This window comes from Musa acuminata, chromosome BXJ1-2, assembly GCF_036884655.1.
Source record: "Musa acuminata AAA Group cultivar baxijiao chromosome BXJ1-2, Cavendish_Baxijiao_AAA, whole genome shotgun sequence".
In the NCBI taxonomy this organism is placed as follows: domain Eukaryota; kingdom Viridiplantae; phylum Streptophyta; class Magnoliopsida; order Zingiberales; family Musaceae; genus Musa; species Musa acuminata.
The window spans coordinates 25,353,106-25,420,000 of NC_088328.1; the positions used below are offsets into that span (position 1 = coordinate 25,353,106).

At 37.4% G+C, this 66,895-nt stretch overlaps 8 protein-coding genes across 14 annotated transcripts in view; 4 read left to right on the forward strand and 4 right to left on the reverse strand.

The window, feature by feature from the left end:
• Positions 1-1,649, reverse strand: part of LOC108952186 (wall-associated receptor kinase 1-like) — a 5,861-nt gene extending 4,212 nt beyond the window's left edge. The window contains exons 1-2 of the mRNA XM_065094441.1: positions 1,566-1,649; positions 266-1,242 (exon numbers count right to left, since the gene is read on the reverse strand). Of these exons, the coding sequence (XP_064950513.1) occupies positions 266-1,169 (904 nt within the window). The 5' untranslated portion in view covers positions 1,170-1,242; positions 1,566-1,649. The remainder of the gene's footprint in view (positions 1-265; positions 1,243-1,565) is intronic.
• A 10,095-nt stretch (positions 1,650-11,744) lies between these two features.
• On the forward strand, positions 11,745-13,433 carry LOC135604796 (GDSL esterase/lipase At5g55050-like). The gene is made up of 5 exons (XM_065094448.1): positions 11,745-12,042; positions 12,126-12,241; positions 12,321-12,557; positions 12,730-12,979; positions 13,067-13,433. Exons 1-5 carry the CDS (start codon positions 11,766-11,768, stop codon positions 13,285-13,287), a joined length of 1,101 nt encoding a protein of 366 aa, XP_064950520.1. The 5' UTR covers positions 11,745-11,765; the 3' UTR covers positions 13,288-13,433.
• Positions 13,434-23,354: 9,921 nt separating this feature from the next.
• On the forward strand, positions 23,355-24,988 carry LOC135604802 (GDSL esterase/lipase At5g55050-like). The gene is made up of 5 exons (XM_065094452.1): positions 23,355-23,629; positions 23,713-23,828; positions 23,908-24,144; positions 24,276-24,525; positions 24,612-24,988. The coding sequence occupies exons 1-5, from the start codon at positions 23,386-23,388 to the stop codon at positions 24,830-24,832; spliced, it is 1,068 nt and encodes a 355-aa protein (XP_064950524.1). The 5' UTR covers positions 23,355-23,385; the 3' UTR covers positions 24,833-24,988.
• Positions 24,989-27,945: 2,957 nt separating this feature from the next.
• Positions 27,946-29,564, forward strand: LOC103975825 (GDSL esterase/lipase At5g55050-like). The gene is made up of 5 exons (XM_065094490.1): positions 27,946-28,225; positions 28,305-28,368; positions 28,448-28,684; positions 28,855-29,104; positions 29,190-29,564. Exons 3-5 carry the CDS (start codon positions 28,466-28,468, stop codon positions 29,408-29,410), a joined length of 690 nt encoding a protein of 229 aa, XP_064950562.1. The 5' UTR covers positions 27,946-28,225; positions 28,305-28,368; positions 28,448-28,465; the 3' UTR covers positions 29,411-29,564.
• A 396-nt stretch (positions 29,565-29,960) lies between these two features.
• On the reverse strand, positions 29,961-49,727 carry LOC103975823 (polycomb group protein EMF2B). Of its 7 annotated transcripts, none has more exons than XM_065094463.1 (22): positions 49,538-49,727; positions 45,865-46,017; positions 45,585-45,750; positions 45,372-45,427; positions 44,720-44,831; positions 44,479-44,638; positions 44,281-44,349; positions 39,988-40,124; positions 39,461-39,520; positions 39,263-39,381; positions 38,048-38,112; positions 37,492-37,544; positions 37,302-37,355; positions 37,166-37,225; positions 35,862-35,908; positions 35,572-35,771; positions 35,204-35,495; positions 35,009-35,057; positions 33,107-33,190; positions 32,718-32,797; positions 30,642-30,731; positions 29,961-30,357 (listed from the first exon to the last, which is right to left on the reverse strand). In XM_065094463.1, exons 2-22 carry the CDS (start codon positions 45,897-45,899, stop codon positions 30,234-30,236), a joined length of 2,112 nt encoding a protein of 703 aa, XP_064950535.1. In that variant the 5' UTR covers positions 45,900-46,017; positions 49,538-49,727; the 3' UTR covers positions 29,961-30,233. The 7 variants fall into 7 exon arrangements, 6 of the variants coding, with proteins under 6 accessions (XP_064950535.1, XP_064950539.1, XP_064950550.1 ...); XM_065094467.1 differs by having other exon boundaries at positions 35,572-35,765; positions 45,865-46,027; XM_065094478.1 differs by having other exon boundaries at positions 35,204-35,342; positions 45,865-46,027.
• Positions 49,728-54,756: 5,029 nt separating this feature from the next.
• On the reverse strand, positions 54,757-55,869 carry LOC135612898 (glutathione S-transferase-like). The gene is made up of 3 exons (XM_065109691.1): positions 55,591-55,869; positions 55,459-55,507; positions 54,757-55,370 (listed from the first exon to the last, which is right to left on the reverse strand). Exons 1-3 carry the CDS (start codon positions 55,846-55,848, stop codon positions 54,901-54,903), a joined length of 777 nt encoding a protein of 258 aa, XP_064965763.1. The 5' UTR covers positions 55,849-55,869; the 3' UTR covers positions 54,757-54,900.
• A 2,639-nt stretch (positions 55,870-58,508) lies between these two features.
• LOC103975821 (aquaporin PIP2-7) lies at positions 58,509-60,056 on the reverse strand. Its single transcript, XM_009390911.2, has 4 exons — positions 59,543-60,056; positions 59,158-59,453; positions 58,924-59,064; positions 58,509-58,841 (listed from the first exon to the last, which is right to left on the reverse strand). The coding sequence occupies exons 1-4, from the start codon at positions 59,829-59,831 to the stop codon at positions 58,722-58,724; spliced, it is 846 nt and encodes a 281-aa protein (XP_009389186.1). The 5' UTR covers positions 59,832-60,056; the 3' UTR covers positions 58,509-58,721.
• A 3,046-nt stretch (positions 60,057-63,102) lies between these two features.
• On the forward strand, positions 63,103-64,696 carry LOC135604843 (protein FD-like). The gene is made up of 3 exons (XM_065094500.1): positions 63,103-64,111; positions 64,190-64,267; positions 64,417-64,696. The coding sequence occupies exons 1-3, from the start codon at positions 63,467-63,469 to the stop codon at positions 64,480-64,482; spliced, it is 789 nt and encodes a 262-aa protein (XP_064950572.1). The 5' UTR covers positions 63,103-63,466; the 3' UTR covers positions 64,483-64,696.
• Positions 64,697-66,895: the final 2,199 nt, after the last annotated feature.

Here is a 66,895-nt window from a genome sequence, read left to right on the forward strand (position 1 = left end):
GAGGTGGAGATGGCAAAGGCAAATGGCCAGGGTGTGAAGGTTATAACAGCTACACTGCCAACAAAACCAGATCCAATATATGTCGTACCATTTAAATATCTAATGAGCATGGGGTTCAAGCAATTATATGAAGTAGACTCTATTGTTTGACTGATAATAAACCATAACGGAGAAAATTAGCATGTCTGTAATAATATCCATAGCTTGCTGCAGGTCATGCTTATCTAAAGGAATTCACACAAGGAGAGATTAGGAGGAATATTACCTTGACAGCCATCGGGTAGGTATGGATTGCCTTGATAATTAAGAGAACATCGACAAAAGTACCCAAAATTATAATTCGTGTAGGCATTATTAAGGACGTCGTAGCAGTCACTATTGGGATTGATGCAAGCGTAGTTTGTCATATTCTTAGCCTCTTCACAGGTAGGATGGTCTTTGATGTACCAAGATAGGGCGACCTCCGCTTTTTTGCTTTTTCCCTTCCTTATTTCTGTGAGATCATCATCAGTAATATTGCTTGCATCATAAAGGAATATTTTGATGCTGGAGCTATTGACAAAATGAAACTCAGTCTGGTTGAGTCGAGTTAATTGAATCCCCAAAGAAGTCCTGTTCCAATTATAGAGATCAATTGTGCAATACCTGTTGCCATTGGGAGTGCATATAGTTGCGCAAGTATCAAAAGTATCATTAGTAACGGGATCCAGTAGAGAGGCTATGGCGTTGCAACCAGACACTAGCAATGTATTATCTGTAAAATCAGAATAGGTGTTACGTATTTTCTGTTCTGATGATGTGAAAGAGTAAGGCCAACCCTGAAGGTCAATTAACGGAACATTAATGAACTTCTCATCCAAATCCATGGTGACAATGGGTGTCTTGACGCGCACAGTCCCAATATCCAAATCGATTCTAGTGACCTCGAGTTTTCCATCACCCAAGAAGAGCCTTGGAGGTTGGTCGGTATTTTTCTTGCAAGTAAGATTAAAGCCCCGACGATAACAACCTTTGTCTATCCCGAAAGGGTACTCAAAATTGATATTGCCACATCTTTTTGTGCAATTGGAAGGTAAAGTGAAATTTTCCTTTGTCGATGCGCTTTCTACATTTGTTGAACCCATTGAACTCAATGTCAGAAGCAGCAGCAACAGCTCCACCCACCCCATCCTCTCTCTCTCTCTCTGAGACTAAACTTTCCCTCTTCCAGCTGCCTCAGTCCTGTTCGATAAAGCGGGATTTCTGCAGGTCAGAGAGTAACTTGAATCGGCGACATGGGCAATACATAAAACACTCTACGGTAATACCATAAACACAGCCACAGGAGAAGCTACGTATGATAATTAACAGTAGCAAAATTCCCAAGCATGATACTACTGAGGTTGTCTGCATATTTCTAGATATAGCCCAAGATATGGAGGATCTCTAGCATAAGAAGAGAATTCGTTTGATCATATGCATCCGTTTTGCATCGATGTAATTAAGGAAAACCAAGAAGCGCAGCAAAGAAATTAAATGTCAAGCTTGCGAAGAAGACCGGAGTTGGGAGAGCAAATTCCACTCACCTTCGCGTCTCTGGTTGTTGCTCTATCTTGAAGGGCACCTGCAATAGGGAGTTAGGTCGTCGATATAGATGATGTGCTCGAAACAATTGCTGGAGTTATAATTAACCACACTTGCAGATGGAGATGGCAAGCCAATCAACAAAGTTGACTAGACTTGTAGTGTGTACTGCTTACCTCTTTGAACTCGTCAGAGCTGTTCCATCGGCCACCAATTATCATGCAATACATCTTTTTTTCTCCAAACGACTAAGTATTGGAATCATTGCCACTTCCAAAGGCTTGGGAAATCTAATTCCATTGTCCATCGTACAAAAACAATATCCGGGTCAATCTCGATGCTACGGTGAAAAGGAAAATAAAATGAACAGCCCAATACTGCATGCAAATATGTCTACTTCGAATTATATATATGGTTGCTGAATAGCTATACTGACTAAGTGTTGCGTAATTTACTAGTGTCTATTATGACCATTATGGAATTGTTAATCACGCATAAACAACTGACTTTAGAAGGCTTCTGGGTATCGACCTGAGCTTGTGCTTGACTCATAAAGTCAACAACACCTTTATAAGCCATAAATTTGGTTCAATGTGAAGCCAGTCTTCCTTCGTTGGTGGCTCGGCAGAAGTATCGTTGTAAAACCGGCATTGTCGTGGTCATATGGCCTCACCTTTTACATTACGTGACTGAGACAAATGAAGTTTGATGAATCGCGCTTGCATATCTTTCAACGATAAAGTCAATACAAGCCATCATCGAGTCCGATAGCTTGATTGGGATAGATTGAGAAAAACCCACCTGGAAATTAAACCATTCACACTGTGTTGCTCACCTGATAAGATGTCTGATGACATCCAATTTCTGCCTCGTATGATCTTGCAAAAGAACAATCGGTTCTTTACTCGGTTTCAAGTTTGCCTTCGGATTCACATCCAACAGGCATTTGTGAATTCCAGGAAAAGAGAACAGAATTAGGTACAACGTGCAACAGCACCTACAATGGAATGCGAATAAATTGGTGGAACGAGAATGGAGCATGATTTCATGATGACAGGGTGAGAATCAATTCAAGTTATCATGACACCTGCTTCACAACCATTCCCTCTTTAGAGTTTGTATATGGTGGTAATATATATAAGGATAAAAAAAAGGAGAAAAGTCTCCATTCTTGGAAATATTATAATTGATTTCTTAATTTTATCTGACATGCCAGTTCAAACAGGAGAAAGATTAATGCCATGAGTATCACATCTCCAAAACGACAATGGACCTTGACTTCCAAGTCTTTACACTAAGTCCTATGGTAGAATATATTGTGATGCTAACTTGTGTTATCTGTCCTCCCTTGAAAAAAAAATCCTTGTGTTCGTGGAAATTTCAAATAGGAGGCAAAACATGCATTTTGACTTAAAAACTTGACTTGAGCCCTAAAATAAATAGAACTAACCAATATTTAGATTAATAATTTGCAAGCACAACGCCTCAGATAATTTAGGAAAACAATTTAAATCAATATTAGAGTAAAATAATAAAACCACATAAATAAAATTAGAATTTAAAAAAAAAATTTTTCTGAAGACCAAACCCTTCTTGTTTGAGTAATATATAACCAACACTTCAAAGGTTAAAATGGGAATGAAGGGGAATAAAAATATAAATGTTGTCTTCCGAGTATTTGATTCAGAGCAATAATTAGAACTACATTACTGAACAGATATGACTAGAATTGTAGAGTGTATTGCAATCTATTTGGACTCGTAGAAGCTGTTCCATCGTTATGATACGTTTCTCCATGCTGAAAAATTGAGTCCCTAACAACATATCACGGTTTAACGTTTCGATAAAAGTATATAATAGAAATAATGGAGTTGACACCTGTACCAATTCACGTAATCAGTTTATAATATTTGTGTATCATGTCATTCTGATTACTCCCACATCATTTGTTGTCTTAGATTTAGCTAGTTTGCGAAATATAACTTCTTTTAGGACATATACGTGGCTTTTGGATTCCATAAATGTGGTATATCCTTCACAACTAGTAACAAAATTGGTTTTTGACTCATATACTAGTAGTCAAACAAGTATCATTTCAAAGTACTAATCGGATAGTGCAGTATGGTATGGTAAAATTTATTATTGGCTTGTTAAGTAAAATTTATTGAAGTTAGTTAATTGTAGATTATAGTCATGCTTTCACATTTTTCTAGCATTAGCCTACGCTTATAGTCGTCTAAAGCATCCATATAAAAGTGAGATATCATATTTGGATCCTTTCATCGGGTTGCTATTATCTTCTCGTTCTTTCTTAAAGGCTTTCATGTTAACTCGTTCTTTCTTCTATTTTCCTGTTGCAGTGAGATTTATTCTTCGGATTTGAATAGAGAACAACTAGTCAAGCCATCAGTAGGACAATATAGCATGACTATAATGTAAAAACTTATATTATTTAGTTTATGGGCCAATATTGATAGCAGGATTAATCCTGAACTAGTCATTTCTTAATTTATTTTAGATATGAAATTACTTTCTAATAAAAGCCCATAATTAGTAAAAAAAATTGGGATTTAACTCATCCACTAATAGCCAACAATGATCATTTCAGTAGTGCTGTTTCGTATCATTGAAGTTATTATGGCTTGCCAAGAAATATCTTTATCTTTGAAGCTAAATGTAGGATTTTCTATCGGAGTATTATTATCTCTTCATTCGAAGAGAAACTGTCCTTAGAGATATTATGTTTGAATTTTTCATTGGGTTGCTTGAGGAATCTGACAAGGTTGATACGAAGACTAGGCATTTTGTGGCACGAGAGTTCAGTATATATATATATATTATTTATTTTTAATTTACCCAAGCTAATATATGCCTCTTATAATTTAATCCTTTAATTTTTTTGTTTTTTTATCCCTTAATCTTTTATCATGTGCGATTGTCATGAATTGACCTAATAAATAACTAATTTATTAACTTATTTATATTTGAACTATTAACTCAAGGTACTTAAGCATAATTTAACAGTAATATATCTATCACATAATTTTTTACACCTTCCTATTAACTGATACTGTCTTTGTATTAAAGTTTACATTCATTTAGATTCATAGGCTTAAGAAATCTAACTTCGCTTACTTTCATACAAAAAACTATGTATGAGATAATCTCAATGCTATGGTTAAAAAGAAAATAATGAATGAATAACTCATTATTGTTATGAATGGATTGCTAGTTATAGTTATATGTATGAGTGTAACGATTAAACTGTGTCAACGCATGATATATGAAGATGAAAATCATCAAATTAGAAACTAAAGTAGTGCTAAAGTACTCAATTAAAAATAATAGTGTCGAGTATTTAAAACAAGGCTAGATAATAGAAATTATGGTTGGCTCCTCTAAACATCATTTTCCACGATAGGATAATCACAGAGTTTTGAAATAATTCGTTTGACATAGAAAATAATATATTAAAATAGATCCTGAAGACTTGGCCCTTTCTTGACAACCTCTTTGAACTTGAAAGAAAAGGAAAGAGCACGATTTTAAATTGATATGTATGGCTTAGAAATTCCAATTGATGTTGACGTAGTATTTCAACTACTCGAATCTTAGAAAGTCAACAAGGCAGTCAGTTTAAGCATGCCTCATTAGATCATTTGTCGTCAATGCAGCAGCACGAGTCTATCTAGCGTGAACATCTCGTTCACGCAACCGAAGGTGTGGCCCTTGCGAATCCACCTATTTGCATTCGTCCCACAGGAGCTCGTGCTTGAATCATGTAGTCCAACACTAAGCTTCAGCTTTTGATAGAAGAGATAGAGACTCACCTTTCGTTCTACAAGTGACCTTGTCCTGCTACTTGCGTTGCATCATGTAGACAAATCGATCACCGTGGTGTCACGGACTTAGCTGGTTTTGCCTAAGTCGTGCGGTACCCTTGCGTGTCCATCCGCAAAGGTCAGCCTCCCCGAAGCCTCCAATTGTCCCTTAGGACCACCAAAAGAGAGAACGGGTTAAAGAGAACGCCTCAATCGGGATCCACAAGCAAACATCTCCGAAAAACACTTCATAGACAATGCAAATTACAAACAGACTTGACAAGCTCTGAACAGTGGCACAACAAAGGGTAAAATGGTCCATTACAGACCGAGAATCTCTCGCACGTGTCCACATGACACAACCTTTATTTACAAGCCTAAAGAGACCACCAACCCAACTAAAATGGGACTATTAAGCCTTCGACCGCCCCTCTATATTCTGTACAAGGCATAACATGCCAAAATACACGAACGTACATGAGCATTACATCAAACATCTTGTTTAGAAGTTTGTCCGTGACAGTGGGTCACCTTATGTGAAATGAGAATAAAAAGATCAATGGACTGACTTCCACCGAGTCTTTGCATCGCTCCCCGATGTGGTACGTATTGATAAAACAAATGTATAATGTGCATGAGATATAGTACATACAAAGGCTATACTGAACGAAAATTGACTTATATACACTCGTAACGTGAACTTCATGTTGGTTGGAGCTTGTTCTGGTTCAATTCGAAATCAAATTAGATTAAAATTAGAATTGAATCGATTCATGATTTGATTTTGATTCCTGAATTTATAAGATCAAAACTGGCGGCTTGGATTCTAAACCGACAGTTCTAAGTATAAGTCGTTTAAATACTTTTATAAATAACTATATATTGTATATAGTACAACGACTAAAATATTAAATTTAAATCAAAGAAGGTGGGCTTGAGTCTTGAGAGATGCTTTATGTTTGATTAAGGAATTTTTAAAGAGGTGTTTTTTTAAATTTAAATTTTTAAAATTTTATTTCTTTATATCAGCCTTACTTATTATAGTTATACATCTATTTTTAAAATTTTAGAAATAAAATTATGTTTTTTTTTCATATTTTAAATTATTTTTAATTAGAAAGTAATGGTTCGAACATTCCCTTTCTTGGTTTTGAGAAACTGAAACCAATAATTCTAAAACCGTGATCTGATTATTGTGTGTGAATATATATTGAAGCTAAGCTTTTTTAAATTGACAAAGTTGGAATCCATATTAAAACTTTCTATTATAGAAGTTGGTCCAATATAGTTTTCTTGGAATAGAATCTCCTTTTTTCTCTTCATGATTTTGAAATCAATATGGTAAATTGATGACATTACAGTCAACAATAACATGATAATTCTAACTAATTAATAATGTGCGATAAATATTTAACTCGTTTCCTCGTAAAGAAAAGAACAGGAAATCGAATTGATAAAAGCAAATTATCTTATTTCCTTCTTTTCCTCGAGTCTAATCAATGATCATATGTCGATGATGCGAAATCCTCGTGTTTCGTTGAGAGCGAATAAAATAGAGCAAAGACACAACGTGCATATGCAACTACACAAGTACATCCAATGAGACTTATTGATGGGTGTGTACAAAAGTTATCTCAGAAAGCACATGTTTTCCATTAGTTCTTCCTATTTTGATGTTAAAGTATATTGGTCATCATAAAAATGCTACTCCTTTGGCGTGGACCAGAAAAGAGCAACCAGCACCAATAAGTGTCGTATCATTGGTTATTGTCATTCTTATATATATGAAACTAGTATTTAACTACTAGAATAAGCTTTGCATAAGTATCATTATCATAACTGTTATTAACACAACAAATGAAAACAAGATAAGATTAATACACATACGAGCGTGATACAAGCATACTAGTGCCATATCAATCTTATTTGGGATTCTTTAGAATGAAAATTTGTAACTGACTATATGATGGACGCATAAGATGCATTAGGTTATGTTGCCAATACACATAAATGTAAATACTACTACAATACACACTTATCATGAGTTATAATATGACTACATGAACCTTTTTTTTTAAGCTATAATTCTTGAATGTCCCTTCGATTGCTTGATCAATCGAATCAGAGAAAGTATAAGATGAATCGCTTAACAGTTGAATAACTTTCATAAGCTTTTGTTTAGTCCCCTCTTTCATAACACAATCTTCCATGAGATCAAAATAATGCTTCTCTTTCGGTGCTTCGAGAAAATACATTGATAGGTTTGGTTTATTCTTATGTTCAATATAGAAAATATGTTTCTTTCCTATTAAAAGCTATAGAAGAATGACTCGAAAGCTACAAACATTGCTCTTCTCTATCAATTGACTTGTTCAATAATGCTCTGGATTCAAGTATCCAAATGTACCTTGAACACCGATAACTATATGAGTTTGATCAAGTAGAATAAATCTTGAAGCTCCAAAATATGATACTTTTGCTATGAAGTGATCATCCAAAAGAATATTCGATAGCTTAATATCTCTGTGTAAAATAGATATCGAAGCAACTGAATGCAAATAAGCAAGTACTCCTATGGTTTCTGCAGCGATCCTCAAACGAGCTTCCCATGACAATGCAGAACTATCATCTAAAGTATGGAGATTGTCCAAAAAAAGCTTCATTTTAGATAAATTCATAGATCAATAAGGGCATTTCGATCTTCAAACAGCATCCAAAAAGCTTTACCATGTTTCTATGATTAATTTGAGAAAGAATTACAACCTCATTGACAAATTGATCTATCTCGCTCTTTTTCATAATTTTTGACTTTTTTTATGGTAACTCCGACAGAATCCCTATATAAGCTATTCTGTATCCTCTACGACCGAGTACTCAAGTTTCATTAAAATTATTGATTGCCTCTTCTATCTCTTCCAGAGGAAATATCTTTGTTCTCTCAGCAACACTTTCACGGGAAGAGATTAGTTGTTGTAGCAGGAAATCATGATTCTGACGGAAGTGGAAAGATAGGTTCTATTTATTTTTGAGGCTACAAAATCTGATACTTCTGTGATGAAATGATCACCCAAAAGCATGCTCGACGACTTAATATCTCTTTGTAAAATAGATATGAAAATAACTAAGGTGCAAATAGGCAAGTGCTGTATAAGTGATGTTGTCAAGTAAAAGTAAGAAGCGCATCAAAGAAATTGAATGTCAAACTTGTGAAGAAGACAGGAGCAATGGGAGAGCAAATTCCACTCACCTTCGCGTCTGTGTTTGTTGCTCTGGCTTGAAGAACGCATAACTCGGATGGTACAGCGGTCAACAAAGTTGATTTGATTTGTCCTATGTACACTCGTAACATGAACTTCATGTTGGTCGGAGCTTGTCTGGGTTCTATTCGAATCGAAATATTATAATTATTATTGAATCGAAATCGAATTTAGGTGGTTCGATTTTGATTTCTGATTTTGGAAAATTAAGATCGATGATTTGGGTTCCAAATAAACTATTTCGATTTCAAACCGTTTAAATATTTTTAAAAATAATTATATATTATATATAGTACAATGGCAAAAATATTAAATTTAAATCAATGTATATGAGTTTCAGAACGACTTTACGTTTGATTAAAGATTTTCATTGAAAAGAGTTATTTCGTTGGATTAAAAATTTTATAATTTTTTTTTTTAAAACAGCCTTGCCTATTATAATTATACATATATTTTTTAAATTTTAGAAAGGAAATTATTATTTTTATATTTTAAATTATTTTTAATTAAAAAATTTGAGGTTAGAATCGGAACCAAAACTGTCCGAATCAGAACCAAAACCGATGGTTCTGATTTCTAATTTCGAGAAATCAAAACCGATGATTCCGGAATCACGAATCGATCTGGTCAGAGCTGTCCCATTGTGTGTGAATATATATTGATGCTTGGCTTCCTTAAATTGGCAAAGTTGGCATCCACTATTAAAACTTTCTATTATAGAAGTTGGTCCGTTGCAATTTTTCGTGGAACAGAGTCTCCTTCGTGATTTTGACCTCGATATGGGAAATTGGTGCCATTACAGTTAACAATAACATGACAATTTTAACTAATTAACTAATTGACAATTTTAACTAATTTTAGCATGACTAATATTTAACTCAGTGAAGAAAAGAATAGGATATCGAACTAATAAAAGCAACGGTCCTATTTCTTTGCTTTTTTCGAGTCTAATCAATGCCACTGTGTCTATCCGTTTTTGTCTCATATGTCAATGATATAAAATCCTCGTGTATCGTTAAGAGTCGAATAAAACAGAGCAAAGACACAATACGTATTTCAAGCAATACAGGTTCTGTTTATTCTCATGTTCAATGGAGAAAATAGGTTTCTTTCCTGTTAAAAGCTCCAGAAGAATGACCCCAAAGCTATAAAACATCGCACTTCTCTGTCAATTGACTTGTTTGATAATACTCTAGATCCCAAGTATCCAAAGGTCCCTTGAATACCGGTGACTATATGAGTTTGATCAAGTGGAATAAATTTTGAAGCTCCAAAATCTGATAATTTTGCTGTGAAATGATCATCCAAGAGAATATTCGATGACTTAACATCTTTGTGTAAAATAGATATTGAAGCAGCCGAGTGCAAATAAGCAAGTGCTCCTGTAGTTTCTACAGCGATCCTCAGACGAGCTTCCCATGACAACGCAGAACTACGATTTGAAGTATGGAGATGGTCCGAAAGAGCTCCATTTGAGATAAATTCATATATCAATAAGGGCACTTCGGTCTCCAAGCAGCAACTAAAAATCTGTACGATTAATTTGAGAAAGAATTAATCTATCTCGCTCTTCTTCACAATTTTGGACTTTTTTATGATGACTACACGTTGATCCGACAGAATCCCTTTGTATACTGTATCATGTCCTCCATGACCGAGCACTCAAGTTTCGTCAAAATTATTGATCGCCTTTTCTATCTCATCCGGAGGAAATATCTTTGTTCTCTCATCAAGAGATGAGTTGTTGCAGCAGTAAACCATGATTCTAGCGAAAGTGTTTTTCTATTATTCTCTTTTGTTTTATTTTCTTCCGTTTCCTCCTTAGAACGATCAAACTTGTACTAAAGAGCAATAGGCCCACGCCAGTACTTAGTTTAATTTTAAAAAAATTACAATGAAATATGGATAAAATTAAAAACTAGTTCTTAGTACAATGATATACATGATTGTAGCCATCAATATTACTATGATTTTTATTATAATATTTTAGCTAGACTTATACTTATAATCCTTAGTTATATTTATGCTCATCTATGATCTATGAAAAGTAAATGGTTATCTTTGCACTACAATGATTTATGTGACATTAGTTATATTTATATTTATATTATAAATATATATTTAATTTTAAAAAGTATTATTAGGATGACATGATTTGAAATATATATGAAACAAACATTTCTGTAAACTGTATAAGCATGATGTGAGTATTTTATATTAATAACTCATGATTTTCAAGTGTATGTAACGTTTAAGTATTTGTGTAAGCATAAGGAAAGTATTTGAAATATATATATATATATATATATATATATATATATATATATATATTAAAAATATTTTTTGAATGCATAAAAAATTTACATATTTTAAAAGAAAGCAATCATCAATGATAAGTTTTACTTAACAAGTGAGTCTGTTTTTTTCTTGACAGGTAATGTTAGTCTTCGGTTTTTTTATATTTTTTGGACAATGTCTCAATCAAACAATCAACATTACGGACTTTTGACCAAGTTTGTGATTTTTGACGTGTTATCTATCTACTTAAACAGTGCATGTCGTCTGTCTTGATCTGCTCACTGGATTCTTCCACAAGATAGATCTGGTTGCCACAATCATTGATTTGATATGGTTGGATGACTCCGACTCTTCGTCGGTGTCTCTTGTGCTAATATGTGTATTCACATCCAAAATTCGATGCTTTCTAATGAGCTAAATATGATTTTAAAAGAGGGATTATGCAGGTAAAATCTTACGATCTTAATTTCATATTAGTTTTGGAAATATTGGTATGAGTGAGATAACGAAAGATGAAGAGTTTACATAAAATCATCAAATTATACACGCTACATTTAGCTCATCGAATATCACTTATTTAATGGTATTTAAGAAGCTACATATAGCATCATAACAAGATCATTTTGGTCTCAGAAGCAACTCGGCCAATTCCACACTCATTATTATGTGGAACAGGAAGAATCAACAACCACGACTATTCCTGCACGACAATTAAATCAACGTCACAGTCAAAGCACGTATCACAATTTTGACCAACATGTAACTTGGAATAGAAGCAATTTCTTCTCCAAATTGTGTGTATGTGTGTATATAGCTGGTACGAGCCATGTGGGGAATCACAACCTTAAGCTCGTTGCCGATGGCGAAGAAGACGACCACCTTCCTCCTCCTCAACTTGTTCTTGGCTGCTCTCTCCACGCTAACGACAGCTGCAGTTTCACCTGCGGTCTTTGTGTTCGGAGACTCCACCGTGGACGTCGGGAACAACAACTTCTTGCCCAGCGATGCACCGAAGGTCAACTTCCCTCCCTGGGGAATCGATTTCCCTGGAAGAACTCCCACCGGGAGGTTCAGCAATGGCTTCATTTACTCCGATTATATCGGTATGCATTACTTCAGTTCTAATGTCGACGCTGCAGTGTTTTCCTCCTCTTATTCTAACTTGTTTGCTTCGCGCTGCTTAAAGCCAAAGCAATAGGCTTAGCGATGAGCCCGCCGCCTTTCCTTTCTCTTTCCAATAGCAATCAGATGCTGAGAGGAGTAAACTTCGCATCTGGCGGGGCAGGGATTCTCTATTCCTCAGTTAAGTCTTCAGTGATGAGATTGATACGGTGTCGTGGACTACTGTCAGTGACTAATTTTGATGACCTGATGGTGGCAGGACACAGATGTGATCGCCATGGCGACACAGATTGAAGACTTCGAGCAAGTTGCGGCGAACCTCACGGAAATATTAGGGAAGAAGTCTGCTGCTGTCTTCCTGGAGAAGTCTCTCTTTTACTTGAGCGTCGGGAGCAATGACGTCTTCACGCTGTATTCTCTTCTCAATCCTGGGAACAGCACTCAGAAGGATGAAGCCGTCGTTCCTGTAATCAGCAAGTTCAAGCATCAATTAGAGGTATCCTCTCTCTCTCTGTCTCTCTCTGTTATTTATCCTATATGTTATAAGAAAGTAGAGAGGTCTCAAGACGACTAGTTTTTTTCTGAGGAAAACACTAAATTGCAAGTCATCAACTTCCTTTTGCAACATTAAGATCATAAAAGGCTGACTGAAGTTAAAATTATGGTAGAGGCTATATGATCTTGGAGCACGAAAGTTTGCAGTCCTGGGAACTGGATTGCTTGGGTGTATTCCAATCTTCAGAGTAGCGGTTCCTTCATATGGGTGCTATGAGGATCTAAATGATTTTTCTCTACGCTTCAAGACTGCTACAAAGGCCATCCTGGAGGAGCTCAGCATGTCATTGAAGGGATTCCAGTACTCGTTTGGAGATTCATATGAAATGGTCACTAAAATCTTCTCTCATCCCCAAGAATTTGGTGAGCACATTGGACAAAATCGACACTTGAACCAGTTATCTTTCTCTGCAAGCAATTGACCTGGTGATGCTGCTGTGCCATCTGCAGGGTTTACGGAGCTCAAAGCTGCGTGCTGTGGAGGTGGGAGATTGAACGCGGAGTCTGATTGCCTGCGGAACTCCACATACTGCAGCAACCGTGACCAATACGCCTTCTGGGACTTGGGTCATCCCTCCCAGGCTTTGTCCAAAACGATCGCCCAGCTGTCACTTTACGGGCCGCCATTGTTCGCCAACCCCGTCAACATTCATCACCTGGTGAAGAGTTAGAACCACTGGAGTGGAGTGTTTTCTGCAGCATCTTTGAACAACTTGGTCTGAGAATAAACTCGCCTTCTTCTTCTTTTGTGTGACGCACTTGTAATGAGGAGGGAAGGTGTTTGATGAATAAGATCTTTATGGCGGTTCTTCTTCTATTGTGAAACGCACTTGTACTCGAGGCTGAGAAGTGTCTGATGAATAAGATCTTTATGACGGAAAACATACATCACTGGATTCAATCTTCTCCCATAGTGTGTTTGAGGTCCATCTCGGAGCTCAAAAGTCTGCAGTTCATCGCTTCTTGCCGTGGTGGGCACTTCACATCATAGGGAGTCGGGAAACTTTTCATCTCTCTGCATGCATTTCTCCTTCCAAAAATTGTGTCAATTTTGTAGGTTCATTTGATTGTCGGATCTTTGATCGTTGCTTGTTTCCACTTGTCTCGGCATCAGATTCATGCAATTCTAGCCTGCATTCCTGGTCAAATTGAAAAGAAAAAAGAGTTGGCAGCAATGGCTGAAACAACAGCACAGCTGACGAGACCTGTGAAGGTCGGACATCTTAAAAGCACTAAGAACTGAACTTTGCCTTCTGAGTTAAAAAGAATATATGAACATTCATGTAAAGGTGACAATCGTTTGCAGCCATGTGAAGGCAATTGTTCCTCCCCCAAACACTCTATGAATGAAAACAATAATACCCCCAAGAAATTACATAAATATTTAAAAAATGCATAGGAAACGTTCCAAAAAAATGGTAGGGGTGTTAATTAGCACCAAGTAGTTCTGGTTGGTTGCTTGCCGACCACCCTAACACAAATGAAGGTTTCCTAATAATCAGCTTTGCTTTGGGCCCGAGTTCTCATTTTGGTATCTTTCAAGTATTAAGCTACAGATGTTCATGGTACGTGCATCCAAGAGACTGTGATTCCAAAGTTTCACCATAAGTAGCCTCCAACACCTGCATGCAACAAATGTCATTCGAGTATTTAAGATTTCTTAATCACCAAAAATTTGAAATCCACGTGCAACATAATATGCATCACTCAAATAACAAGACCCAGCAGGATACAAAGCCATTTAAATAGAGGACTTTTCTAAATTAGCTGGTTAAAGTACTAGACAATGAGCAATTTGTAGCATGGAAGAGGGATTTGCGATCAAGTGAGATGTAATTGTGGAATGAAAGGAATGGAACAGACAAAAAGGTGTGCTAGTATAACAAATATGCATTGGATGTTGTACCACATTAAAGCCGGAGATCGTGCAAGATCTTGCACATGAAGCTGCGAAAACGCCTCACACGCCCATGGCATATGACCATCAGCTAGAACCCTGCGAGAACACCAGAGCCAATAAGTATGTTACCATTCAAGTTTACACAGTTTTAAAGATCAAATATCTGTTCTTGAAACCTAAATTTGAATATTTTTCTATTCATTTTAGATGCCATCTACCAGTAACAAAATGGTACAATCAGAATTTGTAGAAGTTGGGCAGAAAGGTCCAATCCTACAAAAGAAATTGTAGAACAAGTTCAACACCACCACCAATCATCAACACGTATGGTGGATGCTTACTGGTTGATTGTGGCTATTCAACAGCCAAATGGTCCAACCTTTCAATAGTGGATGAACTTCATCCTCCGCCCATTCCCGACAGCCATAACTCTTCCACAGCGCTGCCATTCAATCTTGGGATACCACGGTCGGCTATATCTCCCTTGCATATCACATTCACATAGCAGGATACAAGTTGACTCCCCATCCTCAAAAAGAAAATGGAAGAGGCTGAGTTATGCCTCACTGAAACAGGGCAACTCCACTGTTGCAACTGCCAACTATGTTGTGCAATCTGGAAACCAAGGACCATCACCAACTCTAGTGACAGAAAAAGGAGACTTACATGTCTGGTTGGCTATTAGATAGCCACTCAGCCTTTACTATTCAGCAGACATGAACTAAGGTGTCAAGGATACTTCAAATGCTTCTCCTTCCCGTATCAGGTATTCCAAAATATTGTGAGACTTGTGGGACACTTGCCAACATGTGTCACATGTCAAGTAGTTAAAACATATTATGACTCTTGTACCATTAGTATATTTTATATGCACTACATGTATACGTACACACTCGTATTATCTAAATATGATCAACACGAGTCAAATATTGGCAATATGTACATAATTGGCCACTCGACTCATTGGTGCTCTATGTGTTTGAAGTAAAAGATTTTCATCCTTGTAAGTTTCATCTATGATGATTATATATTCCCTATATTTTATAGGGTATATAATTTCAATAACATATATGATAATATAAATGTTCTAGTTGTGTGTTTATGTCATCCCAAGTCCTTTCAAGAGGTTTGGCATATTGGTGTATCCATATCATGTCATGTCTATGTCATGTGTTTGTATGCATGCTTCATGCGGTTAACCACTATGGCACAGTATCAACCATAAATCAACACAACTTCAGGGTGCGTGTTCCATAATTGCCTTGGGAACAGGTTACTTTCAGCCTGTCTTCACTGGTATGATTATATTAAAAAAAACCATTAGCTTCAACGACTTAATAAAGTCACACAGAATATGAATACCGATGTAAGAGTAAGTCAAAGGAAACTCTGCAACACCTTACCCTCTTAAACTATTAATGAGTGGAACCATATCAGAAAAGCTCAAAAAATGCATTCCTAACTGAGTAGTCTATAAATCCTTTATTAAGCTAAAAAATTCTTCTTTTTCAATCTTATCTAATTTTAAGAAACATTCTTAAAATTAGATAAGATTATTTGTGAACACCATTTACTTGGAACCATGAAAGCCCTAAGCTTAGTTACTAAAGGAATGTAAAACGAGAAAACTACAACTTGACATGCTGATCACTATAATTTTTCCAAGTTAGACAAATTTCAGACTTCAAACTTGAGTTTTATGAATATGCATGTTAACTAAGTTGCTTGCCAGAACAAAAGTGAACTCTGCAAAAACAATGGGAGCTCTTTACACACATAATATTTCTAGCATCTATATTGTATTAACATCCCAGACACTTGTATTTATTCCTGTAAAAGACAAGGATATTTGCAAAATCCATCAAGTCAAATACTCCAATTATATACATCCAGTTTAATAGATTTAAAGTAATATTTCCATGTATATGTTGGTTTAATTAAACTACAAAGATTGGTTAAAGAAATCTCAACTATGAATAAGTTGAAATTATGGGAGACACTATTGCAAGGGATATTAATTGGCCAAAGCATATAAAGATTACCTTTGTTTCCTGACAAAAGAATTCCACAGATGCATAATTTGTTTCTCATCCGTTGTCACATCCACAAAATCATCATGCATCTGCATCACGTTGTATGTCATTAAGGAAACAGTAAAATTTTGTAAGTACAATGAACATTAAACGTTCTATTTAACATCATTACACATCTCCAAGGCGACATCCTAGCCGATAAGGCGCATCATGCATAATTAAGAGATCAAGATGGTACTTATAAATAGGAGTAAAATCAAAAAATATATATCATTAAACAACAACCAAATGCCCTGAAGGAGACCAACTCAGACAATAAGGCACTCAAATACTTTGCTTCTCTTTATTCCTTTGTTGACACAAAAAGGATTAATAGGCAAGTTATGACAATATCTTACCCTCCTATCTTTAAAATCAGCAATGTCATCGTCAACTTCATCTTCACTGTCCCGATCTAAAAATACTTGCTCCAATGCCATTGGCTTCGATGTAAAAGTTACAACTCAACTTATCAAACTTGAATGAATTGAATAATGTATGGCCATGAAAAATATGAGAAAATAAAATTTCAAGAAAAAAGTGAATGCCAAGAAACAGTAATAGAGTACATCTTTCACAAAATAGCATTAACAAAAAATAGACTATTGCAGAAATAAAAGTAGACTAGTTAATTAAAAGCAACATCAAGTGAGGTGAAAAAACCAAAAAAGCCCATAGAAAAGCAACATAAAAGTCAGTGAAGGTCAAAAGTAAGTCCAAGCATAGACTGTTATTATTAGGTAAAAACAACACCAGGACACTTGCAAATATTCTCGTAACCAGGTTTGATGTTTCAGCCGTGCCAATCCCCAACTGGACCAGTATGGGCCCAGTATGCTGATACACAGTACACCAACATGTATACAAGATGTTAGGAGGCACATATTGCCGTCCATACCGCAGACCTGATATGATCGAACCGGTACATATTGCTTGATATGTACCGGAAACAAAACACAGAACCATGCTCCTAATAAAATATGAACTTTAGCTCCTCAAATATGTTGGATTCTTTATTGTCAAGATTTCTTGACATGAAAGAAAGTCCAATTTAAGAATTGGCTCTAAAGACAATATATCCAGTGTAGCATACAGGAAACCGCTAGATACTTTGCCTCGAAATGCGACAAGCCTCATGGATTATGATCATCATTAAGATTGAAACTGTTCTTCATCCGGGTAGAAACAATATGCAATATTCCTTCTTTTTTTTTCTACTGTAATAAACTGACTTTATTGATGTTGACTTTGAAAGTAGAGTTCCTTTAATCTCCTTTTCCACCTAACTTACCTATCCTACTTGGACCTTTCCTCTCACCCCTATCCCTTCTCTCACGAAAACATAAAAGGAAATATCATCATGAGACCTAAAGATAGGAAGTGATACAGATATATGTTAACGAGACATATTTAAATTATTTTTACTAATTACTGTTGGCAATACCAGAAGAGGAAGCCCTTAAATACCATTAAAACTATAAAAAAAAGGAATGAATTAATATAATAAATCAAATTTTGTACAGTAAAAGTATTGATTTTAATTTCATAGGATAATTTATAATTACCCCTATAGTTACTTAGGATTAGTATCTTAATCCTCATGTTTTAAAGAGTAGCATTAGAATCCCTAAGAAACATTTAACTTCAATTCTCCTCACATTATCAATTTTGTCATGAATGAAAAGAGTAAAAAAATAGTTTTATAGAAACTTCTACTTTTCTCCTCTATGGATGATAGATCACTAATAACGTTAGTGGCATGCAAGGCTGACGACATGCAAGGGAAAAGGAGAATAGGACTTACAGCGAGAAGGTGCACAAAGCGATTCTCAATCTCGTTGATGCCGACCATGCGAGGGGAAAGGAGAATGAAACTTATGATGACAAGATGCACGAAGTGATTCTCAATCTCGTTGATCATGTCATGCGCATTGGAGATGGCTGCAACGATCAAAAAGTGACTCCTGCACTCCACCACCGGACTCCCTCTTGGAGTCCCATCGTATAAGGGAATGGTAAAATTCTATCACCTTTGACACCCACTTGATGCTTACTACTTACTACCAACTTAGACCCCAACGTTACGAGCAGAAGAGGTGGAGGGGCGGAGGAGGTGGAGGTAAAGAAGGTGGCAATGCTCCGTCTTGCAATATGAATTTTACTAATAGAACTAGCGGCAGAATCAACAAGAGACACTAAGTTAGGGCTTTGCTTATTGCAATAGTGGTGTTTCAAAAAAGATCCAACCATCAAATCGATGACCTACTATGAAATTATTTTTTTATGTTTTTCATTCTCAACAAAATTAATAATATAAGAATAATTAAAATTAAATATTTCACTTTCATAATATAAGAATCGAAGACTAAATATTAATCCTAAATAACTATAGAAGATAATATGTAATTATCTCTAATTTCAAAGAAAACATAGTTTTAGTCGACACAACTAATCAACAACTTAATCGTTGTAGCATTTGCATGCTACACAATCATTGGGTCAGAAAAGCCAAATAAGATGAGTTAAACCCCTGCATACTTTGTCGATAGTAATTTAACAAAAAGGATGAGCAAAATGGAAGCGTCCAAAGGAACATGAGCCATTTCTTTTCTTCCTTACAATGGAAAAGCTATACTACATCTAATTCCTAGAACATTAAGAAAATAATTTTAAAAAAAGGGAGAAAAAGAGCCCTTCCCACCATTGCTTCCTCGATGGATCACTTCCTCCGAGCTACTCTTCATCCTCTTCTTCCTGCAACACGTTTTAGAAACGAAAAATAATGATGCAACAATTTAAGTTTCACCGGTTTCTTTCTTACGCAGAAATTAAACCAAACACTACAGGAAAAGAACAAAACCTATACATTTCCCTCTTCTTCATCATGTACCTCTGATTTAGACCCCTCTTCTACGACTTCCTCCTCGTAGAACAATAGATTTAAAGTGCATTTTCTACATTATTTGAAAGTTTATGTCAATCACTGATAATTGTTCTCCCTTAATACAAATTAATTATTATAAATAATATAATATTTTTATTTAAATTATTAACTTTTCTTGTTTGTGTAGTATGATTAAGAAAATAATTAAAATTAATTTTATTAATTATGGGGATATATTAAGAATTTTATTAATTAATTAAATTATTAATCGATTTATTTTCTAATGAGTGATGTGAATTTGAAAAAGTAAATAGTTCAAATTTTATTTTTATGTGTGAATAATAAAAATAAATATTATAATTCTATCTTCGTGTGAAAGTAAAATAAAAATAAATTAAAAATAAAAATTAAATTATTATTTATCTTTCGGAAAACCTCATCCTTCATTCCTTAGTGTAAGGATTGAGGAAAGATATCCGAGAAGAGGTAATATCTTTTATTCTTTTCCAATTAACTTTGATTCATGTTTTGAAATTCTTAATGTTAGGATTATTATAATTTTATGATGCTTAATAATATTTTAATTTTAAAATTTTAAAATTAATAAATAATGATAATTGATTTATGAAGTTATAATGATTATTTGATTTATAATAGTCAATAAGCTTAAATAAATTTTAAGATTGATTTACTTATTAAAATTCTTATTTTTGGATTAATCTAATAATTCTAATTTATTTAATTAGATATATCTATGTTTTAAAAATTATGTGAGCGTTTTTATGATTTAATTAGTTTTAAATTTAAGACCATGAATCTAAATTATTTAATTCATAGATTTGAATTACTATTTAATAATTAAAATTATTAAACATTTAATTTAATAAGAGGGGTCAAATTAGGAGATCTGAGTTAAGTTGATTGATTAACTAGTCCATGTGGCTAGGTCCAACACATATGATTAGACATGACCTAACATATGTGTTCAAGTATGATCCAACTCATGTGGCTAGGTACAACTCAGCTCATATGACTAAGCATAACCCAAACCATATGATTTGACATACGTGATTAGAAATGACTCAACCCATGTGGGTAAGTACGACCCAACCCATATATGATATAACACATGTGGCTAAGCATGACTCAATTCATGTAACCAAGTACGATCCAGCTCATGTGACCAAGCATGACCCAAGTTATATGGTCAAGCATAGTCCAACTCATGTGGCCAGGCACAACCCAACCCACGAGCTAAGCGTGGCCCAATTCAATAATAAAACTTGGCTTAACTAGCAAAGTTATGCCACTCATCTATGCGACTTCCGTTAGACATATTTTCACCCCTCTATCTAATCTATTATATCTCAACCTAACTTATTACCCAAGGCAAACATGTGTGGCGCACATGATTCATCTAAGACTTAAGTAAGTCAATTTGGTCTGGACTAGCACCATGTGATATAGTCAAATTTCTTCTCCCGTTATTGGTTTGAGCTTGTTAATTGACTCAATCAGACATGTTTAATCGATTCAAAGTGGTTTAGAGTGATTTCATAGTAACTTGACTAGTTTAAACCTACTTGACCTAATTAAAATCAATCAAATTTAAATTAAACTAGTCTAGAATAATTCTAGATTCTATAAGAATTTGAGGTTAGTTTTATTAAGTTCTAATTGAATTAAATTTTGTTTAAGTTAATTAGACTATTCCAATTAGGATTTTAATTGATTCAGGAGTATTGAGAGATTAATGTCTCATGGTTTTATGATTTCATAGACTTCAAAAATTTTATATGAATGTGTCATTTGAAAATGATTATTGATTTTCTATTATTTCTTTTAGATTAATTTTATGATATTAATGTGATTGTTACCATGTAGTTTATGTGACTATACTAGTGGTTCACATCAAAAGTATAACTTGTGAAAGAAACTATAAGCCCATCATAGTGTCAAACCACTAATAGACATATTTTAGCAAATCATACATCAAAAATAGTCCCTTATACGATAGATAGAGTAATTCCCTTCGAAAATTAGTAGATCGTTAGACATGATAATTAGATAATTAATCTATTTATTATTGGGAGGAACATGTCTCCACCTAAGCAAATGAAGGATATCACTTCATCCGATATTGCGAGTATAATATGGGTTCTCTCCATCGAGTGTAATATATGCATTTGTTATTTAACTCTCATATATGTCATCGAGATGTGTGGCATATGATTGCTGCATGATTTTATTTACTATATAAGAATTATTATTTTATATATGAGTTTTATAATAAATTAATATGTTATTATTTCATATTAAATTATTGACATTTGTATATGTTTGATAAATATTAAAATTATTTTTCTTTTTTTTTTAAAGGTTCCTACCTAATTATTGATATATTTTTATCTTATATTTATTTTTAAAATAATATTCTAATTTATAGTAGAGAATTTTTTTGTTTATGGCTCTACCAAAATGATATGATTATTTTAGTTAAAAATATTTATTATTATAAATTATAAAATATTAAAATAAATAAATTATTTTTTTATAAATATGAGATTTGATATTTTTTATAAAATAATAACTTATATGCCACTAGGGTATTTCAGCAAACTTGTTAATGATTCAAATGAAAAATAAAATCTCAGATAAATGAAAAAAAATTCCACAGCATGAGCAGTAAACTTCTTGTTGAACAGTTACGGTTGGATTTTGATAGCTATCAGATCATTCGAGTCTCACCATATGCCGAGCTATGACTGGGAAGAATTCCGGACCCTTTCATTAGTAGTAGTTCATATAATCAACTCGAACTTATCACCATGCTGAATGCGTCAAAATTACTTTAAAATTCAACGATCGAAACCTCAGCCCCCACTAATTTACTGCGTGTCTACTAACTTCATAGGCATTTCTTTCTTGACAAATAATGTTACTCTTCATTATGTTTTGCATTGTCTTGATCAAACAATCGACATTACGGACTTTTGACCAAGTTTGTGATTTTTGACGTGTTACCCATTTACCTAAATATTGCATGTAGTCTGTCTTGATCAGCTCACATCGTTCTTCTTTAGCTTTTTCCACAAGATGTATCTGGTTGCCAGAGTCATTGATTTGATAAAGTTGGATGACACCAACTCTTAGTTGAATTCATCCAAAAATTTGATGCATTGTAATGAGCTCAATATGATAAAAGAGAGGGCTTCTGCATGTAAAATCTTATGATCTTAATATCATATTATTTTTGAAAATATTCGTATGAATGAGATAATAAAAGATGAATAATTTACATAATTAGTGATTAAAAGAATTGAATTACATAGATTATATTTAACTCAGAAGATATGAGTCTAAGCTTTTTGAGCTTAATTTGTATCTGGCAAATCAATATTCGATTTCTAATAGTCAGATACTTCTAGAAGATCGTATACATATTTGATGAAGCAATGTGTACTTATCACAACTAAAGAGGTACCCAATAGACCTCAAATGGGAAACACTAAATTACATAAATTAAAAATAATCATTTACGAAATAAGAAATATCATCAAAATAATAAGATGAAACTAGAAAGACCATTATAACAACAACATAATTATTCGAAGAGAGGAAAGTACTTCATATATCACTCATTTAATGGTCATGTACGAAACTAGAAATACCATCATAATAAGATCATTTTGGCCTAAAACCAAGTCGGTCAATTGCACATGCATTATTATGTGGAACAGGAAGAATCAACAACCACGACTATTCCTGCACTACAATTAAATCAACGTCACAGTCAAAGCACGTATCACAATTTTGACCAACATGTAACTTGGAATAGAAGCAATTTCTTCTCCAAATTTTGTATATAGCAGGTACCAACCATGTGGCAATCACAACCTTAAGCTCGTTGCCGATGGCGAAGAAGACGACCACCTTCCTCCTCCTCAACTTGTTCATGGCTGCTCTCTCCACGCTAACGACAGCGGCAGTTTCACCTGCGGTCTTTGTGTTCGGAGACTCCACCGTCGACGTCGGGAACAACAACTTCTTGCCCAGCGATGCACCGAAGGTCAACTTCCCTCCCTGGGGAATCGATTACCCTGGACGAACTCCCACCGGGAGGTTCACCAATGGCTTCAACTACGCCGATTACGTCGGTATGCATTACTTCAGTTCTAATGTCGACGCTGCAGTGTTTTCCTCCTCTTATTCTAACTTGTTTGCTTCGCGCTGCTTAAAGCCAAAGCAGTAGGCTTAGCGATGAGCCCGCCACCTTTCCTTTCTCTTTCCAATGGGAATCAGATGCTGAGAGGAGTAAACTTCGCATCTGGTGGGGCAGGGATTCTCGATACCACAGTTAAGTCTTCGGTGATGAGATTGATACGGTGTTGTGGACTACTGTCAGTGACTGTCTTTGATGACCTGATGGTGGCAGGGCGGAGATGTGATCGCCATGGCGACACAGATTGAAGACTTCGAGCAGGTTGCGGCGAACCACACGGAAAGATTAGGGAATAAGTCTGCTGCTGTCTTCCTGGAGAAGTCTCTCGTTCACTTGATCGTTGGGAGCAATGACATCTACCCGCTGTATTATCTTCTCAGTCCAGGAAACAGCACTCAGAAGGATGAAGTCGTCGTTCTTCTACTCGACAAGTTCAAGCATCAAATAGAGGTCTCCTCTCACCCTCTCGCTCTCTCTATTATATATCCTATATGTTACAAGCAAGTAAAGAGCTCACGTGAGAACACTAAATCGCAAGTCATAATTATCATAAACGCTGACTGAAGTTATAATTATGGCAGAGGCTATATGATCTCGGAGCACGAAAATTTGCAGTCCTGGGTGTTCCACCGATTGGGTGTGTTCCGATGGTCAGAGTCGCAATTTCTTCGTATGGCTGCAACGAAGATTTAAATGATCTTTGTCTACGCTTCAAGACTGCCACAAAGGCTCTCCTGAAGGACCTCAGCATGTCATTGAAGGGATTCCAGTACTCGTTCGGAGACTTATATGAAATGTTCACCCAAATCTTCTCTGATCCCCAAAAATATGGTGAGTATGCATCTCGCAGAAAATTGTCACTTTCACCATTTATCTTTTCCTGCGAGCAGTTAACCTGATGATGCTGCTATCTCCAGGGTTTACAGAGATCAAAGCTGCGTGCTGTGGAGGTGGGAGGTTGAACGCCGAGTCTGCCTGCCTGCCGAACTCCACATACTGCAGCAACCGTAGCCAATACGCCTTCTGGGACCGGAGTCACCCCACCCAAGCTTTGCACAAAACGATGGCTCAGCTGGCACTCTATGGACCGCCATTGTTCGCCAACCCCGTCAACATTCATCAGTTGGTGAAGAGTTAGAACCACTGGAGTGGAGTGTTTTCTGCATCATCATTGCACAACTCGGTCTGAGAATAAACTCGCCTTCTTCTTCTTTTGTGATGCGCACTTGTACTTGATGCTGGAAGGTGTTTGATGAATAATATCTTTATGGCGGTTCTTCGTCCTTGGTTGGAAGGTGTTCGATGAATAAGATCGTTATGGCGGAAAACATACATCACTGGATTCATTCCTCTACCATAGTCTGTTTGAGGTCCATCTTGGAGCTCAAAAAGTCTGCAGTTCATCACTTCTTGCCGTGGTGCGCACTTAACAAACATATGGATTTTACATCTATCTGCATGCATTTCTACTTCCAAAAATGGTGTCAAATTACTTAATCTCTACATATGATAATAATATCATCTACATAAACCAGTAGATATATAGTATATCTTTTTTATTATCATAGAAATAAAGAGATGTCAGACTTAGAGTTGATGAAGTCTACTAATAAAAAAAAAATAAGTCAAGTTCGATATATCAAGCTTTTGGAGCTTGGCAAAGTCAATAAATAACTTTTTATAGTTTATAAACATGAATTGGATATTGAGGATGGATGAAGAAAAAGGGTTATCATATAAAAATATTTTCAATTAAGGTCCCTTATATAAGCATCTTTAACATCTAGTTGGTATACATGCTAGTCTTAAATAAAAATCAAACTTAGGATAAGTCAAATTATCATCAATTGAATAACTGGACTAAAAGACTTTATGAATCAATACTTGGTTATTATGAAACCCTTTGACCATTAGATATACTTTGTATCTAACAATAGATCTATTTGGATTTCACTTAATTCATAAGATTCACTTATACCTGATGGTACAAAGGTTTATGTGGTATTAGGAAAAGGACATCATATTCCTCATTTATAACTTTACGCTAGTGTAGAGATATTTGGACTTGGGTGATAATTATGGGTTCAGTAGGCTTAGGTGAAGAGTTGTGGTCGCATGAAGTTTTAAAAATTTGACGTAATTTGAAGATATCATTTTTGAAGTGTATTATCATGTGATGTCTAGGTTGAGTGCTATTATTGGTTGTGTTGAAAGTACAAGAATCGGTGAAGAGTTAGTAACACGTACTAGATCAGGTTGATGCACTTCGATATTACGTGACTGATGAGAAGACAAAAACAACATTTATGGTGCTGTGAGCATTGTTTTATTATGTATTACAAAGTCAATTAGTGGAAAGATAGATAAAAGAAGTTGTAGAGGAGGTAAGGAGTTGTGAAACTAGAGTAATAAGAGAGTATATGTCATGAAAAAAACTACTAATTGATGTGGTGAGAGGTGTACTTATATAAACCCGGATGATTGCTGTAATTGTTCAAATGTTAAAGGAGTAAGATTTCGGAAGGAAAATATATTCGTAAAAATAATATGATATGATACAAAGACCCTTCAAATTTGGGGATCATAATACAAAAAAACATTATGTTTAAGGGGATACATAATGAAAATACAAAGCTTTGGATCTTAATTTTAACTTATGTGAAATATTGGGGGTATAGCCACAGATAACATAAATAACTAAATACTTTTAAGTTTTTAAAGGTTTGAAGTTTTGTAAAATAGTTTTTTAAATGATAATTGAAATTATAGAATTGGGGTGAGCTTACGATTAATGAGGTAGACTGTGGTTTAAAATATTACTAACCAAAGGGTTAGTAACATAGAGACTTAGTGTAAGAGGGTGAGATCGGTTTCAACTACCTTTCTAAAATGAGTAAAGAGTCTGATGACTTTAAATTTATTTTTAAGAGGATATAATCATATATATTTAGTAATATATTAAAATGATATAAAATCTAAAATTATCAAAGGAAGTTGTTAGGATAGTACCTCAAACATCAATATGAATAATTTTAAGTGGTTTTGAGTATGATATGGAAGATGTTCTAAAAGGTAGTCTATGATATGAAAGACAAAATTAAGGTCCCCATTAATGTGAGTTGCGTACATAACATGTAAAAGTATTTTGTGTATCAATTAAGTACTATGATCTATGGAAAGAAAATGGTTATCTTTGCACTACAATGATTTATGCTTTATGTGACATTATTTATATTTATATTTATAATATAAATATATATTTAATTTTAAAAAGTATTATTAGGGTGACATGATTTGAAATGTATATGAAACAAATATTTCTGTAAGCTGTATAAGCATGATGTGAGTATTTTATATTAATAACTCATGATTTTGAAGTGTATGTAACGTTGAAGTTTTTGTGTAAGCATAAGGAAAGTATTTGAAATTTATATATATTTTAAAAACATGTTTTGAATGCATAAAAAAATTACATATTTTTAAAGAAAGTAATCATCTATGATAAGTTTTACTTAACATGTGAGTCTTTTTTTTTCTTGACAGGTAATGTTAGTCTTCAGTTTTTTTATATTTTTTGGGCAATGTCTCAATCAAACAATCAACATTACGATCTTTTGACCAAGTTTGTGATTTTTGACGTGTTATCTATCTACCTAAACATTGCATGTCGTCTGTCTTGATCTGCTCACAGGATAATTCTTTTGATTCTTCCACAAGATATAATTAGTTGCCACAATCATTGATTTGATAAAGTTGGATGGCTCCGACACTTTGTCGGTGTCTCTTGTGCTAATGTGTATTCACATCCAAAATTAGATGCTTTCTAATGAGATAAATATGATTAAAAAAGAGGGATTATGCAGGTAAAATCTTACGATCTTAATTTCATATTAGTTTTGGAAATATTGGTATGAGTGAGATAACGAAAGATGAAGAGTTTACATAATCAAGGATTAAAAGAATCAAATTATACACGCTACATTTAGCTCATCGAATATCACTTATTTAATGGTCAATTTAAGAAGCTACATATACCATCATAATAAGATCATTTTGGTCTCAGAAGCAATTCGGCCAATTCCACACACATTATTATGTGGAACAGGAAGAAACAACAACCACGACAATTCCTGCACTACAATTAATTCAACGTCACAGTCAAAGCACGTATCAATTTTGACCAACATGTCATCTGGACAAGAAGCAATTTCTTGTCCAAATTGTGTGTATATGTGTATATAGCAAGTACGAGCCATGTGGGGAATCACAACCTTAAGCTCGTTGCCGATGGCGAAGAAGACGACCACCTTCCTCCTCCTCAACTTGTTCATGGCTGCTCTCTCCACGCTAACGACAGCGGCAGTTTCACCTGCGGTCTTTGTGTTCGGAGACTCCACCGTCGACGTCGGGAACAACAACTTCTTGCCCAGCGAAGCACCGAAGGTCAACTTCCGTCCCTGGGGAATCGATTTCCCTGGAAGAACTCCCACCGGGAGGTTCAGCAATGGCTTCATTTACTCCGATTATATCGGTATGCATTCAGTTCTAATGTCGACGCTGCAGTGTTTTACTCCTCTTATTCTAACTTGTTTGCTTCGCGCTGCTTAAAGCCAAAGCAGTAGGCTTAGAGGAGTAAACTTCGCATCTGGCGGGGCAGGGATTCTCTATTCCTCAGTTAAGTCTTCGGTGATGAGATTGATACGGTGTCGTGGACTACAGTCAGTGACTATTTTTGATGACCTGATGGTGGAAGGACGCAGATGTGATCGCCATGGCGACACAGATTGAAGACTTCGAGCAGGTTGCGGCGAACCTAACGGAAAGATTAGGGAAGAAGTCTGCTGCTGTCTTCCTCGATAAGTCTCTCTTTTACTTGAGCGTTGGGAGCAATGACGTCTTCACGCAGTATTCTCTTCTCAATCCTGGGAACAACACTCAGAAGGATGAAGCCGTCGTTCCTGTAATCAGCAAGTTCAAGCATCAATTAGAGGTATCCTCTCTCTGTGTCTCTCTCTGTTATTTATCCTATATGTTATAAGAAAGTAGAGAGGTCTCAAGACGACTAGTTTTTTTCTGAGGAAAACACTAAATTGCAAGTCATCAACTTCCTTTTGCAACATTAAGATCATAAAAGGCTGACTGAAGTTCAAATTATGGTAGAGGCTATATGATCTTGGAGCACGAAAGTTTGCAGTCCTGGGAACTGGATTGCTTGGGTGTATTCCAATCTTCAGAGCAGCGGTTCCTTCATATGGGTGCTATGAGGATCTAAATGATTTTTCTCTACGCTTCAAGACTGCCACAAAGGCCATCCTGGAGGAGCTCAGCATGTCATTGAAGGGATTCCAGTACTCGTTTGGAGATTCATATGAAATGGTCACTAAAATCTTCTCTCATCCCCAAGAATTTGGTGAGCACGTTGGACAAAATCGACACTTGAACCAGTTATCTTTCTCTGCAAGCAATTGACCTGGTGATGCTGCTGCCATCTGCAGGGTTTACGGAGCTCAAAGCAGCGTGCTGTGGAGGTGGGAGATTGAACGCGGAGTCTGATTGCCTGCGGAACTCCACATACTGCAGCAACCGTGACCAATACGCCTTCTGGGACTTGAGTCATCCTTCCCAGGCTTTGTCCAAAACGATCGCCCAGCTGTCACTTTACGGGCCGCCATTGTTCGCCAACCCCGTCAACATTCATCACCTGGTGAAGAGTTAGAACCACTGGAGTGGAGTGTTTTCTGCAGCATCTTTGAACAACTTGGTCTGAGAATAAACTCGCCTTCTTCTTCTTTTGTGTGACGCACTTGTAATGAGGAGGGAAGGTGTTTGATGAATAAGATCTTTATGGCGGTTATTCTTCTCTTGTGAAACGCACTTGTACTCGAGGCTGAGAGGTGTCTGATGAATAAGATCTTTATGGCGGAAAACATACATCGCTGGATTCATTCTTCTCCCATAGTGTGTTTGAGGTCCATCTCGGAGCTCAAAAGTCTGCAGTTCATCGCTTCTTGCCGTGGTGGGCACTTCACAACATAGGGAGTCGGGAAACTATTCATCTCTCTGCATGCATTTCTTCTTCCAAAAATTGTGTCAATTTTGTAGGTTCATTTGAATGTCGGATCTTTGATCGTTGCTTGTTTCCACTTGTCTCGGCATCAGATTCATGCAATTCTAGCCTGCATTACTGGTCAAATTGAAAAGAAAGAAGAGTTGGCAGCAATGGCTGAAACAACAGCACAGCTGACGAGACCTGTAAAGGTCGGACATCTTAAAAGCACTAACTGAACTTTGCCTTCTGAGTTAAAAAGAATATATGAACATTCATGTAAGGTGACAATCGCTTGCAGCCATGTGAAGGCAATTTTTCCTCCCCCAAACACTCTATGAATGAAAACAATAATACCCCCAAGAAATTACATAAATATTTAAAAAATGCATAGGAAACGTTCCAAAAAAATGGTAGGGGTGTTAATTAGCACCAAGTAGTTCTGGTTGGTTGCTTGCCGACCACCCTAACACAAATGAAGGTTTCCTAATAATCAGCTTTGCTTTGGGCCCGAGTTCTCATTTTGGTATCTTTCAAGTATTAAGCTACAGATGTTCATGGTACGTGCATCCAAGAGACTGTGATTCCAAAGTTTCACCATAAGTAGCCTCCAACACCTGCATGCAACAAATGTCATTCGAGTATTTAAGATTTCTTAATCACCAAAAATTTGAAATCCACGTGCAACATAATATGCATCACTCAAATAACAAGACCCAGCAGGATACAAAGCCATTTAAATAGAGGACTTTTCTAAATTAGCTGGTTAAAGTACAAGACAATGAGTGATTTGTAGCATGGAAGAGGGATTTGCGATCAAGTGAGATGTAATTGTGGAATGAAAGAAATGGAACAGACAAAAAGGTTCGCTAGCATAACAAATATGCATTGGATGTTGTACCACATTAAAGCCGGAGATCGTGCAAGATCTTGCCCATGAAGCTGCGAAAACGCCTCACACGCCCATGGAATATGACCATCAGCTAGAACCCTGCGAGAACACCAGAGCCAATAAGTATGTTACCATACAAGTTTACACAGTTTCAAAGATCAAATATCTGTTCTTAAAACCTAAATTTGAATATTTTTCTATTCATTTTAGATGTCATCTACCAGTGACAAAATGGCACACTCAGAATTTGTAAAAGTTGGGCAGAAAGGTCCAATCCTACAAAAGAAATTGTAGAACAAGTTCAACACCACCACCAATCATCAACACGTATGGTGGATGCTAACAGGTTGATTGAGGCTATTCAACAGCCAAATGGTCCAACCTTTCAATAGTGGATGAACTTCATCCTCCGCCCATTCCCGACAGCCATAACTCTTCCACAGCGCTGCCATTCAATCTTGGGATACCACGGTCTGCTATATCTCCCTTGCATATCACATTCACATAGCAGGATACAAGTTGACTCCCCATCCTCAACAAGAAATGGAAGAGGCTGAGTTATGCCTCACTGAAACAGGGCAACTCCACTGTTGCAACTGCCAACTATGTTGTGCAATCTGGAAACCAAGGACCATCTCCAACTCTAGTGACAGAAAAAGGAGACTTACATGTCTGGTTGGTTCTTAGATAGCCACTCAGCCTTTACTATTCGGCAGACATGAACTAAGGTGTCAAGGATACTTCAAATGCTTCTCCTTCCCGTATCAGGTATTCCAAAATATTGTGAGACTTGTGGGACACTTGCCAACAACATGTGTCATGTGTCAAGTAGTTAAAACATATTATGACACTTGTACCATTAGTATATTTTATATGCACTACATGTATAATGTAGACACTCGTATTATCTAAATATGGTCAACACGAGTCAAATATTGGCAATATGTACATAATTGGCCACTCGACTTATCGGTGCTCTATGTGTTTGAAGTAATTTTGTGAACATTTGCTACTTATATAAAAAAATTTCATCCTTGCAAGTTTCATCTATGATGATTATAGATTCCCTATATTTTACAAGGTATATAATTTCAATAACATATATGATAATATACATGTTCTAGTTGTGTGTCTATGTCATCCCAAGTCCTTTCGAGAGGTTTGGCATATTGGAGTATTCATATCATGTCATGTCTATGTCATGTGTTTGTATGCATGCTTCATGCGGTTAACCACAATGGCACAGTATCAACCATAAATCAACACAACTTCAGGGTTCGTGTTCCATAATTGCCTTGGGAACAGGCTGCTTTCAGCCTGTCTTTACTGGTATGATTATATTAAAAAAAACCCAAAAGATGTATTAGCTTCAGCGACTTAATCAAGTCACACAGAATATGAATACCGATGTAGGAGTGAGTCAAAGGAAACTCTGCAACACCTTACCCTCTTAAACTATTAATGAGTGGAACCATATCAGAAAAGCTCAAAAAATGCATTCCTAACTGAGTAGTCTATAAATCCTTTATTAAGCTAAAAAATTCTTCTTTTTCAATCTTATCTAATTTTAAGAAACATTCTTAAAATTAGATAAGATTATTTGTGAACATCATTTACTTGGAACCAAGAAAGCTCTAAGCTTAGTTACTAAAGGAATGTAAAACGAGAAAACTACAACTTGACATGCTGATCACTATTATTTTTTCAAGTTAGACAAATTTCAGACTTCAAACTTGAGTTTTATGACTATGCATGTTAACTAAGTTGCTTGCCAGAACAAAAGTGAACTCTGCAAAAACAATGGGAGCTCTTTACACACATAATATTTCTAGCGTCTATATTGTATTAACATCCCAGACACTTGTATTTATTCCTGTAAAAGACAAGGATATTTGCAAAATTCATCAAGTCAAATACTCCAATTATATACATCCAGTTTAATAGATTTAAAGTAATATTTCCATGTATATGTTGGTTTAATTAAACTACAAAGATTAGTTAAAGAAATCTCAACTATGAGTAAGTTGAAATTATGGGAGACACTATTGCAAGGGATATTAATTGGCCAAAGCATATAAAGATTACCTTTGTTTCCTGACAAAAGAATTCCACAGATGCATAATTTGTTTCTCATCCTTTGTCACATCCACAAAATCATCAAGCATCTGCATCATGTTGTATATCATTATGGAAACAGTAAAATTTTGTCAATACCATGAACATTAAACGTTCTATTTAACATAATTACACATCTCCAAGGCGACATCCTAGTCGATAAGGCGCATCATGCATAATTAAGAGATCAAGATGGTACTTATAAATAGGAGTAAAATCAAAAAATATATATCATTAGACAACAACCAAATGCCCTGAAGGAGACCAACTCAGACAATAAGGCACTCAAATACTTTGCTTCTCTTTCTTCCTTTGTTGACAGAAAAAGGATCAATAGGCAAGTTATGACAATATCTTACCCTCCTATCTTCAAAATCAGCAATGTCATCGTCAACTTCATCTTCACTGTCCCGATCTGAAAATACTTGCTCCAATGCCATTGGCTTCGATGTAAAAGTTACAACACAACTTATCAAACTTGAATGAATTGAATAATGTATGGCCATGAAAAATATGCAGAAAATAAAATTTCAAGAAAAAAGAGAATGTCAAGAAATAGTAATAGAGTACATCTTTCACAAAATAGCATTAACAAAAAATATACTATTACAGAAATCAAAGTAGACTAGTTAATTAAAAGCAACATCAAGTGAGGTGAAAAAACCAAAAAAGCCCATAGAAATGCAACATAAAAGTCAGTGAAGGTCAAAAGTAAGTCCAAGCATAGACTATTATTATTAGGTAAAAACAATACCAGGACACTGTTGCAAATATTCTCGTAACCATGGTTTGATGTTTCACCAGTGCCAGTCCCCAACCAGACCAGTATGGGCCCAGTATGCTGATACACAGTACACCAACATGTATACAAGGTGTTAGGAGGCACATGTTCCCGTCCATACTGCAGAGACCTGATATGATTGAACTGGTACATATTGCTTGATATGTACCGGTCCAAACAAAACACAGAACCATGCTCCTAATAAAATATGAACTTTAGCTCCTCGAATATGTTGGATTCTTTATTGTCAAGATTTCTTGACATGAAAGAAAGTCAAATTTAAGAATTGGCTCTAAAGTCTAACAATATATCCAGTGTAGCATACAGGAAACCACTAGATACTTTGCCTCCAAATGCCACAAGCCTCATGGATTATGATCATCATTAAGATTAAAACTGTTCTTCATCCGGGTAGAAACAATATGCAATATTCCTTTTCTTTTCTACTGTAATAAACTGACTTTATTGAAGTTGACCTTGAAAGGAGAGTTCCTTATTCTCCTTTTCCACCTAACTTACCTATCCTACTCGTACCTTTCCTCTCACCCCTATCCCTCCTCTCTTCCTCCTCCCACGGAAACATAAAAAAGAAATATCATCATGAGACCTAAAGATAGGAAGAATCATTTAAGATGATACAGGTATATGTTAACGAAACATATTTAAATTATTGTTACTAATTACTGTTGGCAATACAAGAAGAGGAAGCCCTAAAATACCATTAAAACTATTTTTAAAAAAAGTACTTTGAACTTAACTAATGATTTGACCTTTTATAGAGCACAATGACAACAAGAGATCAATGTAGCCGACCTCAAATAATTGAGACTTTTCAACTTTATTGTTTGTATCTTGCTAGTTGCTACAATTCATGTTGCAGTAGCCATGCTTAAGTCATAAATGTGAAATATTAGAACTGATCACTGTATGTACAATTCATGTTCAGGCAAAAATCAATAAGTAAACCATGTTCTTTCAAATTGTAAATGGAAAAAAGGAAGATATCACTGCCAACCAAAAAGAGGAAATATTATGTGCCATGGTAGCAAACAACCATGGTACAGTATACATGTGAGCCATAATTTCTCGCTTTAGTGCACACAGTTTGCGAAGCTTCACCAGGCTAAATTCATGGGTATGATTAATGTACCTAACTAGCTCCCAAAATGACACACCTCAAATATTAAATTCAAAGAACCATTTTGTTCTTGTTCAACCAAACTACAAAACATATAAATAACCTTCTATATGCTTAATCTTAGCCTTGTTAAAGAAATTATTCCAGCTAGCAAAAACAACCTCCCAGTTGTATGTTATAATATAATCTAAACAAAATAAACATAGAAAAAGAGACTTCACGTAATAGTCTAGCGTCCAAAAAAAGGGAAAGAGGTACAGCTTAAAGTTCATAAGCACACAACATTGCAAGCTACTAATAGGGAGTTCATAAAGATAGGCCAAAGTAAAGATTGTGTATCACCTGAGCTCTATGAGAGTGAAAGAACTGACGTTTTTGTAGCAGTGCGCGACTGTAAATTGAAGAGGATTGGTAAAGAAAATTTCAATCATATTGAAACAACTAACATAAACAGGGCACACCACATAGTGTTGCATATTGTAAACAAAAATATACTATTCGTAGTCTATAAATAATTAGGAGGAGATAGAGACCAACTTTCTGGGGTCAGCCCGCTCATCAGATATCCTCCGCATCTTTGCAAACTGCAGCATATTCTGTGATACTAGATTGGTTGCAGATGCTTGTTGAGCAAAATCATTGCTTGTAGAAGCTTGAGTTGTAGCACCACAAACACCTGTCGTATCAGGGCCAGATAACATAGGTCTTGTGTACTCTTGAGCATGATTCTGTGAACTAAAGCTTTCATATTTATGTCTCACTGGGAGCAAGTGAGTTTCACGGAATAGTGATTTAAGTTTTTTTCCTTCATCTTTGTAAGAACCACCATCTGTTTCATAATTGTTATTCAATTCTATTTACTAGCCACTCAAACATGCGATCACAATACCAAAATCAGCACGTACCATGACATCCATTCGTAAGTGAAGCATCTGCTATATACACATGAGGTCTTTGAGAGGAACATGTGCCATTATCTTTGTTATCATAATCTCCATGAGAACCTTCTTGGGCTGCTTCAGGTGAGCCAACATGTGGATGTACATGATTTGCTGTCTGGACACTATTTTTAGATCTTCTACGTCTCTTGATGTTCGAGCTGTTACTACGATTCATTTTCAAGTTCAAAGGACTTCATTAGTTTAAAGTAACTTGTGGAAATACATGCAAGGAGAAAAATAACAAAAAAGATTACCAATAGGAAAATGTTTGCAGCCTTGGATCAACTCCATCAGATACAACCTGAAAATATCATAAGAAATAAGAAATAATTTCAACAGATGGTTTTTCAAGCTGGGACAAAAACCAGAAACTCAAAAGCCAGGATGGGTCACTACAATGCATGACATAAACCAAGTTGGATGACTACAAGGGAAGAAAGTCAAACTGGTGATTCACCTTGCAGACTTTCGCACATCTTCTCTGGTTCAGAAGGCCAAATGTCTGTCTCATGTGTACGTATGTTCTTTCATGTCATATCAAAGTACTTAATTATCACATCTTCATTTCCTGCTCATCTGCTTGATTGTTTCTTTCTTATTTTTCTAAAGGGTGATTTCAAAAGATAGCAAAATTGTGAATTCTTTTGGTTCCAGCTGTACTTTGTATTACACAATCTTACACCGTATCATGTGCCTTTCACCTCTTATGTTTACAATTTATCCAATTCCTTACAGTGACCGTCAGAGTTGTCCATGAAATTGCCCAAACGATATGCTCAATTTTTTTTTTATCAATTGATTTGTTTAATCCAAATTTTTATTTGACTATTATCTTTTGTGCAATAAAGCAAGTGTTCTGCACATTCTGATGTCAACAATTTTCTGTTAGATTCTGTTCATCCAAATTTTAGTTTCTCATATTACATCGCACACAAGAAATCGAAGTAATACATAAGTCACCATTTTGGTTACGTTGAATGGGATCATGTATTGGCAGCAAATCCAATCATAATGGCAAAGACTTAGAATAGTGGTCTCCCAATTTGAAGTATAAGCTGACCACCTATGTACAGTCACAATTTCAAAATCAGGGAATTCTGATCTATGATGGCAAATCTGGATTGAGATGAGACAGAACTACCCCCAATGCGTGAATATGTGTACTCAAAAACAGACAACCCTCACTGACCTATTATGATTGTCAACTGTTTCCAACATGAATCATCGGATTAATGATATATAAAAATAAGAAGATGAAAAGGAAAGAACAAAGAAAAAGAAGGGGGAAAAGATGAGGAAGAATATCTGTGTTATTGATCTTACAATGCTCTTCAGCTTTGATTTTTTTTTTTTCATATTTTAAATTATTATATAAAAATGTAAGAAAAGGAAAGTATTCAAGATGTCACGACAAATAAAATTCTCTCAGATATTAAAACCACATAAGCTTGTTTCTTAGCACTCTCACTCAGCACACTAATCAATATAGGTTATGCTAAATAAACAGAAAACTAAAGCCACAATTTTTCAAAAGAAGGTATTGATGATTGTAAATAACCTCAGATCTCCAGATATCAGTCCTCACAGAAACATTCACAGCCTGATATTCTTCAGTTACCTGGGAAAAAGTTAGCCACACATACATTGAATGCCTGCAAGAAAATAAAATACAAAGACTCCAGAAGTTTACCAACCCAAAACTCAAAATTGAAAAGGTCATGGGAAGAATTCAAGTGACATCTAAGACCCTACAAAAACAATACCAAGATGTTAGAAATTAAACCTAGAAAAGATCCAATACAGAATTTACAACCAACATATATATATATATATATATATATATATATATATATATATATATATATATATATATATATATCTTACCTTAAAGCTCGCAGACTTCACTAAACAAAAAGGACAAGAGAAGTCCTCCGTAACTGTTATTTAAGGAAACAAATGAATCAAAATTTGAAAATGAATGCAATATACAAGAAAAATTAATTTGAAATAACCAAATGTCAGTAAGAGAAAATTCATATAAATCAAAAATAGAAATACGCTTCGCAATGTGGGATATGGGGAGGATCAATTTACATAGTCTTACTCTTATAGGAAAGTTGATCCCATTACTCAAAACCCGAGTCACCTGGTTTTCAAAGGAGCAACCTTCTACCAAGGCTTGTCTTCTACTAATGTGGTCTCTCAAAATAATATTCTAATATTAATGTTTGTAAATAATAGTAAACTGCACAAAAGTACAATGTATATCTGAAGACTACACTAGTTCATACACTTTACTAAAAGATGATAAAGTTTGCCAACAGACAAATAAATACAGTGGCCAAAAATTCATGCTTAAGAGTAAAATGCAACCAAAAAGCAACTATATACACAGGTTTGCTGAGTAACACAAGAGAGTGAACAAAAAGAAAGAGATCACCTTCAGTCTTTTGCAGCATATTGTTGTAGTATCTATAGTTAAACAGTACATTCCCCGTTCTCAATCTACATGGTAAAAATAGATCAATTAGGAAAGAAGGCAAGTAAAAAAAGAGAACAGCAAAAGAAAATCACAGACACAACATATAATGACTGACTTAACAAAATCAATATTCTCTCACCTGAAGCCTATTTCTTAAGATCACATTTTTAGACCAAATGTCAGGACTTTCTAGTTAAACTCTTAGGATTAAAAATAAAGCAGAAAATTGAACTTCAGTAGCACTGATTAACCAGAAACTTCACTGAAAATTGCATCAGTGTCCTTTAATATGACACATAAACAGTACACATTTAACAGAGAAAAAAAAAGGTAGGTAACCCATATTAACATACTACTACTTTAAAATGCTTAAAAATAATATAAATGGAAACTCCAATTGTCTATGCTAAGAAAGCTTGATCCCCTTCTCATCTGATCCCCTTCTCATCCTTCGCATGATTAACTATACCTCTGGAGAATTAATATGTACGCCACAGAGAACCACTTTATTTCTGTAAAACTATAAGTTGATTCAAATCCTGCATTTTGGTAACCTACCCCTTTGACACTGAAAAAAACAAAAAAGAGAGTAACAGTGATCGCCTGAAAGACCATCAATCTGGAGAAATTGTAATGACACAATTGGCCCCTGTACTTTGTCTAGATGGCAACTAAAGCACTAAACCTTCTTTTTTTTGTTGAGAATCTGAACTCTATTCTTTTTTATACTGCAATTGCAATGATTAACAACCCCAGCAACCAGCCACACCTGTTACCCAGCCTACAAATGCAAGTTTGTTCAAATTATGCAAGCTACACTCTGCGACAAAGTATAATGCATGACAAAGGCATTTAGTAAATACATCGTACATAATAATGACACAGGTCTCCTTCAAAGACACCTAAAATATATGAAAGCTTGTAACATGAGCAAACTATAAAATACCAAAAATTGACACAATAAAGAACCTGCTGTGATCACATACTCATGCGTGGACTCAATACAGGCGCAAGCCAGCTGGTCATTAGCAGACAAAAAACAACTACAACAATGTAATAGTACAATGAATAAAGCATGGTAAATCATTCTGGCATGTGAGATACTAGAAACCAATTAAAATAAGAACAAAAAAAAGAAACAAATTATGGGACAATAAATGAATTTTTAATTACCTGATAATGTGAGGTAAAGATGATGTTGGAATATCATCATATGAGTAAAAGTCATAGGGAGATGTCTCACTTGCTCCAACCTCTTGAGCATATATGCTGACTTGAAGTTGGAAAGTACTCTAAAATGAAGAATATCAACTATCATTACAGAACCTATACCATTGAAACTAAACAACAAACATAAGAGTATAAACTTACTGCCGAATCTATACTTTGAGTTTGAATAAAAATGCAGTCATTCCTGCCCAAATATTTAGGCTGCAAAAGTGTATTAGTGTCAGTATGTACACCAAACATGCTTTGACAGAAAGCATCCTATGTGCTGAGATATTAAAAATAAATACATTCAAACAGAGGTCCTGATTGCAGATTAGCTACTCTGTCAAACTGGCAATAAATCTTAACTTATTGATTGGTAAGGCCAAAGTCGTTTGAAAAGGTTTAATATACATGCAGATTAGCTTGTCAAAGATCATATTTAAGCTTTGTCAATGAACACAACATGATAAACACCATGTTGTCGTACAAAATATGTTTTCGGCTCCAATATAAATGTGTCCAATGGAGATAGTCCCATAGAAGTAAACCTGCTGGCATGTTGGCTAGCAAAGCTAAGAGAATAGGTTCATGACCAAAATCAACAGTAACAAGAAATAGGATTCTTGAGGTTATACTAATATGTGATGATTTAAAATAATATATTCATACTGCAATTTTTCAGATACCTCCAAAATGCTTGGTTGCATATTAACAGCTGAACGTATATCAGTTCGATGGCCTAAGCTCAATGTCACACACTGCTCCAATGATAAACAAAGTGAATCAACTGGTATTTTTCCCCAAAGGCAATTTCCTTCAAGTTCTGCAAGTAGGGCAGGAAAGGAATCAATATTGTTGTTTTATGTAACAAATAAAAAAACTATGCTAATTATATTATTAGAAACAATAATGTGATTTTGTATCTTTGCATTTTATATTATATTCTCATCCAATAGATTATCTTTTTGAGAAGCGATATAACCAAAGAAAGAGCATACAAGCACAAAAACAACATTGCATTCACTTGCAGCCTAAGGTTATTGCAATCCAAAACAATGAATACTTACAACAAGATCCACAATCATAATATTAAATGTTAAGTGAAATGGCATGCCCAAGAAAACTAAAACCATGATTCAACATATTAATATCAACATGCAGTGTGAGCCCAATGCATATTAATATCAACATCTTAAAGTCATTAAGAGTGCATTTGGGAAACACATGCAGTGTGAGCCCAATGCACATTTCAAATGTGAATTGATGTTTGATAATTTTTTTAAATCAAATTTGCCCTAGATGTTGCATTGGAAATGCTCAAATGTTAATACTACCTCAAGAAAGCAATACTAATATATTTTTTCAAATTTTAAAAATACCCTATGATTTTATCTAAAATTACAAGATTATCAAAATGATTTTGTGAGAAACAAATACGATTTATATTTTTTTTATAAAGGTCAAATTTTATTCATTTATTTTTAAAGATTATTTTATATTTATATATATGATTGTATTTTTATTTATTATATATTTGGGCCATATGAAATTTTTATAAGATTGCATACATTCATTTATTTATTTAATTTTTACTTATTAATTTAAATAAAAAACATATATTCACTTCTGAATAAATATTAAAACATTAAAATGGTAAATTTATTATGAAATATTCAATGACTTTTGAAATACAATTTTACTAAATAATACTTACGTCAATATACATTTAAAATATAATTTCATATTTTATTTATCAAACACTCAAATCACTCCACAACTGCATATTCACTGAAACCCACTTCTTCAAATGGACATTAAAAATACAAATGTGTTCCTAACGTAGCCTATCTTGCTTGAAAGTTATATGCATAGCACAGAAGTGCATACTATTACACCGTGTCTCTTGATTAATATATTCATATTGTTTATGTCAGTTCCAAGAACATTAAAATCTTTACTAATAGAAGAAATCTGTCTTCACAACTTGATCTGCTTAGCCTTGAGGACCATAGAACAATGTGTTATTTCTGTTCAAAATGGTTCCTAGTTCATTCCCCTTTACTTTTTAACAGATTATATATAGAACAAACTAGGCAAACCAATTTCAATCTTGAAAAAGAAGAGTCCAAATGAACCATGCTTTTCCTTTCTTAATAGTCATCTTGTATTACAAAAATATTTCTTAAGGATACATTTTATTGTAAGCAAAAACATATTTTGATTACAACATCACATTTTCCATCCTCTAGGGTAGATTCTCTAAGAATGGAGACTATAGAAAAAAACAGCCAAATGATTTATCTGCAAATAAAACACATGTTGAACACCAAATACAAGTGATCGAGGTATGACCATATCAACGATTAGGTCAGCATGGTGACCACAGAGTAGCATATGATACCTCAAAAATTCATTGGTCACAAATTAGCATTTAATGCCTATTCACAACAAGTACACTTCTCATGTATTAACCATTGTATATGCATGAACAATAACCAGCCCACCACTAGACCAAACAGTGAAAACTAGTAAATTGAGCTCAAATGGATTTTCTTAAGTTAAGTCTTAAAAAGTTGAACCTTGATAGACTCAAAATCCAAAGACAAATAGAGAATCTTGACCTAGGTGATCAATCACATAAAAGCAGCAGCATATGAAACACAAGTGCTTATCAAAGTTTTTGTGCTATTATCATGAATTAATAGGACAAGGTAAAGTCAAACTAATACATGATAAGCCTTAACACAGAGAAGTTCTTGAAATTGGAACATAAGTTTGCAAGTTTTACTTTTACATCACAAGGAAAAGGCTTATTGGACTAAATTTAGAGTAACCTGTGTCATTTATTATGCATCTCTAATTGAAGCATTATTAGATAGATAAGATAATATTATAGATTGCCATCAAGCAATTGGAACCAGTGATTGCAAAAGGCGCTCGGGCGCTCGCCTAGGCGCTCGGGCGAGGCGAGGCGAGGCCCGAGCGCCTCGCTAATGTCCCAGGCGGCGCGCTTCAATCAGGCGCCGCCTAGGCGCTCGCCCGAGCCCAAGCGCTGGGCGCTTCGGGCGAGCGCCTGGGTAAACCGAACCAGAATTTTAGGTCTGGTTCGGTCCTGGTTCGGTTGTTAGTTGGTTCAATCGAACCAACTAAACCGATATAACCCCAACCCTAACCCTAACCCACCACTAACCTGCTGCCGCTGCCGATCCCGATCCCGATCGCGATCTCGTCGCTCGTTGCCGCTGCTCCCGCTGCCGCTGATCGCGCCTCCCGCGAGCCCTCTCGCTGCTCGCGCCTCCTGCGAGCCCTCCTGCTGCTCGCGCCTCCCGCTGCTCGCGTCTCCTGCGAGCCCTCCCGCGAGCCTTCCCGCTGCTCGCGCCTCCCTCGAGCCCTCTCGCTGCTCACGCCTCCCGCTGCTCGCGCCTCTCGCGAGCCCTCTCGCCTCCTGCGAGCCCTCCCGCGAGCCTTCCCGCTGCTCGCGCCTTCCGCTCCCTTTCCCTTTCCCGCTGCCGCTGCCGCCGCTCGCTGCTGCTGCCGCCACTGCTGTCGCCGCTCGCCGCCGCTGCTTCCTCGTTTCTCCGTCAGCAGGTTTATACTGTTAATGTGATTATATTTATTAATTATATTATATATTTTTATTTAAAATTTTAAATAATTATATTTATTAATTATATTTTATATTTTTATATTTTAGCGCCTCGCTTCGCTCGGGCGAGCGCCTAGCGCCTCGGGCGTTTTTGGACCTTGGCGCCTTTTGGCGCCTAGCGCTTTTTAAATCACTGATTGGAACTAATGTTTCAATATGAATGTGACCCTGATGGTAATCGGATTTGATTCCAAAACTTCCAGTTTCACCAAACCAGCAGTCAAAGCCAATTTGTGTTTGTAAGCAAAAAATAACCCAGAAGACCAAATTTATCAAGTGTGCTAAGTCATTTTGCTTCATCATTTCTAAATTTCTTCAGATCCTGGAATGTATTTCTGAAGAACAAAATGGTACCTACAAGTTCTCAGAAGAATTAAAGTAATGTTATTCCTCAATTTGGGGAAATCAAAAGATATTACTTAGAGAGAATGAATCCATTACTTGACAAAGTTATACTTCAATAAATCATTCAAGATTTACACTGTAGTACCAAAACAATCAGATGTGCTTAACCTAAGTGTCGCTCAGATGGTATGATTTCAAGCTAATATGCAGTTTTTCTATTAGAATAGTATTATTTTCTTTCCATAAATCATCCTTCTCATCAATCATGTTGAACCTCAGAAACCAAATCAATTGATAAGCTGAAAAATAACCTAATATATCAGATGATGACTCCACATAAAATTGTTTATTTCAGTGGGTTAGGGAGAGGAACAGAAATGGAAAATGAAGATGCAAGCTGAAAAGACAAATCATAATATAGAATTATTAATTTCCTGAAGTTTCACAAAGCAATTAGGAAAGAGAACATGGAAAAGTTCAACTCATCGAATCCTTGTATATTTTGGATTTTGGAAGAAAATGTCAAATGAGGCCAACAAGATTCAGCATACAGAACTTTCAGAGAAAAAAAATTCAAATGAAATAATAAATTAAAGTAACATCTGGTCACTACCCATTTTCTTCATTCTTACTGGTATCTAATCAACCTTGAATTTTCCTATCTTCTCTATTTCTAAACTAATGGTTTTCCAGCAAATTCTTGTTTATTGCCAAGTACATAAGGAATCAACTTAAAAAATCTCTACCATTTTCCATTATATCATCATAGTAACATCGAGCATCTAAAGTAAAACAGTTATACCAGTAAATTTTTAGGTGGCATTCAAATTATGGATCCTGGATAAAAATGTAACATTCTTTCGCGCAGCTCAAAAAGCTATACTCATTTCACGAGTAAAACTGCATCTACATGAGAACAATGCCCATACACACATAATTTATGACAAAGCATATTTCTGCTACAATCCTGCAACTAATTATTCCTTACTAAGAAAAGAAGACCATTGTTCATATTCGTTCAATAGATGATTATCACCAGAACCACATTTTGATTTCCCTGGAAGAAAAAATGGACCATATAAGACTTCTAGATTCGGTTCAAATATTTACATGTTACTTGTTCATGAAACAGATAACACACCAACTAAAATGTTAAATTTATATACATAAAATAAACACACCACACCTTTGCTGATAATGATAATGCTGAGATTTCTAAATCGTGCATCAGTTGTCAATTTCTTAATCTCAGGAATAACAAAAGAGGCTTCAGTTTGATCCTTCTTTCCAAACTCGATGAAATTAGCTAGGACACAAGGGCGACTGAGTCGGTACACTGCAGAATGCTGTTCATCACAACATCAGGAATACTTCAGCATTTTACACAAAGAAACATAGACTTTCAGCAGAATAGGATATTACTATACCTCTGCAATTGCAGTGTCAGCAACAGGTATAGCTAACAGCACGTAGAAAGGAAACATATGATGTTCTATTTCAGTGTTCAGACTTCCAACCAGTGAAATGGTTATTTGAATTCTACAAGCAGGAAAATTTGTGATGTAGTAGGTGTTAAATAAAAATGAATTATACTTCAAATAAACCTACAGTAACTGACATTCTAGTACAACCTAGATACTCAAAAGTGATATTTCGAAATCCTGAAATTTATGGGACATCAGTAGCCAAAGAAGCTCAAAATGTGATTAATTAGGAAAGCCCATGGTTTAAACGACAGCAATAAGCAAACAAGAAACAGAAACTTTCATGTCCATTCTACCCAACCTATAATCTACAATGGTGGGGTTTGTAAATGCAGCCAAAGCTACATACCAAGGTTGGAATTCTCAACTGTTATCATCAAGAAATTGATGAAGATTAAAGAGTAAATGGGTTTTCTTTTTTTTTTCAGGGAAACAATCTAAAAAAAGGGGCAAGAAGAAGTTTTACGCAACCTATATAATACTACTACTTTGTGGAAGGTACAGAACACATAACAACTATTTAACATCAAACCAAGTACTATGAAAAAATATTTTTACACCTAAAAGGGAAATTACTATATCACAGAATAAGGACCTCCTTTTGCGCTTTGCCTGTATCTTGTACTGCAAACATCTCTGAAGAAATGAAGGCTGCAATATCATGAAATGAGTTGTTAGCACCCTAGAATCCGACTCTTCCAAGGGCAGGATCAAAATAATGCTTTGAACTGCACATCTCAACATAAAGAGCCAAACCAAAAATCACACTTTGATAAGAAGGGACCAATATCCTAGCATGAGAACTTACATTTCGTATTGCCCTACGCTGAAGTATATTATAAAGCTCAACAGGTTTACAGTATACAGAAAGACTTTCTTCAGCTGCAAGTTGCTCCTCAGGTGTCAATCGAACTCGAGACTGCTGACGGCACATCTGATCAGTCCGTGATTGGCTGCAACTGCAACCTTGATTCCTATAGCAAAAGTTATCAACATGGCAAGATGGTTCATGATTGGATCAGTTAACATCTTTGGAGAGAAAATAAGACAAATTGAAAACTGATAATCCCTATATAAGTTAGACTTACATGGTCTCACGAACTGCCAAAGGTAAGCCTGGCATTCTAGAATAGGCGCACAAAACTGTAGGTTTTCACAGACTTCCACAATCTCACAGGATATGCAGAGTGATGATACACAGCAGACAACATTCACCTGCTTCTTTATAGATACAGGCTATCCTGGAATTTACTGTATTTTTTAAAATAACTTAGAGAAATTTTGAAGCATAAATTCCATTCTGAAATGGACAAGTGGAAGAAAGAAATTGTAACCAGAGCCATGGAAGCAGATTATGTGACAATGAACAACAATCAATAGTACTTATTAGAAGAATAGATACAGCTGAAAAAAAAAACATCTAGTAGCTGTAACAAAATTTATACAGCATTATTTATGACAAAAAAAATCATGCTTTTTGACTTTGTCAATACCAACATATCTTCCATCAGGAAATAAGTAATTTCAACAATTAGCACTGATATTACATAACAATTCTTTATTTGCATCACATAACTATAATTCACTTGAAAAAAATATGTTACATATTTTAGACAAAGTATAAATAATACAGGAAAAGATATATTAATAGAAAGTATTAAAAAAAATTTCCTCATGTACAGCACATAAGATCCACAAAGAGTGCTCACCATGTCTGCACTCCAAATACAAATTGACATCTCTGACCTTTTAGTCAAATCCAACTTGAGTTATTTGTCACATAGTGATGTTGACCTAACTAAATTATCAATTCTGACCAAAATTTCAACCTCTCCGTTACCTATTGAGGCAAGAATGCATCAAGCAATTTGAGATTGGCCAAACTTAATATGTTTTGGAAACAAATGTTGAGATTCATTTGAAACAATGTCAATAGAAATTTAGGTAAACTAGGACAATGATGACAATTTTGGAACATGACCATGAAAGGCAAGCACAAAAACAACAAAAGATTTGGTCAGCTTTATATCATCTTATGATCAAGCTATGAAGCTGTAGAGGCTGAAAATATACATATGGTTAGCCTGAATCATGTAACCTTATAATTTGGGCAATTATTTGCCCTCTCTCTTCTATACGTAATAAGCAAAGCTTAGTATCTGTGTTTCATTAAGTGCCTGAAAGAAGTAAACACAAGAAGATGCCCAGACAGAGACGAGAGATAACAAAGAAAAAAATGAAAAAAGATAAAATAAGACCATCTTGCAAGCAAACTTCAGTCAAGTTTCTCTAATCAATAGAATCTATAAACTGCCACAAAGACATAAGAAAGAGTATTCCCCAGGCAAAAATGTAAAATTAGACCAAGCCTACCAAACTGGAAGGTAGTCAGACTTAGTACTTATCCATTTACCAAAAAGAATTACTATGCCTGTCCAAATTAATAATTGTCCATTTACAAAAAAGAAATATTATGGTGCAATGGTTTCAGCTGATCTTGAATACCAAAACAGAAGAATTGTTTTCCTTATTAGTCTCATAAGAAAAGAGTCTGCTTTCTTCCTTCTTTTCCTGATATGTAGTCTTATATATATCCTTTTCCAACTTCTTTACTCCCACCCATACGATATTAAATATCCCTTATCACTTCTCAGAATATCTAAATTATTGCAGTTAAAATGAACATCCAGAAGTTCTTCACGAGATAATTCTAAGCCATGGCTCTCCATCACACACTATTCTGCCTTAGGTTACATTTCACTTCATCTAAATTGATAGTATAAGGTATCTTGCTCTGTGACTATGGGCATCAAAAACTATTCATACATGTGACAGACTAACAGATGTAAATAAGATTGATAGTGGTATCAAGCATTACAGCCACTATACATGATGTGCACCATGATCAAAGCCGTGTTCACTCATTAAAACACATATCTGATACATAAGGACTTTCCACCATACTTCAAAGCAGTATGTCAATATTCATTTAGAGGTATATGAGTGTTTACTCATCCCCATCTCCATATTGGAGGGAGCCTCATGCATTGAGTCATCCTTTTATGTGTGTTTACCAACTTCTTAAACCTCCATTATTCCCTTCCCATGTCAAAGTTTCTTCAGCTCACTTCAGTATCTCCCAATCAAATTCCTCATCATTTCTTTCTTTAAGAGAATTAAGCGCTCAAGGTGCTGCATTTACACCCGCTTTGAATAGCATGATTTATATATGCATCAATGCCATATATAGGTAAAAAGTTTTAATCTTACCACAGCATAGTGTATATCTTGTCACATAATTTGTCCATGTGAAACCATCCAAGCTTGGGAAGATTTTCATATCCTGTTAGAGGGTATAAATTAAGACCAAAGAAACTCGTTTAATCATGGTATAACATGACGAAAAAAGGGTTGAGAGGTAGACGGATCCCTATCGCATTTCATCCTTCCATTCGAATTGCATCCGAGCTCTCTCTTCCCTTCCTCAAACTCATGGACAACTACTTCTACCTATACATTACATTATAAGCTCTACTCCCGCTTTAACTTCTTATAGTTACATTTAGCAACTCTCCCCCATATGCATTGTCTCACTTCAGAGTGAATTACCTTTTTCACTGTACTTCAGAACTAGGTGTGCAAAATAAGAAATTTTCTTCTGATTTTAGGAGCCACTACCTTCTTGTCACCATATTTCTTTTCCATCTAATGTTTTCAACCTACAAGTTCCTCTTTCACTCTCTCTGTTGAAAATGTTACAAAATTTGTACAAACCCAACTTCACATCTAGCACACCTAGGTTAGGTTCCAAGTTTCAGTTGATTCTCATCAAAAAGCTATGCAGTTGCACGTCTCACAACCCATAGCTTATTAATTAATAGAAAGGTCTCACTCAACAATGGAGCTACCAACATAATTCCTTTGAGTCAACTACTGATATGATATGACCCTCCTATCAGGGTCCCATACAAACCAATAGACAAATAGGAATCCCAACAGAAGTAGAAACAGAGATTGCTAGGTAAACTAAACTAACTTATTGCATAAAGGAGCCAATAAAATTCAAGCATATACATATATACACTTGCTGATGTGCTTTGGAAATAAAGAACACCAAACTAAAGAGTGGTATTAACAGATGGTGGGTACAAAAGAAAAGACTCAAGAAAGAAAGCCAAAAAGAAGATGTAGAGCCAGCAATTTCTAACGAAATATCTCACTCTCATTCCCTTCAAATGGGTCAAACAACAGGCGCACCGAACTTAAAAACTTGTAGGCATTATTTGCAAAAGAATAACCGCGGTCAGGACAATTCGTGATGACACATGGCGTACTGAGGTGCATATATTGTACATGATTTAACTAAAAATTATTAGAACATATTTCTAGTGAGGAGCAAAAGTTTTATCTAGATTAAAAGTGAAGAAACAGAAAAAAAAGATTTCATGAGATATTAAGGACCAGCTGCACGATATGTGATGGCGTAACAAAGAGCAAAAATTCTCGCTCATAACCCCGTCAACAACTAAGAGCATCTAAACCACAGGAATAACAGCAACAAGGCCTTGCACCACAATAAAATAATTACCGCAAATGACAACGCTCACAAGGAACAGAAACAACGGAAATACAAAATCCAGCTCGAAACCACCGCCAGATAATCAAAAGTCGGGGTTTCCACGCAATTTACGAGCACCGACACAGAACAAGGGAAGTGAGACGGAGAGTGAAAGAGGAGGAGAAGGAGAAAGAGATAAATACCGTCCGACCGTCGCCTGGTGGCCTTCGAGAGATAAATACCGTCGGACCAGCGCCCGCCGGCCTTCGAGATGCCGCCACCCGCACCCCTTCCGGCGGGTGAACGAGGCGATCCAGGGGGGCGAAATTGGGGGAAAGGGAGTGAGAGTGATGATTTAGGAATTAGGGCGGTGGTGGCGGACGAGTTCTTGGAATAACGATGTATGTTTACGGATTTGTTATTTTGGTGCTTACGTATATATCCTAAGCAAGTTTTTAAAATAACGATTTTGCCCCTCTGTATTTTTTTCCAATTAATAAATGATATATTATTACAAAATCCTCGTTCATGCTCCTAGCAACAGTAGTTATGTAACTCGTTCGACTACAGAGTCTTCCGAGTACAAGTGAGTCGGGTATAACATGTCAATCAAAGAAAGTGAGAATATTAAGTTTGAACCGGTCCTCTTTAGGCTTGTACTATTTAGAAGGTGTTTGTAAGTTGATATCGTGGATTAGAAGTCGGTACAATTTGATCCTGTCTCGAAAGTATAAGATCATCCAGGTAACATCTCAGGAGTAAGATAGAATGGTGAGAGCGAGACAAAGGTTGGAGAAGATGATTCTGAGATTATCGTAAAACCCTCTGTCCCGAGGTGGAGCCAAAGTAGATTTGATCTTCATCAAAATCCTACACAATATGTTGATGTCAAGGGGATTCTCAACTTGACCCATTCGATGCTTAAGTTAATAGATGAATGATGGATCCTCTTTTCTTAGGATTGAGGATTAACCTTTATACTTGTGGAGTCGACAGGAGAGGGTTACAACTGGTGTGGGCTGATCGTACCTTTTTGCGACGCAATCGTGTGGGTGATTGACCTATACACTCTTTACGATGTGAGTCAAGGTTCCTATTGCACGACGTCGATTCGTATAGTTTTGAAGCTAGCAAGGGACGATCGAGAAAGTATTACCCGTCATCTCAGTCCTTTTTTACTTAGATAGATGTCGATCTACCTTCTAGATGACTGTCAATTGAGAAATTGTGACTAGTGTTAAAATATTCTCTATCAAAAGAATATAACTTTTTTTTTGGGTTCTCCGTTCAGGTTTAATTACTGATGTAACAACATTTCAAGCTTTCTCAATCAATCATAAAAGTAGGGTAAGGGGGGGATAAATTCACCTACTTCTTTTAAGCCAACCATCCAAATTTGGCTCATGTATCATAGAGAATTTAATATGCAGTTTCCCCTATAACCCTTCATATACTTTGAAAGAAACAAATATTGAGTGGTCTCGCTCATGATATAAGTGGTGAGATTAAAAAAAAATTTAATCAAAAAATTCTAACCCTAATGTTATACGAGTGAGATGAGAAAAATCTAAAAGGGTGGCCAAGAAAAAAAAAAGACTATTTATTTGGTGTTAAATGGTTGTGGGTGAAGGAAAATAAATTCATTTGGTGTTAATTAAAAATGTTATTTATTTGATGTTAAATAAAATTTTATTTATCTGGTGTTAAATGGTCAAGAGATCAAAGTTTAATATTTCTTATAATCATTTAAGAGAATTTGACCGTAAGACACGTATTCATATTTCAAAATATACGAGATAAATCTAAACAATATGTCTTCTTAAGTTATTCACATGAAATTTTTTTTTACAAGTTATGGGATTATGAAAGTAATAATAAAATCATCAGAAGCAAATATCATATTATTAAAGATCCTAAGAAAATTCAAAAGTCACAAACATTTAATAAACATCCTATAGATATGAGTTTAATGGCTCCAACAATAGTTAGTGATGATAATGAAAAGGAATAGGAAGATTATAATGATATACCATCGAATAATAATACTGATTAACATGTTAAGTAAAGTTTTCCATAACCACAAATTGAGAAGATCCATTAAAGAGCATCTACCTTCTAAAATGTATTCTTCTCATGAACATATGTTTTTTATTAAGGAGAGAGAACTAGAAAGTTATAAAGATATTATATTATTTAAAAAATTATATAATTGAGTATAATGTAAGAAGAGATAAAATCCTTTCATAAGAATTATATATTTAGCTTAGTAAAATTATATAATAAAAAATATTAAAAATAAAATAAAAATTTAGATTAAAAAATAAAAAATAGTTCACAGTCTAGATAAAAAAGTAAGATGGGTTATGAAAAGATTTGATCAAAAGAAAGATATTAATTTTTAAAAAAATTTCTCACTCATGGTCAAAATATCTTGAGTTGTTTTTTATTTTGCTACTAGTTTAAATTTAGAGATCGAATAACTTGATATCATAACTACTTTTCTTTGTGGTGACTCAAGGAAGAAATATATATAGAATAATTTGAAGGGTTAAAAAGTTAAAGATAAGACAAATCTGAGATAAAAGCTAAAGATAATTTTATGATATTTTTATGATCTAGCAGGCATAAAGACAATCGTATAAAATGTTTGATTTTTTTTTATGACAGATCATAGGTATGATATGACTTTTTTATTATTATATCTATATGAGATATTTTCTAATGATATTTTTATTATTCTCTTATTGTATGTAGATGATACATTAATTATTAGTCATAATGCTAAGAAAATTATAAATCTAAAAATGAGAGTTGAGCAAAGCTTTTGCTATAAAAAACTTAGGTTCGGCTAAGCATATTCTTGGTATAGGGATTAGAAGAATGGTAAACCTCGATTATCTCAAGAGAGATAAATCAAAAAGATTTTTAACAAATTTAGCATGAGCAAATCATTTCAAGTTGTTGAGTTTGAAATAATATCTTAGAAGTGAGAAAGATAAAAAAAGGATATATAAACAGAGTACCTTATGTATACCTCAACAATTGATGGTTTAAAGCATGTCATGGTAGCACAAGGCTAGATATTGATTACATAGTTGATGTGATTAGTTCATTTCTTTCCAATCTTGTAAATGAAAACTAGAAACAATTAAGTAGACTTTTAGGTATCTTAGAGGAATTTCTATATTATGTTTATGCTTTGGGATAAAAAAACCCATGTTGATTAGCTACATAAATGCAAATATGGTCGGCAATATTGATTTTAGAAAATATATCTGTAGTTCCTTGATATAATTTTCAAGATAAACATTATCATAACAGTGAAAACTATAAAAATGTATTGCTTTATCTTCTACTGAAGTTAAATATATAGCTACAACAAAAGCTTATAAAGAACTCTCATGAATGAAAAAGTACCTATAAGAGTTGAGACTTAAGTCAAAAAAATTTATTTTACATTATGATAGTCAAAGCACTATTTTTTTCAATAAATTCTAATTTTTCATTCCAAATCCAATTATATTGATATTGGGGATCGTTAAATTTAAGATATATTCGAGATGAAGTTATTGCATATTGAGATAATCAATACCGATAAGAATATATCATGACTAAATCATTGTCTTTTTAAATTTTTTTTTGCTTTTAGAAAGATAGTAAGGATAGAAGCTCTCCCCACATGGGTGTGATGGAAAAATCTATTGGGTGATCCTACCCATGACTTAAGTGGTCGGACCCATAAGGGTTAAATAGAAAATTCTAACCCTAATCTTATATAAGTTAGATGAGAAAAACCTAAAATAGTGACCATCATATTCAGGGAAAGAGAATTTGATCTAAGAAGAAGAAAGATTGGTTTATGAAATTGATTTCAATTGTCATGATTTTTTTTGGTATACTAGTCTAAAACTCTCATATGGTTTGCTTAGGATTCTTTTTCTTTTCAGGTTGAAGAATTTTTTCATATAAATTTTATCTCATGATTTGCTTAGTTTGTTTATCACTACGGCAGATTTAAGACTTCATATCTAATTATTTTCAAATAAAAAGTTTAGTAAAAACAAAAACGATCGTGCTCATGAGTTTCCTGCGCTCACCCCTATGGATAGCAAACATGAACAACATAAATATTAAATGCAGGTGGAATTTGGATGTCGTCTAAGTACGTGAGATCGATTAAGATTGAAGGATATCACCTACCGAACCAAATGAAGAAGAACCGATGTGGATTTTGAACTTATAACTTGTTCTAAGGTGCACAACGCAAGCCAATCAAGACAAAAAGTGCATCTGCAACATGTTCTTGTTCCGCTTAAACCAAGCAGCAAGGCAAACGCCAACATGCAGACAGAGTGACATGGTAGACGCACAATTGGTTCTTAAGCCTGCAGACTCATCACGGAGAGGCAGAAACCACATGCGCTTAGATGATCTGGGGAGGCTCCTGCTGCATCTGCACCACCCTCTTCCACGACGGCCGGTTCGAGATCGCCTCCCACAACCTCTACAGCTTCTGCTTCCACGTGAAGAGGGGGCGGCGTTCGGGAAGTCGTCTCTGGCCCCTGCGGTTGTCGACGCGAATGAGCTGGAACACGATCTCCTTTGAAGAGGCAGGGCAACGCTCCCGCCACCTCTGCAGGTCTGCTGTAGTAGGAGAGCCAAAGACCTTCACAGTGGCCATGTTAAGCAGGTTGGGATTCTCTTGCACTCGTTGGTGATGTCGGTTCTTAGCGCATGAAGTAGATACAAACAAAAAAGAAGGACAGGGAAGAGATTACAACCTTGCTTCGCAAGAAGGAAATTAAAAGCAAAAGATTTAAAGAAAAAGAGAAAGGGAAAAGGAGAAAGGTTGGACGTACTCTTGGGCTACAGAAAGCGATTCAGGAAGAAGCATCGGGTCCATTGGGAAGGAATCAGACGGCAACCGATGCATGCTTTTCTTGCTCTGGTTTGATCTTTCGCCATGAAGAGATGCAGAGTCTGCAGCTGTCGAAGGTTCGTGTCTCTCATCACTCTGCTCCTGACACTGACGGGGTTTCTGCTAAAGAAAAAGGAGAGACAGGAACAGCGTAATCGTTGGACTTGTCCTTCATTCCACTGTTACAACGCTTTCCATGCAATTCTTACCGTGGAACTAAAACTGAGGCTTTCTTCACTATAAATGTGGATTATAGACGCAGATGCTGTTCTTGAGACGTCTCCGGGTAAAATGAAAGGTGGTTTATGTGTCATGTTTTGTATGCAAGTTAGCAGTCTGGCAATATCCGTGGAGGCTGTGTTCCAAAACCTTCAATGTTGTCATATTCTATCTGAAATGCTGCATGCTATCGTTCAATGTTAAGAAGGATGCAGAGAATTCATGCAAAATTTTCCAACATATGCTTTATTAAGAAGGAAATGCAACAAACACAATTAGGAACTCTAAAGGAAATCCCAGTCTGAGTAGTAGTATAGAATAGAACAATGCTCATAGCACTAAGAACAAGAGTATCCTTTGTTATATTGAGCCATGATCGAAGCTCTTATTAGTTTCATACGTGATCAAGCTCAAATCTGAAAACAGTGATCAAAATGAAGGTGGGGCGCGCTGCATTTCGACGACCTTCTTCCATGACGGCCGCATGGAGATCTCCTCCCACCACCTGGCCACATTCTTCCTCGACGTGAAGAGCTCAACCTTCCCGCCAGCCCTAACGTAATGGCCATTAGGGAGGTGGGAGAGGTCGGCGAGAGAGAACACGTCCCCGGCGAGGAACCTGCTCTCCTCGAGCCGGCGCTCGTAGACGTCGAGTACCTTGGCCAGCTTGCCCTCGTTCAGCAGGATTGCGGCCGCGTCCTGCGGCAGCCCCATCTGGGGGGCAAAGGCCAACTGGAACACCAACGTGGAGCTGGGCGGGCTGAAGCTCTGGCCCTCGGCCTCCAGCCACTGCTCCACGTGCGCCCGCTCCACCAGCCCGCCGCCTCTGCGCCCGAGGAGGCTCCGGTTGCCCCGGTCAGCGTACTTGTCGCAGATGTAGCGGCAGATCGCCCTCGACTCTTCACGCTCGCATCAAAATGCATTGGGAAAGGTTCTAAACCAGAGCATATGGTAATGAAATCGAAAGAGGAAGAAATCGATACTGACCGAACAGGGTGGTGTGCTCATCCTGGAAGGCGGGGACTTGGCCGAACGGCTGCCAAGGATCAGATACACCAAATTTAAGAGGAGGAGAGAGACGGTGGCGAAGAAGAGGAGAAGGGGGGGGGGCGAGGCGACCTGTATCTTGAGGAAGTCGGGGGACTTGTGCTGGGCTTTGGACATGTCGATGTTGACGAGGTTGAAGACGACGTCCTTCTCGAGGAGGCAGGCTACGACTCTGGAGACGGCGGGGGAGATGGGAGGGCCGTACACCGTCACGCTTCCCATTTCTTGTGTTCCCGTCGACCAAGCGATCGGAGAGCGAGACGGGGAAGGGAAAGGAAGGGTTCGTTGTCGACGGGAGACTGCTCGATAGCCGCTTAGCGTCGCCAACATTCGATTCTGCAGTTGCGTGCGTGGATTAATGGCTAATTGACACACCTTAATTTAGGGGATTCTAAAAGGGCAGTTTTGCAATAAATAAATAATTATGTTTTATATGTAAAAAAAAAATTGACTTCCTAAATTACAATCAATACGAAGTCTATGCGGAGTTTGAGAATGATCAATACAGTCTTCCTTTAAGATATTATTTTAATGATTCAAACGATGATTTCTCAAATCTCAAATGAATAATTTTATCATTGCAATAAAAATATAAAATTAAAATTAAAATTAAAATTAAAAACGAATTTTCTCTCTAAAAATTATGTTTTGATTTTGTTTTTCTGATAGCTTAAATATCATGAATGATAAAAGATACACCTAATTGGTCGAAATAGTCTTTGGACTGATAAGTTCATGAGAAAAAAAAAAGAAGCTTATATTATTTTGATTTCATTACCTATAATAGGGTAACTTAATCCAAAATCATTGTAACTATGATATGAGATCCAAAGTTTCTAGTATTCTGAGAATAGTTCTTGCTCACTTTCAAGTGAAATATGTAATGAAAATCTTGAAAATGTACTAAAAATATTAAAATAAAATATTGATGCCATCTACCAAATAAATAATTAGAATAAATTGTCCAAATGTCATGATGATTTGAAATTCTCATATTTCAAATAAGATGTCATGCAAGTGCCAATATTTTAATATTTTTATTTGATTATTAAAAAAAATATAACATCTTTTGAAACAATAATGTATGAGTAATATAGAAAATAATATATTTTTATAATTATTAATATATTTATATTTAAAATATGGATTGATGTACTTAATTCACTTTTTCAATAAGGTATAGTTCCCTTCTTGCTCATCAGCAGTACATGTATTCTTGTTTACTAAATAAGTATAATATCTGTTGCTTTGGACAGGATATAGAACCAATCATGAAGAGTTCATAGAAATGATGAGACCAGGCTACACTTGACACTAGAGAAAAGCAAAGCATAGAAAATAATTATCTATAAAGCATACAAAACCCGATAAAGATTTAATTTCAGATTATTGTGCAGTCGATCACAAAAAAATGAATACAAATGGGTGTAACATATGAGAGGGATGTTCTAGACATATCAACCAATGTCTCATCGTCTCATGAACATGAACCTACATGCGATAATCATAATACTATCAAAAGAATATTTATCAAATATGTTTGATTATTTTGTATGGAATCTTTTGTCAAACTAGAACGTTGGACTCGAGTTGATTTCGAATCCCCTAACATAATCTACCCTCGATGACTTGGAGACATAGGAGCAGGAAGGATTTGGTAGGAGGAAGACAGTGATGTGTGGTTCGCCACCTTCCTCCTTGTCTAAACTCAAGTCCGACAATATTTCCCACATGATTAAATTGTTTTAAGTCGATCAACAAACATCTGTAATCATCTGCAGTTGAAACTTTAGAGGATGCTACAACTGAGCCTTATGATTGGTTTTCTTGATGGAAAACTGTATTCGAAGAGCAGGGAAACGTTAAAAGAGCGAGAAAGCTGAGGGAGGTGCAAAGAAGGCTGGAATTGTGGTCCTGTTTCTCGCGTTTAAGGTGAGCGGCATCATCATTCGCAGACAGCATGCGACGCTGTGGGCATCGGTATGTGTACACCACGCCATTGCAAAGAGCTGCAACGCGTGGAAGCATTGATGTGTCCCATCACGTCACATGCTCGAGAAAGATCCATCAGTCATAATGAGGGCATGTTGGAAGCCAGCGGAGGCCGGGTCTTCTTTTTTATTCCTTTGAAATCGCGAGGACGAGTGCTGTCACATCATTATCTACTTGATTTGTTTTCTTAGAAGAAGTTTGCATGATCTGATTATAACACTCTCAGCATAATATTCGATGATCAACTTTTTAAGTTTGGAAGATCTAAAAGAGCATAATGGTCGTCATCGTGAGAAAGAAGAGCACATCAGAGGACTCTGGACTGGTGTGGGCAGGTAGCAAAGGCTGACAAACGGCCATGTGAACCTTGGGCAAAGCACCGCAATGACAGCCAACCTGCAAGGACAGGCTCCACTAGTCTTGACGTTATCGGAACATATGGTAACATCTCGACATCTTTTACAGCAAGGCAGAGCAAGACAATAAGCTGGCCTTATTCGATTCACCGTGCCCAATGTTTCTCCTCTCTTCCACCTGTTCCTTTTTCTTCGTCAAAGCTGCAGGCCAAGTGCGGCTGCTACCCTCGGGCTTCACAGAGCTGCTGCTGCAGGGCCAACACAAAACCTCCACACAATCACACAGCTTTCGCAGTTCTTCTTTATGGTTTTTGGGGGGGGGGGCGGGCTGAGGGGTATGAGCCTTTCGGTTTTCTCAATGCAAAAGACCTCTGCTACTACTTTGTTTTTATCTTCCGTCGCACAAAGAAGGTGAAGAGGGATTCTTTAGAACAAAAAGCTAGCAATGGGTAAAGTTAGAAGGGGAGATCAAAAAAAAAAGGAAAAGGTGTGGTGGAGGCTAAGTGGAGGACAACTCAAAAGAAAAGGAGAATGTTAGGTTGGGTGGAGAATGTTAGGGCGATTAATTACTCGAATGATAAAACCACTCGAGAGCAAATTAAAGATGTATACGATCACTGAGTAAAGGAGAGCAACAGTGGCTAGAATCAATCAGACAATCACACATCCTCCATACATTACAACACATGAGAAGGAAGAGAAGTGAGTAGAAACAACGCAAAATAGAAGAAAGAAATCAGAACCAGTCCTCACTCTCTCCAAGACCTCACATACAAATCATCATACACACAGATGCATGGAAACAGAGGAGAAAGAGCCAGCCTTCTCTGCTGCTGCTGCTCCTCCCTGCCCTCCTCAGTTGGTGGGGTTGCTCCGGAAGGATCCCAGGGCCTTGATAGCCGCTGCCCTCAGGATGTACTGGTGGTACGCCGCCGCGGCCAACGCTCCTACGAACGGACCCACCCAGAAGATCCACTGCACGCACCACCCAATAAAAGTCATTCCACGTCCAAATATACCATAACCATGGAAGGATAGGGGTAGTAAATAAGCTCACATGATCATCCCAGGGCTTGTCCTGGTTGTAGATCACTGCAGCACCTAAGCTCCGAGCGGGGTTGATGCCGGTACCGGTGATGGGGATGGTGGCGAGGTGCACCATGAACACAGCAAAGCCGATGGGGAGTGGTGCCAACACCTGCAAGCAATACAAGTCGAAAACTCCTTTCAAGAACAGCACGAAGACAAGAAACTAAGTGGAGATACGACTCTGCAGCTTTCAATTACGTACGGGGACGTGGGAGTCGCGGGCGCTGCGCTTGGGGTCGGTGGCGGAAAAGACGGTGTAGACGAGGACGAAGGTGCCGATGATCTCGGCTCCAAGGGCGGTGCCCTTGGAGTAGCCGGATGCGACCTCGTTGGCTCCACCACCGAGGGAGTTGTACTGGTGCTTCATGATCCCCTTCACGATCCCTACACCAACGATGGCTCCCAAGCACTGCGCCACTATGTACAGCAGCGCCCGTATCAGCGACACCTTCCTCGCCAGGAACAGCCCGAAGGTCACCGCCGGGTTGATGTGTCCCCCTAAAAACACCAGGCAAAGCAGGAATTAGGACGGAACTGTAAAAGTTGAGCTTTCAGGTCAAAGCTGGAGAGGTGGATGAAGGAGGAACCAGAGATGCCGGCCGTGCAATAGACAAGGATGAAGATCATGCCACCAAAGGCCCACGCGATGCCAAGAATGCCAACCCCGCTGCACTGGTCGGCGGCGTTCTGCTCCTTGTGGCCGATGACGGTGGCGATGGTGACGTAGAGGAAGAGCAGCGTGGCCACGAACTCAGCGATGAGGGCGCGGTAAAAGGACCAGAGACGGAGCTCGCCGAAATCCAAAAGCGGCGCCGGCGGCGGGTCCCTGTAGTCCTTTGCCGGCGCCTGCTCGGCCTCACTGACCTCCTTCGACATGACGACCCGCCTTTCTCTTGCTCACAACTCTCGCTCTTTGCTTCAGAGCACTGCTACTCGTTGGCTCTGTGGTCTCAGATGGAAGGCGAGGGTGAGGGGGGTTTAAAGGATAAGAACAGGCTCTACCCTGTGGCTCACCGAAATAATAATAATAATAATAATAAAAGAAAGCGACGTATGTATTGCAATCCCGCGAATACTCAGGGAAGCAGGTATCACAGCATTGAGTATGTAGCAAGAGAAGCTTCACGTGAACGGCAGTTTTAGCTCCGGTTTCCAACCCGATATAGCTGTTGGATTGTGTGTCATGGTGGTTGTCGTCATTAAAGGGGTTGGAGGTGAGGGTGGGTCCCCGTGACAGCGAGACCATGTGAGCTCTCGTGTCTCTGCTCGTTTCCGAGCGAAGCAGTATATGAAACTGGATTCGCTGTGAGAGAGAGAGAGAGAGAGAGAGAGAGAGGGGTTAGCCTGTCATCGATTGGCTCTTCCGACCTTTACAACCCAACAGTGTGCAGCTTTTGGATTTAATTATCGTCAACAGACAGAAGAAAAAAAAGAAAAAGAAGTCTTTTTTTTAATTAACGGACACATCGAGCCCCGAGTCGAAGCGATCCCAAATAAAGCAAGAATCGACTTCAAGCGGGACTGCGCCAAACAAAGGGCCGCTCGGTTCAACACCGACAGGAGTCGGTAAGTGTGTGGTGCAAATGGTGCCTGGTGGTAAGGCGCGCGTGGGGCCCGGATTGGCCCTTTGATTAGGGATTGACGTGAACTCGATTCCTGCCGAGAACAGCCAACACCACACTGGTCCAATGGGGACATCGCCACGCCCTACGCGCGTCGCGCTTCTGTTCGCCGAAGGCGTCCGGACGTTTCCGGATTCTTCTGCTTCTTCTTTCACCGTGAAGAAAAGGACGGCAGTCGTCTGTGAGTCAGCTGCGCCTCCTCGGACAGCAAACATTCTAAAGGCCAGACAAACCTGAGGCAGTAAAGTGGGGCCCAACGTAAACTTTATGACTCATGTCCATTGGGTGATTAACACGCGAGGCCAGTCACAAAGCCGCGCACCATTTCCCCAAGCAGACGACGAATCGAACTACGCGCCGCCCGTTGCCCTCTGCCAACGTCACCGACTGTTTGCCCTCAATCACGGAACTCTTTTAATTGCCAACGCCAGAATGCCACGTATGCTCGATCAATCGATCACCACCAAAATAGCCGGACATACTATAAAACCATCATGATTAGCTCACAGCATCAATCATCACGACCGTTTGAATCCACGGGGATATCGTTTTGTTTAGTTTTGTACTCCAAATGACTGTTTGGTGGCGATAGGCATCGATAATACAACTTCAATCGCCATCATAACACATAATACTGCACTTACTGTTGACAAACAATTAAAAGTTTGCCATCAGGTCTTGACACATCAACTCTTCACAGCCCCATCACTTGGACTACAATGAAGACATGGAGATGAGGTTTGATGGTTTAAGTATATCGACTAAAGTAAACTTTCGAATCATTCTTAAGGATTGACATCAACTGCAGCACATACTTTTGGGTTGGGAGGTCCGAGAAGTATGAACATATATTTTTTTTCTGCTGCAGTTTGAATGATCATGCAAGCAACTACTTTAGACATCTTCCAAATTCTGTACCAAATCAACTATTGATAAATCAACGATATGAGACAATGGCAGTGTGCCTCCTCTGGCAGCTGTTTCTCTGCATGTGTGGAGAATATGCTCAGTGCAGGCATGGGTTAGTGGTCAATCATTGGAAGCCAGAAGGTGCCACTGGTGTGGTCGGCTGTCGTCTTTGATTTCCACTCTCAAATTAGTCCTCCCAAACCCAAATCTTCTCATTGGACTGAACACTGTTAGATGGGAATAAATGAAACTAAAGAAGACAACCTTTCATGGCTGCGCCAGTACTCTCATGCTTTTCCTTTCAGCAGTAGGAGGAAATCATGCATTCTATCTCTCGTTTCATATAACGGAATATGCGATCCTACATTGAGAGAATTGTGTGTCGTATTCCTTGAGGAGGTTTCGACGTAAAACTCTGCAACCAACCATTTGGGCAAGACCTGATCGTTCCATATCTTGGATTGGTTCTTGGTTGACCTCCTATCTGCTTAACCTCCTTGTCTGTAGCACAACGTAAGTAAGGCCATGCATGCGACGTTGTCTGTAACCAGTAATTGAAGTTATTTTACTTGCAAACAGCCAATCAGCCGCTTAATGGCCTTCAATTGGCAGAGCAGAGGCTGTCGAAGCATCTGTCTCTGTGTTCAGTAGCACAAGCTGTCCATGTTGACCTCTAGGTAAACGATGGAAATAGCTGAGATAGGTTTTCTTCTTTTTACTGTGACTCGCTCAAAAGGTTGAAGGAGGTAAAGCATCTAGGCCATGGCAGCCCAATTCTTTCTGTAGATACCACGTGAAAAAGGTCATAGGGAGAGGCTAGGACTCCTATTATTGTCCATTTCTTCTACGAGTGATGGTGTTGAATTCTTTTATCTGTCAATCTGCATTAAAGATCGGATTAGACGGCAATTCCTTTTTCTATTACAGTTCTTGTCTTGAAAACTTGGCATGACAGTGTATAAAGCAGCTGCCCTTCATCAACCTCTCTCTCCTCCTTTTCAAGCAGCAGCATCAGGTTTTTTCCCTATATTGTTTTCGCCAATTGCAATACGAGAGAGAGAAGGTTCTTCTCCTAGAATTGGAAAAGGAAATGGACCAGAAATACTTGGGTTTACTAGCTCAAGTTTCCTCAGACTCTCATCCCTTCATGTTATACCTCATATAACAGAGTCGCTGTCCCGTGTAGCATGTAGAGAACACAGCAGCAATGCAGCCCGCACCTCCATTAATGAGCTCGTGTTTAACTCCATCATGTCCCGCCACTGTTTCTTCTCGCACCGTGCTTAGTCCTGGCATAGGTCTCCCTTCACTTACCAATGGCCTTAAGGACGACATTGAGGCCCACTGCTCAGGTTTGAGAGAGAGCTGCGTGGGATGATAGATTCTTTGGATTCTTTGGGCGATCTCTGCTGTTTCCTACAGTGACGGCACTGGCATGCACCCACGCGAGCTGGAAACAGTGTACATGAAGTCTCTTTGCGCCGTATTTGTTTGCATGTGTTATTCCTTTCGAATCTAGCACGGTATAATCACCACAGAGACCAGTCACATCCGTAGAGGGTTGTGTTATTCTTTGCCTACCTAACGCCGTCATTCATACCTAACACATCATATCACACATCAGACCAATGCAAAAGACGCTGCTCTTTCGAATGCAAAAATATCAGTTATATTGGGGATCGCAATCGAATGCAGCAGTGTCAGTGCCTTAGACATTGGTCAAACAGATCTCTTCCATGTGGTCTTGGATATTGTGAATCATACGTAAGGGACGATGTGCACAATTGTACGGTGAATCACCTTTATTTTTCTGCAAGGAAACGAGTGACAGCAATTTGCAGGAGAAGAAGAATTGATGACTACCTAATTGATCCTAGAGCTCCTCGTGTCAAGCCTGGCGATCCTTCACATCACAGGAAGAGGTTTGAGTGAGCCTCTTCTCCCCTGCTTACGGCCTCCGCAGACTTCATTCAGTCACGCATGTGGTCGTCCTTGGTGCAAGGCAACATCCACGAGACCAACAGCAGCACCCTCCACAGGATGGTGTCCTCTTCCTCAAGGTCGTCTTCTTCCAACTCTTCTCTGCTCATCTCACAAACGCCAAGGAGGACCATGGAGGAGGTGTGGAAAGACATCACTGTCACCGCCCTCAACAGGGAGAGGGCCATCACACCCTTGGAACACCATGGTTACGGTCGCCATCACCACCACGCAAACTCCTCACCTTCCTTCAGGGACATGATGTTGCAGGACTTTCTCGCCGGACCATCGAGCAGGCCCCTCACCATCTCGCCGCCTGCAGTCGAGGAGCTACCGCTGCCGCTACCTCCAACCCCTCCTGCCCTCCCTCAGACGGCCTTCAGTTTGAACTCCGGGATGGAGTTGCAGTACCTGGGACCTGACCCCAAGACCCACTCCGATTCAACCTCTAGCAGCCACAACGCCTCCATTATCTCCTCTGCATTCTCCTCTGTGATGGCAGGTCCGCCGTCGCCCACTGGGCTTTTCTCATTCTGCTCCAAGAAGCAGCGGTTACGAGAAAACCCCACCGTTGGTGTCGACCGTCGCTTTCAGAGATTGATTAAGAACCGGGAGTCTGCAGCCCGATCACGCGCAAGGAAACAGGCATGGCATCTTTCTTTCTCTCCATTTCAACTGAAGTGTTTGATCTTTTTGTATGAGACTTTGTCAACCTGGCTGCAGGCCTATACTAATGAGCTGGAGTTGGAGGTCTCACATCTGAAGGAGGAGAACGCCAAACTGAAGAAGCAATATGAGGAGGTAACTTAGCTAGTTCAAGGAAACATTTATGTCTTTCGTGATCAAGAACATCTGCCTCTTGCTACAAGTTCCAAGCTTTTCCATTTTTTGGGATCTGGAATTACCTTTCAATTATATTTTTGTTTGATTAATTCTTCTATTGTGGGCAGCTTCGTTTGGCAATGAATCTACCCAAAAGAAACACACTTAAAAGGAGCTGCACTTCATCATTTTGAGAGACAATCCCTATGCCATGTTCTTCCCTTTCTTTTCTGCTGAAACAGAGCAGTCGGGGTTGCGTTATGCCATTGCCTGTGCAGATTTAGCATAGACTCCTTTAGACATCTCGATCTCCGTCATCTGATGAGAATCCCAAAAATGAGCTTCTTTTCGGCTATCATGTTACGCAGTCTCCATCTAAATGTATACACAAGTGGCAGTAGTGTCTTACTATATGGTTCACAGTGGTGTGCATTATTTCGAGTCACATTTTTTCGTAGATGGGATGAAATGGTGTGGTTAGCCGGTGATTGATACGGTTAACGGCAAAAGGCGCAGCAAGCTGGTGCTCGGTTGTGCGTGGGGGTGGAGTGGGCTGCCTTCCGTATTAGTGGTGGAGGGTATCTACTGTGGACAAAGCCTCCTCACCTTGAGGACGGACGCTACGTGGCGGCCAGTCCATTTGGTCGGAAGCGGCGCGGCGGCCACCACCGGTTCATGACCGCGGCTGTGCTCTATTGGCAATCATGTGTGCCTACGTGCTTGAGAAGAAGAATATGTATACGAGGGCTGAAACTTCTATAGGAACAAAGATACGAACTCTATAGACAGTAAACTTTTTTCTACAGACTCGCAGTCCAATAGAAACAAAGATGCAAAGATAAATATGTATACATAATTTCAGACTTATTGTAGTAAAGAAAGGAATTGGAAGAGTAAGTGAAGGAGCACATAACAATTGAAGCTAAATTTTCTCTACGTCACCCTTCTACTTTCCACCTTTTATCTTCAAAGAAAAGAAACGAAAACCATCGGCTGCATGGTCCTCCTCACAAAGCGCCAAACCGACCATGAAAGAGAAGAGGAAGGACGTGGCTTGACGTCTCTAAAGCCGGAGGAGGCGACGGAGCCCATGGGTGGCGCCGCCGTGCATTGAACCTTTACCACCACGACCACCATCGCCACTTGCTGCAGTCCTCGGCCTCATGAGGGCAAAACTTGGTAGTGGTAGGCTACTTGGAGGTGGCGAGAGCGAGTAGACCTGTTCTTCTGCGCGCCGCCCGGGTTTCACTTTCACCACCTGCGAAGCGCTTGTCTTCGTTATTTGTTTCCTTGCTTCGTTATTGTTTGGCTGAGACAGCTTAGTTGCGATCGACGTCGACAACGGCGGCTCCTTCTTCGAGTTTGCCGCGGGCCTTTGTTTCTTCCTTCGATCTCTTGACCTAACACTGCTGATGTTGTGTGTTGTGTTCGTAGCATTTATCTTCTTGCCGGGTGATGGAAGTGTTGCAGACACAGAGGGAGGAGGTAGAGGAAGGAGAGGCGGTCTAAGCAGTGGAAAAGGAGAAGAAGAGAAAGAAGGAAGGGAGGAATAAAGCTGCAGCGGCCGCGGATGGGATACATATGATCCATAAGCACTCGTCTCACCATCCGCGATCGGGTGATTCAAGGAAGACATAGGAGAATAAGGATTAAAAGAGTTACCATATGAGTATTTATCTATCAGAATACCCTCCATTGACTCACTAAATAGAGGAAAAGAAATAACTTGTTAATGGGAAGAAAGAAAACTATATATATTTCTGATCAGCAGCGAGGAATCATCGACGATCTCATCAAAAACTAAGATCGATAACCCCTGAAACTTCTTTGCACAAGGTCTATATATTTGCGCAGCGTAAACATCTGTCACACCAAAATATATGAAGACATATATACCAAAGTGGCACAGACTGAAACGGCTGCTTCTTCTACTCCTATAGATTACAAACGAGGACAAAGGTCAGATGTTAGACGGAACAGCAACAATGACCTTCAAGCAAACAAAGCTATCATGCATCAAACGCCCAACTACAAGATGATACAAGGCGGACAGCCTCTTCCCCGCCCCTCCCCCTCCCCTCTCTCCTCCTCTCGTCCTCTCCCTTGGGCTATATCGTTCGAGGCACTGCTCCTGTTTTTATACAATATCAAGGATGAATAAAGCTTTGCTTGCTTTGGTGGCCAAAAATTGCCGACAGCAGGACCGACATGGCTGTCCTACCTGAGACCCGGACACAAGCTTTCTATGGGGCGGCAACCGACCTTTTGATGTGGGTCGTTGGATCATGACATCGTTACATCCTCACCGTTCTTTCTAATTTTGCTTGGGCTCCTCCAACCGGGGCACGGAAAGTGGGTGACGCCTCACATCTTTCTTGCGCTCTAACTGTTAGATACGCCTTGATATTTACGAGCAAAGCAAGATCTGCCGTTCGTTCATAGATCGACGGTGATGGTTTGTTGACCAAAGGAAGACATGTTGGTTGTTTGGACCACGTGCGTCCACCGACCAATGCCCATTTTGTCAAGTCTATTTTGTTTTGTGTCCATTTTCTCAAGTCTATTTTGTTTTGATTCCATGTTAAAATGCCAAAAAAAACTCATAAT

Bases quoted from the DNA above. Each gene is read 5' to 3' on its own strand.
- LOC135604796 (XM_065094448.1), top strand. From the start codon at position 11,766: ATGTGGGGAATCACAACCTTAAGCTCGTTGCCGATGGCGAAGAAGACG. The intron at 12,043-12,125 runs GTATGCATTACT...CGCTGCTTAAAG, and splicing joins CATTTACTCCGATTATATCG to CCAAAGCAATAGGCTTAGCG. The intron at 12,980-13,066 runs GTGAGCACATTG...TGCCATCTGCAG, and splicing joins CTCTCATCCCCAAGAATTTG to GGTTTACGGAGCTCAAAGCT.
- LOC135604802 (XM_065094452.1), top strand. From the start codon at position 23,386: ATGGCGAAGAAGACGACCACCTTCCTCCTCCTCAACTTGTTCATGGCT. The intron at 23,630-23,712 runs GTATGCATTACT...CGCTGCTTAAAG, and splicing joins CAACTACGCCGATTACGTCG to CCAAAGCAGTAGGCTTAGCG. The intron at 23,829-23,907 runs GTTAAGTCTTCG...TGATGGTGGCAG, and splicing joins CAGGGATTCTCGATACCACA to GGCGGAGATGTGATCGCCAT.
- LOC103975825 (XM_065094490.1), top strand. From the start codon at position 28,466: ATGGCGACACAGATTGAAGACTTCGAGCAGGTTGCGGCGAACCTAACG. The intron at 28,685-28,854 runs GTATCCTCTCTC...AAATTATGGTAG, and splicing joins AGTTCAAGCATCAATTAGAG to AGGCTATATGATCTTGGAGC. The intron at 29,105-29,189 runs GTGAGCACGTTG...TGCCATCTGCAG, and splicing joins CTCTCATCCCCAAGAATTTG to GGTTTACGGAGCTCAAAGCA.
- LOC103975823 (XM_065094463.1), bottom strand. From the start codon at position 45,899: ATGCCAGGCTTACCTTTGGCAGTTCGTGAGACCAT. The intron at 45,428-45,584 runs GTAAGTTCTCAT...ATGATATTGCAG, and splicing joins AGCGTAGGGCAATACGAAAT to CCTTCATTTCTTCAGAGATG. The intron at 37,356-37,491 runs GTAAGATATATA...TTGTTTTTGTAG, and splicing joins TGAAGTCTGCGAGCTTTAAG to GGTCTTAGATGTCACTTGAA.
- LOC135612898 (XM_065109691.1), bottom strand. From the start codon at position 55,848: ATGTTGGCGACGCTAAGCGGCTATCGAGCAGTCTCCCGTCGACAACGA. The intron at 55,508-55,590 runs GTCGCCTCGCCC...GATCCTTGGCAG, and splicing joins CCGACTTCCTCAAGATACAG to CCGTTCGGCCAAGTCCCCGC. The intron at 55,371-55,458 runs GTCAGTATCGAT...GCGAGCGTGAAG, and splicing joins TGAGCACACCACCCTGTTCG to AGTCGAGGGCGATCTGCCGC.
- LOC103975821 (XM_009390911.2), bottom strand. From the start codon at position 59,831: ATGTCGAAGGAGGTCAGTGAGGCCGAGCAGGCGCCGGCAAAGGACTAC. The intron at 59,454-59,542 runs GTTCCTCCTTCA...TGGTGTTTTTAG, and splicing joins TTGCACGGCCGGCATCTCTG to GGGGACACATCAACCCGGCG. The intron at 58,842-58,923 runs GTGAGCTTATTT...TGGTGCGTGCAG, and splicing joins ACAAGCCCTGGGATGATCAT to TGGATCTTCTGGGTGGGTCC.
- LOC135604843 (XM_065094500.1), top strand. From the start codon at position 63,467: ATGTGGTCGTCCTTGGTGCAAGGCAACATCCACGAGACCAACAGCAGC. The intron at 64,112-64,189 runs GCATGGCATCTT...ACCTGGCTGCAG, and splicing joins GATCACGCGCAAGGAAACAG to GCCTATACTAATGAGCTGGA. The intron at 64,268-64,416 runs GTAACTTAGCTA...TATTGTGGGCAG, and splicing joins TGAAGAAGCAATATGAGGAG to CTTCGTTTGGCAATGAATCT.